Source organism: Pyrus communis, chromosome 10 (assembly GCF_041283825.1).
Source record: "Pyrus communis isolate YQ-2024b chromosome 10, ASM4128382v1, whole genome shotgun sequence".
NCBI lineage: Eukaryota > Viridiplantae > Streptophyta > Magnoliopsida > Rosales > Rosaceae > Pyrus > Pyrus communis.
This window is the reverse complement of record NC_142574.1, coordinates 16,005,001-16,063,932: the sequence shown is the minus strand read 5'-3', so window position 1 is coordinate 16,063,932 and position 58,932 is coordinate 16,005,001. Positions and strand designations below refer to the sequence as shown.

Genomic DNA, 58,932 nt, shown 5'->3' with positions numbered 1-58,932 from the left:
CAATCAACATCTTCACTTGCTTAATTTGAAATGATTGTTTATGTTATTGGTTTACATTTTTGGCACTATATAAAACGTTAACCCCCAAAGACTAAAACAATTATATTTGAAAAATGGTTTCAATACATCTCTCTCTCTCTCTCTCTCTCTCTCTCTCTCTCTCTCTCTCTCTCTCTCTCTCTCTCTCTCTCTCTCTCTCTCTCTCTCTCTCTCCATGCCATTCTTTTCTTTAGTCATTAGATTGAACAAATCAAAGCAAAACTAAGAAACAGAATTAAGATAAAACAAAAGAAAACCAAAAATCAAAACTAGAAAAGGCACCTAGTTGATGAAAAATAGTATTCACAATAACTTATTTTATTGGCAACGAGTACAAAACTTTTCTTTTGCTTGATTTGAATAGGTTTTCAAGAACCATATTTCTCTTTTTGGACCTTTTAATATGCATCAAAGAGACGTATCCAAATTTTGACAAAAAAAAAAAAAGAAAAAAGAAGAGACGTATCCAATTTACTTTGGTTCAAAACTAAGAACCTTCCAAATTATCCTATATCTAAAAATGTGACTTGCCTGCCAAGGAATCAACATCTGCAGTTTCGTGGACCGATTGTGCACTACATCTTCCTCCTCCTATATAATTGGCTTCTACATTTTCACCTAAATATTCAAACACATTTCCGTGCAAAGCTTCAAATTTTGGAGCAGAAAATGGAGAAAGGACAGCTGAGAGCCTACAAAGCTCACTGCTTGATCTTACCCTTTCCGAGCCAAGGCCACATTAATCCGATGCTCCAATTTGCCAAGCTTCTAGATCACAAAGGAGTGAGAGTCACACTCGTGACGACTCGCTTTCTCTACAAGACAATGCACAGCTCAGGATCGAGTTGCGCAGCTTGGGAGACCATCTCCGATGGCTTCGATGATACTGGGAAAGGGGACACAAAAATAGACATCTATTTGGAGAGGTTCCGGCAAGTGGGGTCAAAACATTTGGGCAAGCTTCTTGAGAAGCTTTCGAATTCAGGGTCCCCCGTGGATTGTGTTGTCTATGATGCATTCATGCCTTGGCCTTTGGATGTTGCCAAGAAGCTTGGAATAGCGGGGGCAGTTTTCTTCACTCAGTCTTGTGCCGTTGACAATGTCTACTACCATGTCCACAGAGGGCTGTTGAAGCTTCCTCTTGCTGATGGTCAGTCTCAAATTTTGCTTCCCGGGTTGCCAGCGCTTAATCCTTTGGACCTGCCATCGTTTGTTTCGGATTGTGGATCTTACCCAGCTGCCTACAGAGTGCTTGTGGGTCAGTTCTCGAATGTCGACAAAGCTGATTGGGTCCTGTGCAACACGTTTTATGACTTGGAAGTACAAGTGAGTACATTGTGAAGTTCTCTCACTCATTTTTAGTCACAGTTCCATAGCTTTGATTTGATTAATTTTTAATTAGTTCAAGTATAAAATAATCTAATTGTTATTAATTTTTCTGCTTAGGTGGTGGATTGGATGGCTAAGCTTTGGCGATTGAGGACCGTTGGACCAACTATACCGTCCAACTACTATAAGCGACTCAAAGATGACAAAGAATACAGTGTCAACCTCTTCAAATCAGACAATGATGCATGCATAAAATGGCTAAACGAGAGGCCAAAAGGTTCTGTAGCTTATGTATCGTTTGGCAGCCTAGCAAAACTCGAAGATGAACAAATGGAGGAGCTGGCTTGGGGCTTGAGGAGGAGCAAAAGTAGTTTCTTATGGGTGGTTAGAGAATCAGAAGCAACCAAGGTCCCAAAAGGGTTTATCGAGGAGACATCCGAGAAGGGTTTAGTGGTTTCGTGGTGCCCCCAAATGGAGGTTTTGGCTCACGAGGCGGTTGGATGCTTCGTCACACATTGCGGTTGGAACTCGACTTTGGAGGCGTTGAGTTTGGGGGTTCCGATGGTGGCATTGCCACAGTGGAGTGACCAGTGTACGAATGCCAAGTACATTATGGATGTGTGGGAAGTAGGGGTTAGAGCTCCAACTGATGAGAAGGGAGTTGTAAGACAAGTAGTAGTAAAACAATGTATAAGTGAAGTAACGGAGGGGGAGAGAGGAAAGGAAATACAGAAGAACGCTGCGAAATGGAAAGAATTGGCCCGTAAAGCTGTGGATGAAGGTGGAAGCTCTGACAAAAACATTGACGAGTTTATTGCAAAACTGCAGACGCAAAGCTAGTGATGAAACCTGACCCCTGTACCCATCTTTCCCTTGTATTTTTGTTGTTTTTGTTTCTAGAATAGTAGAGTTTATCTCTTCTCTTGTTTATGTATTTTTTTATTATTTTTTCTTGTATTATGAGGAGTTTGGTTTATATCCTCCTGCTTAAGTGTATCTTTTTTTCGTTATCAATAAAATTTTTCTCGTATTGTCGAAATTATTCTAAAAAAAAAAAAGCTAGTGATGAAGTCCAACAAAATCGAATTGAATAATTATCTTGGTTTGTAGCAAAAGAATCGAATATATGTGTTGGTCCAACTCAACCTTAGGTCTCAACTTATGTAAGAGTTGCACTAAAATCATATCCTAATCGAGCCGGTCATAGAATCATGGGACCATAGGCTAAAAGATTTTTTTTTTTTTTTTTACATAAAATCCATCTCTAATAGAGATTTGAGTCAAAATACCATGGGACCTACCGGGTTCAAATCCAGCCATACTTAGCCAGCCGTATTCCTGCCATTCTTCTTCCCCAAAACCCAACCTTCCTTCTTCCCCATACCCAGCCTTCCTTCTTCCCCAAACCCCCAACAAAGACGTCTTTGTCTAATTAACTTAGAGAATTAATTAAAGAAAAAGAATGATCCCCAAACCCCATGTTAAGTTTTCACATCAATGATGGGGTAAAGATAAGTCAAAGTTGGAATAATCACCTTGTTTTCACGTCATTGAATTTGTTGGATGGTCACACACGGTTCTTTTCACATCCAAAACAATCATCTTGTTTTTCTCAATGCCTATATGCCCCACACATTGCAGACACATATCCAATGCATGCATGAAGACCATGCATCCAACAACTCTAAGCAAACCCCATGTTGATATATTCACCCGTAACCATGCATGAAGGCCATATGACAAGATGGAATCCAACTACAATCTTGTTTGGATAAAAAAAATCTATTTGTTGATTTAATTAAACTCCAAGATAACTACTCTGATAGATAATAACTGGATATCTTTAATCAGAATAATTATCATAAAATTTAATAAAAACATCTTTATCCTAGGAGCGATTCAAATATTTTGTCCATCTAATGCCGAATCGATTATGTAAAATCGGTCGGGCCCAAACAGGTTGTAACTAATAGACAAGATCACACCACATGCACATATCCCATTTTTCCGCGTAAATATTTGAAATACATGTCTCTAATGTAAGATAAATTTCGATAAGATAGCCTATTAGGTCATCTTCAATCGAATGGACTATGTTTAATCATTGTCCAGATTATAGCTTTGTAAGAAATTATTTTTTAGTGAACAGTGTCAGACCATATTTATACATCATCTCCAACCGAAAGGAACTCTTTCAATAATTTATTATTTTAAGTTTGTTCTTTAATTTTATTAGTTAATTAAATTAAATTATCATATTAAAGTAAAATTTCTGGACATATTTTGAATATCATTTGAAGATGTGGAAAAATTATACAATAGTACTGTATCACCACGTCATCCGTGATACTTCCCTCAAAATCTGACATCTGCACAATTAATTAACAGTTGGACTAAACATATATTTAACTCTTACAAAATAAAAATTAAAAAAATAAAGGAAAAAGCAAATAATTGCGCAGCCATGGCTGCCGCCCGTCGGCCCTCCCTTTCTTTCTCCGAACTCTTTTTATTCTCTCTCTACAACTCTCAACTACTATTAAATTCGTAAAAAGTATGGTTAAATCACAATCGATGAGAACCGTATTGATGATTTTGTGGATTTCGCAATCTGCGTAAACAAATTGATAGCCGTAAATAGAAGAGTTCCAGCGGGGGAAGAAGGAAGGCTAGGTTTTGGAGAAGAAGGAAATCTGGGTAACATGGGTTTGGGAGAAGAAGCAAGGCAGGGTAACATGGGGTTTGGGGATCATTCTTTTTCTTTAATTAATTCTCTAAGTTAATTAGACAAAGACATCTTTGTTGGGGGTTTGGGGAAGAAGGAAGGCTGGGTATGGGGAAGAAGGAAGGTTGGGCTTTGGGGAAGAAGAATGGCAGGAATGCGTTGGAGAGGGAGGTGGCTGGCTAAGTATGGCTGGATTTTAACCCGGTAGGTCTTATGGTATTTTGACCCAAATCTCTATGTGAAAAAAGATATCTTTTAGCCTATGGTCCCATGATTCTTTGACCAGCTCGATTAGGAGATGATTTTAGTGCAACTCTTACATAAGTTGAGACCAAAGGTCGAGTTGGACCAACACAAATATTCGATTCTTTTGCTACAAACCAAGATAATTATTCAATTCGATTTTGTTGGACTTCATCACTAGCTTTTTTTTTTAGAATAATTTTGACAATATGAGGAGAATTTTATTGATAAAGAAAAAAAAGGCACACTGAAGCAGGAGGATATAAACTAAACTTCTCATAATACAAGAAAAAATGATAAAAAAAATACATAAAGAAGAAAAGACATAAACTTTACTATTCTATAAACAAAACCAACAAAAATACTAGGGAAAGATGGGGACAGGGGTTAGGTTTCATCACTAGCTTTGGGTCTGCAGTTTTGCAATAAACTCGTCAATGTTTTTGTCAGAGCTTCCGCCTTCATCCACGGCTGTACGGGCCAATTCTTTCCATTTCGCAGCGTTCTTCTGTATTTCCTTCCCTCTCTCCCCCTCCATTACTTCACTTATACATTGTTTTACTACTGCTTGTCTTACAACCCCCTTCTCATCAGTTGGAGCTCTAACCCCTACTTCCCACACATCCATAATGTACTTGGCATTCGTATGCTGGTCACTCCGCTGTGGCAATGCCACCATCGGAACCCCCAAACTCAATGCCTCCAAAGTCGAGTTCCAACCGCAATGTGTGACGAAGCATCCAACCGCCTCGTGAGCCAAAACCTCCATTTGGGGGCACCACGAAACCACTAAACCCTTCTCGGATGTCTCCTCGATAAACCCTTTTGGGACCTTGGTTGCTTCTGATTCTCTAACCACCCATAAGAAACTACTTTTGCTCTTCCTCAAGCCCCAAGCCAGCTCCTCCATTTGTTCATCTTCGAGTTTTGCTAGGCTGCCAAACGATACATAAGCTACGGAACCTTTTGGCCTCTCGTTTAGCCATTTTATGCATGCATCATTGTCTGATTTGAAGAGGTTGACACTGTATTCTTTGTCATCTTTGAGTCGCTTATTCAAGTAGTTGGACGGTATAGTTGGTCCAACGGTCCTCAATCGCCAAAGCTTAGCCATCCAATCCACCACCTAAGCAGAAAAATTAATAGCAATTAGATTAATTTATACTTGAACTAATTAAAAATTAATCAAATCAAAGCTATGGAACTGTGACTAAAAATGAGTGAGAGAACTTCACAATGTACTCACTTGTACTTCCAAGTCATAAAATGTGTTGCACAGGACCCAATCAGCTTTGTCGACATTCGAGAACTGACCCACAAGCACTCTGTAGGCAGCTGGGTAAGATCCACAATCCGAAAAAAGCGATGGCAAGTCCAAAGGATCAAGCGCAGGCAACCCGGGAAGCAAAATTTGAGACTGACCATCAGCAAGAGGAAGCTTCAACAGCCCTCTGTAGACATGGTAGTAGACATTGTCAACGGCACAAGACTGAGTGAAGAAAACTGCCCCCGCTATTCCAAGCTTCTTGGCAACATCCAAAGGCCAAGGCATGAATGCATCATAGACAACACAATCCACGGGGGAACCTGAATTCGAAAGCTTCTCAAGAAGCTTGCCCAAATGTTTTGACCCCACTTGCCGGAACCTCTCCAAATACATGTCTATTTCTGTGTCCCCTTTCCCAGTATCATCGAAGCCATCGGAGATGGTCTCCCAAGCTGCGCAACTCGATCCTGAGCTGTGCATTGTCTTGTAGAGAAAGCGAGTCGTCACGAGTGTGACTCTCACTTCTTTGTGATCTAGAAGCTTGGCAAATTGGAGCATCGGATTAATGTGGCCTTGGCTCGGATAGGGTAAGATCAAGCAGTGAGCTTTGTAGGCTCTCAGCTGTCCTTTCTCCATTTTCTGCTCCAAAATTTGAAGCTTTGCACGGAAATGTGTTTGAATATTTAGGTGAAAATGTAGAAGCCAATTATATAGGAGTAGCAAGATGTAGTGCACAATCGGTCCACGAAACTGCAAATGTTGATTCCTTGGCAGGCAAGCCACATTTTTACACATAGGATAATTTGGAAGGTTCTTAGTTTTGAACCAAAGCAATTTGGATACGTCTCTTCTTTTTTTTCTTTTTTTTTTTTTGTCAAAATCTGGATACATCTCTTTGATGCATATTAAAAGGTCCAAAAAGAGAAATATGGTTCTTGAAAACCTATTCAAATCAAGAAAAAGAAAAGTTATGTACTCGTTGCCGTAATTAAAAAATGAAATAAAATAAAATAAAATAAGTTATTGTGAATACTATTTTTCATCAACTAGGCGACTTTTCTAGTTTTGATTTTTGGTTTTCTTTTGTTTTATCTTAATTCTGTTTCTTAGTTTTTCTTTGATTTGTTCAATCTAATGACTAAAGAAAAGAATGGTATGCAGTGAGAGAGAGAGAGAGAGAGAGAGAGAGAGAGAGAGAGAGAGAGAGAGAGAGAGAGAGAGAGAGAGAGAGAGAGAGATAAGTGTATTGAAACCATTTTCAAATATAATTGTTTTAGTCTTTTGGGGTTAACGTTTTATATAGTGCCAAAAACATAAACCAATAATATAAACAATCATTTCAAATTAAGCAAGTGAAGATGTTGATTGATCAATAAAGAAACAGGAATTTCTCCTAGGACCATGTTCATTGACCAAAAAACGTAAGCACGTATACTTAAAAGAGAATAGCGGAGTAGCATGTAAGAGCATCTACTATTCAAGATGCAAAAGAGATGCAGAGCCGGTTTAAAATTGCTTTTGGAATGACTAAAAACGCTTTCATTTGCATTTGGTAGAAAAACAAAGAAGTGCTTTTGGCTCGTAGAAGCGCTATTTCTAAAGAAGTACTTATAAAAAATATAGCATCATAAATATAAACACACACAAAATATCAAATCCAAAATTTACATCTCCAATTAAGTTCATCTCACGGGAGCAATAACAACATTCATATTTTTCACATCAGGAGTAGGGAGATGGTCTTGCTGACTAAGAATTAGACACAAAAGAATGTCGGATGCACTTAGAGCCACTTGGTAGAATTAGACACAAAACAATGTTGAATGCACTTAAAGCCACTTGGTTCCACATTCTTTAATTTTCGTGCTAAGGCTCCCTCATGATTGTTGTTTTCCTTCTTCATGCTAGAATATGTTTAGTATAATGGCACAAGTAAGGGTGTCGAATCCACAGGGACTAATTGGACCTATATAATCACTTGTTTTGCAAGAACTCTTTACTAGAGAAATAAAACTAATCAATGTAGGCAGATTTGTTGTTGTAACTTGAAAGCATAAGGAAATGAAGTAAACACAAAATGAATGAATCAACAGCTAATAAAATGAGATAGTACCAATGGAGATGAAGCTAGGGATTCGATTTTACCATTGCTAACCCAAGGCCATGCTTGTTGAATCAGATTATACTCATCCATCTACCTATTTCTTGAGTTTGTTTCACTTAGATATGATCAACCATATGATGTGTGGATTTGATCAAATGTCTCTAATCATGAGCCTAATTGTGATGTGCAACTTTGGTTCCTAATCAAGAATATATAGTGCACAAGAAACTTTCACAAAACCAAAGGGAACACTCGGCAGGATGTTTGCAAAACATTCCCTTCATTCATTCACATATCCACCAAGATTATGCATGATGTGTGCTTTAATCTTGGCTAAACAACCTGTGGTTAATTCAAATGATGATCAAGCATTAAAATCAACACACTAAGTCACAATTAAAACGGAGAATGAAACAAGAAATAGATAGATTAAATGAGAATTCTGAATTAACTACATGGCAATCTTGCAAGGCTACATCGAATCCCTAGAGAGAGATTAGTTACACTTCATGTTTACAAAAGGTTTGACATAAAAATATATAACATGAGTGAACATAGGATTAAGAAGAAAGAACCCTTGAAGCAAAACTGATGTCGAAATCCCTTAAGAGTTGCCTTCGGTGTGGGTGCTCCAAGTGTGTTGTAAATGAAGGTGGAGCGGCTAAGGTTGAATGGTTTCTGCGAATGGGAGAGTGTATGGAATGGGATGAAGCCAAGAAGAGATTGTGTAGAAATGGAAGGGGATTTGCGGCAAAGGGGAAGATTGGATGTGTTTGTGGTGTCTTGTGTATGAAAATGAGATGATATTTTTGTGTATGAATGCATGAGTTTTTATAGGGGGAATGGGAGAATATGTGGGTGATTTGTTTAAGAGTGAATGTGGTTGTTATGATTAAGAGTGCATGTGGATGAAATAATGATGGAAAAAGAGCTAGGTTGTTGGTGTGTGAATGCATGTGTTGAATTGGTGGTGCGATGATGAAAGAGTAAGTGCATGTGTGTGTGAATGGTGGTGCAATGATGAAAGAATAAGTGCATGTGTGTGTGAATGGTGGTAGCTAGGGTGAATTATGATGAATGCATGTGGAATAAAGATGGAGAAGGTGGTGTAATGATGAAGGAGTAAGTGCATGTGTGTGTGAATGGTGGTGCAATGATGAAAGAGTAAGTGCATGTGTGTGTGAATGGTGTTTCTTGATGGTTTTGGGGTTGTGATGCATGTGAATGCATGTGGCTAGGGGTTGTTGATTGGGCTAGAGGTTTTGCATGGCTCAAAGGATTGTTTGATTGGGCTAGGCCCTTTGTTTTATGTCCAAAGTGCATACAAGGCTTTCAAATTCGTCCAACACTTTGGCTCCAAGCATATGCTATCCATTCCAAGCCCAATTTTGCTCCAAAATGCTCCAAAATGCATCTTTTTGCTTCCTTAGCCATATGAACCTAAAAACACACGAAAATGGCTTAAACTACTAAAACAATTATGAATTAACAACATAGATGCACGAAAACAAGCTAAGTAAGTCGCCTAAATATGCTCCTATCACCTCACGAGTTACAATTGTAAGGAGAGAATTATTGAGGACAGGAGATGGGGGATTTACGAATGTTAAAGATGCCGAGACTTGAAGTTGGTAAGAGAGTGAGATTATTCTTTAACAACATCAGACTACAAAACTAAAGATTAATGACAGACTTTGAACATTTGGTTCGATTCAGTCTAACGACAATATTACCTAAAAGTTTATAACTGATCGAAAAGAATTGAGTCAAACAACCCTATGTGCATGGTACTAATTGAAATATCGTATATGAAAACCATATCACCTTAGCACTAGCAGAAACTTGTAAGAAAATAAAACAATGCAGCAGAACAACTTATATGCACATGAAGATCAAAAGGTCATCAACGTAACAATTGTGGATGCAAATTTCCGCCTTCTTCTTCTTGAATGAAAGTGCACTTGCAAAACAATTAACACCTTAGGTCAAGGCCAAGAGCCTCACGCACCCACAATGAATTTTGGGGGGGGGGGGTGGGGAGGGGAGGGGGTGGGGTGGGGTTGGCTTTGGCCGAAGAACCTCTGATGCCAAAGTTAGAATTTGAGGGAAAAGTGTTCAGAGAAATTTGGAGAATTTTGCAAGAGAGTTGGAATTAGGTTTTTGGAGAAATGGGGTGGTATTTGTAGGGGTGGCCGGCCCCTTTGGAGAGATGGGAACTGGCCACATATGGTGGCTTTTGTGTGTAATTGCAAGATATTATGTCAACATAATATCTTTCAACCAATTAGGAAATTAATTAAAAAATTAATTAATTAATTAGGGAATTAATCAATTAATTTAGGTAATTAATCGTATTTTGAATGAAAAATTGAAGGTTACCTTGTGGGGAGGATTTGATGAGGATAGATGAAATAGGTTTTGAATAAAAACCTATTTTGATCACTTTTGACCTTGATTGTGCCATGATTGTCTGCTGCTTGTGCGTAGAAGTTCTGGTGTGTCTCGAGGGTAATATTGTCCTTTTTCACCCCAAAAGTACATGTGTCACCTCCATAATTTTCTTGATTGGTTTTTACTCCACAAATGTCCCACAACTGCTGGGCTGCTCACAGGAAAGGGCAGCAGCTGTAGAGATCTCTAGCTTTGATGCAGATTCTCACTTGGGCTTGGAATTAGATTCTTCTAGGAAAAGGAAATAAATCGCCTCCAAAGCCTATTTAAGTCTACCTTAAGTAGGGGATTAAATCAACTTCGGAGGGCAATTATTTGTCCCTACAAGAAAGAGAGAAAACTAGAGGATATTTGTTCTCCCTCCCTTAGCACTCTTCTTTGCTTGCCCATGCAAAGAACCGTCTTCCGTTGATTTTTTTTTGTCTTTTCCACGCCGCACCGATGTTATAAGAACTTAATTCTCCTTGTCTTCTTCTTGGGTAATGCTGTCGCAGGGCAGCTGTTGAGGTGGTGCGGCACATCGGCTGACAGAGGCCAGGAGTTGGCTTGGCATAGGCCAAGGAGGTGGTGTGGTAGGGGCCATCACTTATGTTGCTTGGCTTGACTAAAGCCAAGGACTGGCTCGGCATAGACCGAGGAATTGGCTTGGGCTACCTTGTCTAGGCTGGTTACCAAAAATAAGGAAACTGCTTGAGTTTGATTTCTCAACTGTCGTAGATAGAGCAATCAACGATAGAGCTGCCAAGATCGGAGCTGTTGAAGATGAGGTATTGGATGAACGAATTATTGAGTGCAAAGTTGCTACTACCCCTTGACCATTCGCTGTCTAGTTGGTCTTCAAGCATTCGATCTTTTGAGCTATGTGGCATTCTCACACTAGAAAGCATACCCATATGGGTGTCGGGGAATTGGTTTACCCTCTCGCACTGGAAAACAATTAGTTTATCTTCTTGCACTGGAGAGCATACCCAAATGGGTGTTGGGAAATTGGTTTACCCTCTCGCATTGGAAAGCTTACCTAGATGGGTGTTGGGGGATTGGTTTACCTCTTCTTGCACTGGGGAGCAATTAGTTTACCCTCTTGTACTGGAGAGCTTACCCAGATGGGTGTCAGGGGATTAGTTTACCCTCTTGCACTGGAGAGCATGAAAGTCGTTGTCATGAGTGCAGTTGAGGAAAGTTGGACTGCTGGACAATTGAAATAATCCTCGGCCAGTGAGGTCTTGTTTGACGATCTGCTTGAGACTTCGAGTTACTTGTGGAACTCACATAAGTTCAAACTTTCTTCAAGTATTGTGCCATCGTTAGATGTTTCATCATGTGCCATTCTGAAGCTTGGTTAGTGATCAGTTGAAAATCTGAATAAATTGCAAACTTCTTCACCGCTAAGTCTTTCGCTAGGAGAGGTTGCTAATAAAGCCTTGTGTTCTACTCCGTCGTTGGATGCTTTGAAATTTGAAGTGCCATGGGCTTGGTCGGCGCAATTAGGAGCCTTAGGGCGAGATTGACAAGGCTGGTAGCTGTGATGCAAGATCACCATGGTTAGGAGCCATGGTCATAGATTAAGGACTGTCGGGAGCTGTGGAAGGTAGGCACAGTTAGGAGCCATGGTGGCAGATCTAGGTTGTGCATATCAATTGGACTACTAGGTCCATGATGCTCGGCTACTAATGATGTGCTGCTTCAGTATTGAATCATTTAGAGTGTTGAGAACAAGGTCTGCCCTCGGTTCTTGGTAGTTGAGTGGTGTGTCTTTCTGGTACTCGTTTGCCCCTGGCACGTCATTAGGCTGAGCTGCTACCTTTGTTGGAGTAGAAGCAATCTTTGTATTCGACAATCTATATGGAATAGTCCCGTCTGCTCAACCTTGTCATTGAAAGGTAACCTGCTTATCTTGGTTATGTCTCATTGGAGTGCCTTGTCAGTAGCTTTGTTGCACTGGACATCGCGCAATCGTTTGGTGAAGAGCCTCTTTACTTCTTCCTAAATTTGCCTTTGTTAGGGTGGCAGAGCTCTTAGCTGCCCTCGATCTTGACCTGCTGGTTTAGGCTGCTCTTTTATATGTTCGGCTCGTCTATGCCATGACTGTGATGTATATGGTACATTCTTAGCAGGCGAGCGAATTTCTCACATGCTACCAATTAAACTTGAGTTAGATTGCTTAACTGCTTTTCTTCGTCCGTCATGCTGCCTACTCCGATGTGAGGTAGATGATGCTTCTTGCGAGCATAGCCATGAATAAACACTTCGCTTGGAAGGTTGCTCATCTTGATTATCGGAGTGTGACCTGAACCATGAATATATACTAGTTCGTGGGCCTAACCGAGAGTGCACGTTCCTCCACATGATAAGACGAAAGTATACGCTATCTTGGGGGCTCAGTCGGGAGTGTACACTACCGGAATGCTCGGTTTATGGCTGGTCAAGTGGCTGCTTGTCGAGACGCTGTTAGAGAGGTTCTTTGCCTGCCCTTACCTACTTTGGGACACCTCATTAGGGGCACGTTGCATCTCGATGTGTTGCAAGAGCTGATTCACCAAGGTCGTTTGCTGTGTGAGGGTGCTCATGAACTCTATAACTTGTCGAGACAAGTGTTTTTCTCTATTTGGGTTGGAAGAACTTGGATGGAATGTGTCTCCTTAAGTAGCGGAAGTGAAGTGGACTCAACGTGCGAGATTTAAGTTGGAAAATGTCAATTTCGCCGATGAATAGGGTGAAAATGACCCCTGGTTCAATCATCGGCCCATATATTTTAGCCGAGATGGTTGAATCAGTCTTAGACCAGCTTGGGCTGCTTGGGACACCATGGGAGTGGGTTGTGGCAAGCATGCATGTTGGTCCTTGGCTCAGCTCAGAAACGCGCTGACCGTGGGCCCTTGAACGTTGGGCTGCTTCTCATACTGCAATTGCTTGGGCTTGCGCTACTGAGGTAGTGGCTTAGGCTGGCTTGCGTTGGGCTTGACTTGGCTACTTTGTAGTATGGGTTGCAGATTAGGTAATGTGCCAAGTGGACAAGGCTTGGGCTTGTGCTGCTGGGGCAGCAGCTTGTAACCCTTCGCTACAAGCCTTGATTTGTACCGATCTACACTTATATTTGCAGTGTTTTGATCTTGTACACCTACTTGACACCAATAACCTTTTGATTTGGTGGGAGTTTTGTCAACTCCTAAGTGTCATTCTTCTCAACGGCATGGATTTCTTCCTCCACGGATGTTCTCCAACATCTTTTTCCACAACATCATTGAATGAGAGAGGCTTATGGTCTGCATACAAGCAGAAAATGTTGGCCTCTTCTTTTTCTTCTTGTTTATATATCTCGGTGAGACTTTTTAACATCACTGGAGTTGAGTACCACTCTTTGTAGTTCTATGCAATGAAGTTGTTATGATTGATTAAGCAGGTTGTTGCTTAAGCTTAACAGGTGGTACAACTTCATGTTCTTCAAAACCAGTGGAATCAATCTTCTATTACTGACTTCTTTGTTGTTCCACTTCCATGTCACTTCCTCACTAAAGATGACATCTCTACTAATTACTAGTTTGCCAGTTAGTGAGTTGTAGAGCTTGTATGCCTTGGACTCTTCACTATAGCCCACAAACACAAAATCATCACCTCGATCATCGAGCTTCCTCCTTTTGGCTTCTGGAACTTGAGCATATGCAACAGATTTAAAAAACTCTTAGGTGTGAAACATTCAGTTTGTATCCACTCCAAGCTTCTTTTGGTGTTATCTTCTTGACACTCTTTGTTGGACATAGATTCAACAAATAAATCGAACAAGCTACAACATATGCCCACAATTTTTTTGGCAAATCGTTCTCCTTAAGCATGGACTTTGTCATGTCAAGGATGGTTTGATTCTTTCTCTTGGCTGTCCCATTTTGTTGTAGGGTATAGGCAGTAGTCAGTTGATGCCTAATTCCTTGCTCCTTGCAGCATGCTTGGAAAGCATTGGAGGTGTATTGTCCACCTCGATCTGATCTCACAACCATAAGCTTGTGGTTGCTGTCAGCATCTATGAGTGCCTTGAACTCCTTGAAAACTCTTAAGGCAGCCGACTTCTCCTTGAGAAAATAAACCCACGTCTTTCTATTAAAATCATCAATGAAAGTAATAAAATATCTATTACCTCTATATGACATGGGATCTAACAGACCATATATATTCGTTTGCACCAACTACAATGGTGCCTTTGCTCTCTATTCTTCACCAATATGAAATGAGAGCCGTGCTTGCTTACCAAACATGTAACCTTCACATAGTTGGCATGTGGCTTCAATCTGGGGTAGATCATGAACCATTCCTCCACTTGACAACAACTTTAGGCCCTTAAATTGAAGATGGCCAAACTGAAGATGCCATTTCCATGACTCATCTTCCATCATACTGATGTTGAAACTTCTAATCTTTGTGTTAAAATTCAACGGGAACATTCGGTTCTTTAACATTCAAATACATCCAATAAGCTTTCTCCTTGCATCCCTGAGAGTAAGAAGCATATTCTCTATATGTATAACGTATCATTTCTGGAGCAGTTGACCAATGTTCAGAATGTTGCTCTTCATACCTAGTATGTAGTAGGTATCAGAAATGTATCTTTCTCTACCATCTTTCTGGATGATCTTGATTTTCTCACCTTCAACTGGCATCTTTGAGGAGTCACTAAGACTCATAGATGTATAGGCCTCATCTTTGAGTTCGGCAAAAAACTCCTTATTCCTTCGTATATGGTTACTTGCACCAAAATCCAAATACCAAACATCTTGTTCGCTATTGGAATCATGATGTGCTAGTAAGACTGTAAATTCCTCACCAGAATTTCCACTTGACTCTACCATGTTAACATGTTCACCATGTTTATATGAACATTTAATGGCATAATGTCCATATTCCTTGCAGTTGTGGCATTGGATATGTGCCTTTCCTCAAGCAGATCTCTACTCTTAAGACTAACCTCGATTTTTTGCATAGCCTTGACCTCTTCTTTGACCTCGTCTTTGGCTACGATTGGATGAACTCCCACGATGTGAGTTCCATTGTCCACGACCTCCATTTGGTTTGTCAGTGTTCAACTTTGACTCCAAAGCTTGCTCTAACATTGTGGTGCTTGCATTCTTCTGAATGCATTGCTCATGAGCTAGGAGGGATCCTAGCAGTTCCTTTGCACTCATCGTCTCTAAATCCTTGGATTCTTCAATGGTAGTCACCACATGCTCAAAGTTGGATATGAGGGATCGAAGGATTTTCTCCATAACACAAACATTGTCAAGCTTTTCGCCATTCCTTTTCATTTGATTCATGACTGCAAGTAGTCGAGAGTAGTAGTATGAAAATTTTCTCCCTATTTCATATGAGCAGCCTCAAAATATGCTCTTAATAATTGAAGCTGGACTATTTTTACTCGATCTACTCCTTTGTAAATTGTGCTCAGAGTGTCCCAAACTTGCTTGCTGGTTGTTGCTTCTGCAACTTTCTCAAACGTTGAATCTTCTAATCCTTGACATAGAAGATACAATGTTTTCTAGTCCTTTATTCGTATGTCCTTGAAAGTGTTCTTTGGATATGCAGTGTAGGCGACTTCTTGCTCAATAGTGGGTTCAACATACCCAATACTGACAACTTGCCATAGCTCATGTGATCTAAACAATGCTTTGGTTGTAGATGATTGAATTATTAATTAAGTGTCGATTAACGTACTTTTTTTTTTTTGCGACACATTATTTGGTTTAGAAAATTTGGTCTCCTCAACCAAATCATTTAGTTTGCAAATTTGGTTTAAAAAATTTGGTCTACCTAGCATTACACAAAATCAAACAAGGCAGCTGCACATTCAAAGATAAACACATGTTGTTGAAAAAAAAGGAAGGTTGTGCAGACAACCATTTCACCAATATGTAACTATTGGCATTTATTTTGCTTTGAATTTCCAACAGGAGCTTCATCTCTCGAACTTGTTGAGTGGTCTATGACACGCCCTGATCCCGATGTTCAAGGGACAACGGGATGGCCACGTGCTAGCTGACACCCGAAGGTGACGCAAATTGTTTAATGAATGTATATGCCGTGAACATGTGAAACATGCATATAAATTTCGCGCAAACTACACAATGTAATATTCAAATATAAGCCTTACTAAAATAATATAATAATATTTAGCTGTCAAATAAAAAGATAGTGATAATGCATGACATGGTTCAGAGTATACATCTAATTCAGAATACAACTGGAGGTGTGACAGAAAGTGTTATTACAAGTAGTGTCAAAAGCAGAGAAGATGACACGTTATCAGTGGTAGGGGAATGCCTCGTAGCTCAAATCGTATGCCTCGTTCCTATGTCCTGAGGGGGCACAAAACAAAACATGAGTGGACCAAGTTGACATTTAAATAATATTGAAACAGTTATTCAACGTACTAACCCCCAAAGTGTATGAAAACTCATAGCATAATATGTAATAGGTTTTCCGAAAACCCTAACATGCCATAAAACCTCTCATAAAACATATATTTTATATAATGTGCTAAATAGTAGTATCAAGATCGCCCGAAGGCACATACCAAACACCCGGCCGAAGCTAATAATAATAATATCTTCCGACTAGAGCCATCTACCAATGCATGGCCGAAGCCAATATAAGTGTCATCGCTCATAGGCAGAACAATGATCACTAGATAAGCACAAAAATCAATGAATATAATATTTCCAAACATAATACATATATCTTATCGGAGCTCAGTAGCTCAAACATGATATCTTAAAACATTTTTGTAGTATATAGTCATCCATCATATATACTGCAAAGAACATGAAAATTGATAAAGTATGGTATTCCAAAATATTTTCAGTAAAACATGATATCTCATAAAGTGTAAATCTAATTTACTCATAAACATTTCATAAAACGTAACCATTAAATCATGCTTTTCATGAATGCAGTTCTAATAGTAAAATATGCATTTTAGAAGAGGTTTACTCACAGATACTCCGTCGCCGAAGAGCTGTGCGAAATAGGAAGGACGGAAACACCGCTAATAAACGCACCTAAGCACATAAATGGTCCAATTAATAAAACTCTACTATAATGATTGAATTTCGGAAAACGAATGTCATAAACGGATTCATGACATCGAAAAACATAAGGGGGAACCTCTGGTACTCCCACGCGCCACCACGCACCAGTAGCCCTTCATGTGTGCCCACGCTCTGGCTTGGTCTAGGTTCTGATTGGGTTTGAGCTTGGGCCTGGGGTTCTGGGCCTGGCCTAAGGTCCTGGGCTTGGGTTCCTTGGGCCAAAGGCCCAAGCTTGCATGGCCTAAAGCCCTGGGGTCCATTTTGAAACAAAAACAAAAGTTGTAGTTCTCAACAAGATGAAGAGATTGATACCTTGCACGCCGGCCAACTCGCTATGGTTTGGCTGGAAAATACCTCAAAAGTGGCGGTGCTTGCAAAAAAATTAGGAAAAGCTACTCCAAGCTATTTTATGCAATTAACACGTATGTACAACTTAAAACAAGCTTTGATATACTCTTAAAACACATCCCAAGAGTTTCTAAAAGTTTACCTTCATTGGACAATTCACAAAAACCACTGGAGCTCGTTGGGGATGTGATCACCGTGACTGCCACGGTTGAGGTGCTGTGTTTTTGGCTTGGGTTTTGAGGTTCAACATCCAAGTCTTGGGGTCATTGTTGTGGTGAGAGTGAGTTCAGAGAGAGGATAGTGAGATTGCAGAGAGAGTGAGAGAGAGCTCAGGGAGAAATAGAAAGAAGAAGAGAAAGTGAGAAAGAGAAACAGAGATAGTCCTTGCAAAAATCAGAACAAGAAAAAAAAGGGGAGGGGGTCATGGATGGGAAAGAAAGGGAAGACATGTGGGCCTTAGTGGCTCAGAAAACGAGTTCACTAAAGACGAAATACGAAAATATCTAAAAATGTTCGACGTTTCAAACGTAAAATCTTCATTATAAATCTGAATCTGAATATGTTTATGCCTACACATTTGTGGCGATAAGTACATTAAAAATCATTTAATAAACTTAAAGTTACGTGTTTCAATGAGATGATCAAACAAGGTCAACTCAAGGGCAAGAAGGTAATTTCATAAATCCGTCAATAGGAAACTACACTACATTTGGGACGGGGTTTCACAATCTACCCACCTTAAAAGAATTTCGTCCTTGAAATTACAATCTCAAATAAATAAGTACGGATATTGACTCCTCATCAGTTCCTTCGTTTCCCACGTAGCTTCCTCGACGGCATGGTTCCTCCATAACACCTTCACTAATAGAATGACTTTGTTCCTTAGAGTTTTATCATGTCGGTCAATGATCACCACAAGTTTCTCAACATAACTTGCATCCTGACTCACTTCTAACGGTTCCGGCTGAATGACGTGAGAGAAATTAGGTACATACTTCTGAAGCATGGAAACATGAAATACATCGTGAATCTGTGATAGCTCTAGTGGTAGCTCCAATCTATAAGTAATCGCACCAATTCTCTTAGTGATTCGGTAAGGACCAACATATCGAGGACTCAACTTTTCTCGCTTACCAAAATGAACCACACCCTTCCAAGGCAACAACTTCAGGAAGATAAAATCACCAATCTTATACTCACGATCCCTAGAATGTTGATTCGCAATGCTCTTCGGTCGATCTTGTGCCGCCTTCAGGTTCCTCTTTATCAACTGGATGTTAGTATTAGTGGTATCGATAATTTATGGTCCCACTAACACTTGTTCACCGACCTCAGTCCAACACAAGGCTCCATCTTTCCGGATTTTCAAATCTCCCTTGGAACCATTCCACACCTGTTTAATTTCTCTCTCTGCACTAAACTTTAGAAGCTTGCTCTCAAATGTGTTAATATTTTATATATTTAGTAGAAAATGTCGAACCCAGTTTTATTGAAGAATGAGTGCGATTTTCATGTATGCCCGGGTAACCTACTCTTGTAGTTTTTGGCCTATAAATCCTTGGTCAAAGATCAATAACAACTTAAAAGGTAGGAGGATACGATACATCGGAGCATAACATAATATTTCGAGAATGAAAATGACGCGTACAATCCGTCCACGAAACAGTAGATGTTGGAGGCTTGTTAGGCAAGTCATGATGTGGAGTTTGCCGGTTTAGAACCAAGTAATTTCGATACATCTCATTGTTGCATAAGCTTTGAAAAGAGAAATGGTTCTTGGAAACTTATTCAAATCTAGGAAAATGAATTTTTTTTCCTTCTTACTCTTTTGGTCTTGAGGTCTTCAGGTTACCAAAAACATATAGAGCCATCTCAAATTAAACGATAAATACAAAAATACCTCTGCTTGAACTTGGACTTGGGTTTGGGTGTGCTCCTAGTCTCCGTTTTACTTGATCTGAATGGGGTTGCTAGATCTCCTTTTCTTTGTGAAGATTTTTAGTTATCTTATGATGGTTTTGGGCGCTAGCACTCATGAAATTTTTGGATCCACTCGGAAATCACGTCATCTGTACGCCCATGAAACACATTAATCAAGGACCATAATGACATGGTCCTCTTACCGAACACAAAAATTTCTCCTGGCACCTGTTTCGCTCAAAGAATTGTCTTGCTAAAGAAGAATTAGATACCAAACAAGTTGTTAGTTCACGAGAACCGCAAAGTAGACATTAGTAAAGATACTAAACAGAGCGATACATTGAAACAAAAACAAACTTATTAAGGTATGTCACAAAATGTTTGTTAGCTATTTAGGATGGTTATATTAATCATATGAAAATACTAGAAATTAGATTGTCATTCATGAGAAGAATACAACAGTTTATGCTTCCAACCTGACAATTTACAAATTAAGACCTTCACATGTATATTTTCTAGACTCTCACTTAGATTGTTTAATTATCTCAATTTCACTCTCATAATCAGGCACCTGGAAAGAAAAAGACATTGAATCAAATTTAACACGATACTCGCGTATATTGCCTATAAACAGTGTGTTGAAATCATTTTCCAATTTTCAAATCATGTCGTCGAAAAATTGTTCTACATATAAGTGTCTAATAAATGGGATCCTCTATATGTAAGTGTCTCTTACACTTAAAAGTAAAATATATTTTTAAATGAATAGTGTTAGGCCGTACTCATATACCATCTCTAACTGAAGGGGCTAAACATAGCACCCTCAATAATTTATTAGTTTTAAGTTTATACTTTAAATGAACAGTATCAGACCATACTCATATATCATCTCCAACCAAATGGGCTAAACACAGCCCCCTCAATAATTTATTAGTTTTAAGTTTATACTTTAAATTTAGGGAAATACCCTAAAATGGGACAATTTCTTAATCTTGTGACAGAAATAGGACATTTCAAAGAACCCTAACTCAACCATCTTCTTCATCCAAGAGCTCTCTCTCTAATCTACCCATCTTCTTCATCCAATCTCTTTCTCTCTCTACATTTCGAATATGCACAAGAGCTCTCTCTCTAACCCACCCATCTTCTTTGATTTTGAACCTTTTCGTTTGTAGGTTTTGTGAATTGGGTTTGCATTATTGTGCTTTTTGATTGATGACTTTTTGGTGTTGAAGTGATTGGTTTGGTGTTTCTTGGAGGAGACCTGAATCCTTCATTTTTGATTTTTGATTTTTTATCATTTCTCTAATTTATATGTGATTTTTCATTTCTTCTGTCTTCTCCCTCCCTCTGCTCCTTTTCTCGATCCAAATTTACAAGCACTAAAATAGGGTTTGGCTTTTGCAACAATTAAATGAAAAAACGTATTAAAGGTTAGTTGCCTTTTGGAGAAGAGATAAATTTGAGGGAAAAGAGAAAAATCAGAGTGGAAAGAAGGAAGAGAGAAGGATATAGACAAAATTGCTTCGCATACTCTCATACTCATTCACTCTCTTCGTATTAAGCTCGCTCATACACTGTATGTACACGACATGCACATGTTATGCTCACAGATCTAAACTCAATCCAAAAACCCATAGCTCACAGCTCTCTTTAAATCAGAAAAATGAGGCAATCAGATAAATGACCCTAAAGTTTATATAAAGAACTGAAGATTCATTAATTTGAATTTGGTAACAAATTTGATTGGGTTCAAATATTTCAAGGATTTGAAAATTGCAGTTTGAATAGGCACGAAAGACCCCAACTGAATCAAAGGCAATTGTTTCACAAACTTGTTCGTTTTTTTCGTATTTGCAGGGCCTGTATCTGAATCAAAGAAAAAAATAGTAAACTACGTTAATACGAAGAGTATCAAAGATGTAAATATGCACCATACACATTATATGCACACCACATCCACTTAATATGTACAGTACATGCACATGATATGTACAGAGCGGAAGAAACTTTAACGGCAACATATTGGTATAGTGGATACAATTAAAACATAATTGTTAAGTATATATGGTTAAAATGACAGTTTGAAAAGTCTTGGTACGTAAATCAACCACCACTTAACCGTGCACATGGAAAACATGATACTCGTTCTCGTTATTTCATGGACACGCATGACCCTTACCGTCTTCTAAGATTTTTCTTAATTTTGTTTTTCGCTGAGGCCAACTAGGTTGTGGTCATACTCGCTAAATTCTGGGACAAAACACATGTGCATCATAACTAGTGAACATTCTTGCTTCTCATATTAAGATGTAGTCATGCACATTTCGGAAAACTTTTCACAAATTTCTGCAATTGGACACTTCAACCAGAAATTGTTCCATCCTAGTTTTTTAGCACGTCAAAACTTGAAACTTATTCCACAACCCATATGCCTCAATATGACATCCCACACTGCCCAGGGGAGTGATCCTTATATGTATATTCCCATCCCTACCTAGCACGAGGCCTTTTGGGAGCTCACTGGCTTCGGGTTCCGTAGGAACTCCGAAGTTAAGCGAGAAGGGGGCTAGAGCAATCCCATGATGGGTGACCCACTGGGAAGTTGCTCGTGAGTTCCAAAAAACAAAACCGTGAGGGAATGGTAAGCCCAAAGCGGACAATATCGTGCTACGGTGGTAGAGCGGGCCCGGGAAGTGATCCGCCCCGGGCCGGGATGTGACAAACTGGTATCAGCGCCTAACCCTGGTCGTGGTGTGCCGACGAGGACGTCGGACCCCTAAGGGGGGTGGAATATGACATCCCACACTGCCCAGGGGAGTGATCCTTATATGTATATTCCCATCCTTACCTAGCACGAGGCCTTTTGGGAGGTCACTGGCTTCGTGTTCCGTAGGAACTCCGCAGTTAAGCGAGAAGGGGGCTAGAGCAATACCATGATGGGTGACCCACTAGGAAGTTGCTCGTGAGTTCCCAAAAACAAAACCGTGAGGGAATGGTAAGCCTAAAGCGGACAATATCGTGCTACGGTGGTGGAGCGGGCCCGGGAAGTGATCCGCCCCGGGCCGGGATGTGACGCACTCAACATGAAAAACAAACCCTAATTTAACTTCTAAGTATAAATTCATCTTATAAACAGCCCATTTATTCCATAAATCATTAATGAAGGAACTTGGAACTAAACATCATACCTTAATATGCCTGCCAAAGCTTTAGTCGCCGGGAAAAATGGAACTTTCGGCTAAAACAGAAAATATGGTACAAAACCCTACTCACTCTTCTCACCTCTCCCTCGCTTCCCCTTGTTCAAAATCAGTGGTATGAGGTCAACCCAAAACCCAGCTCACTCTTCTTGCCTCTCTTTGAAATCAGAAACCCAGAGCTCACAGAGCTCTGTCGACATCCTTTTCTTCCAAATGAGAACAGTGATGCAATGGGCTAATGATTTTTAGTATTTATATGTGGGTATTTTAGTAATTTCGATTTTGTGCATGGTGCACATGGCTTGTGCATGGCTGGTTTGTCCTATTTTTGTCCCAAGATTAAGAAATTGTCCCATTTTGGGCTATTTCCCTAAAATTTGTTGGTTAATTTAATTAAAGTACCGTTGAATGTTTTTCAAATCTAGTTGTTGCATTTGAATCAATTATTGCAACTAAGGAGCCGAGCTCCAAAAAAGGGTTGGGAGGAGCTACAATTGGCCAGTCTGATGCCCCTTTGGCCGAATAATAGTCTGGTAGGCTCCATAGAAATATAGTCTAGCCAGTGGTTGGAGATGAGTTTTTGAGGAAATTAGGCTATTTTTTTTACTTTTGGACCTTTAACCTTCTCCATTGGAAATGACCTAAGACGGAGCGTTTTTAGATTCTACATTTGTGAATAGCGATATCGATATTAAATTAATGTAAATACATCGTTAAATTAAAAAATATTTTAAACTTTCTTACTCTCACGGCGGGCAACTACTCTTAACAGTAACTCCCTTCTCTTATTACAAGCCATTTTTGTAAGGTCAAGTTCTACGAACGAGCTCGTATTAATTTGTTATATAATTCTCTTATTTGGTTGCAATTAATAGACAAGATCACACCACATGCACATATGCATTTTTTTCCACTAACATATTTGAAATACATGTCTCTAATGCAGGAGATAATTCCGTAAGATAGCCTATTAGTGCAACTCTTACATGAGGTGGGACCTATAAGGTCGAGTTAGATCAGCACAGATATTCGATTCTTTTGCTACAAACCAAGACAGTTATCCGATTCGATTTTGTAGGACTTTAGCACTAGCTTTGATTCTGCAGTTTTGCAATGAACTCGTCAATGTTTTTGTCAGAGCTTCCGCCTTCATCCACTGCTTTTCGGGCCAATTCTTTCCATTTCGCGGCGTTCTTCTGTATTTCTTCCCCTATCTCCCCCTCCATTACTTCACTTATACATTGTTCTACTACTTCTTGTCTCACAACCCCTTTCTCATCAGTTGGAGCTCTAACCCCGATTTTCCACACATCCATAATGTACTTGGCATTCGTACGCTGGTCACTCCACTGTGGCAACGCCACCATTGGAACCCCCAAACTCAATGCCTCCAAAGTCGAGTTCCAACCACAATGTGTGACGAAGCATCCAACCGCCTCATGAGCCAAAACCTCCATTTGGGGGCACCACGAAACCACTAAACCCTTCTCGGATGTCTCCTCGATAAACCCTTTTGGGACCTTGGCCGCTTCTGATTCTCTAACCACCCACAAGAAACTACTTTTGCACCTCTTCAAGCCCCAAGCCAGCTCCTCCATTTGTTCATCTTCGAGTTTCGCTATGCTGCCAAACGATGCATAAGCAATGGAACCTTTTTGCCTCTTGTTTAGCCATTTTATGCAGGCATCATTGTCGGATTTGAAGAAGTTGACATTGTACTCTTTGTCACCTTTGAGTCTCTTATTCAAGTAGTTGGACGGTATAGTTGGTCCAACGGTCCTCAATCGCCAAAGCTTAGCCATCCAATCCACCACCTAAGCAGAAAAAATCAATAGCAATTAGTTTAATTTACTTGAACTAATTAAAAATTAATCAAATCAAAGATAAGGAACTGTGAATAAAAATGATTGAGAGAACTTCACAATGTACTCACTTGTTCTTCCAACTCATAAAATGTGTTGCACAGGACCCAATCGGCTTTGTCGATATTCGACAACTGACCCACAAGCATTCTGTAGAAAGCTGGGTAAGATCTACAATCGTAAACAAACGATGGCAAGTCCAAAGGACCAAGCGCTGGCAACCCAGGAAGTGAAATTTGAGACTGACCATCAGCAAGAGGAAGCTTCAACAGCCCTCTGTGGACATGGTAGTAGACATTGTCAACAGCACAAGACTGTGTGAAGAAAACTGCCCCCGCTATTCCAAGCTTCTTGGCGACATCCAAGGGCCAAGGCATGAATGCATCATAGACAACACAATCCACGGGGGACCCTGAGTTCGAAAGCTTCTCAAGAAGCTCGGCCAAAGTTTTTGACCCCACTTGCCAGAACCTCCCCAAATAGATGTCTGTGTTTGTGTCCCCTTGTCCAGCATCATCGAAGCCATCGGAGATGGTCTCCCAAGCTGTGCTGCTCGATGCTGAGCTGTTCATTGTCTTGTAGAGAAAGCGAGTTGTCACGAGTGTGACTCTCACTCCTTTGTGATCTAGAAGCTTGGCAAATTGGAGCATCGGATTCATGTGGCCTTGGCTCGGATAGGGTAAGATCAAGCAGTGAGCCTTGTAGGCTCTCAGTTGTCCTTTCTCCATTTTCTGCTCTAAATTAGAAGCCTTGCTAGGAAATGTGTTTGAATATTTAGGAGAAAATGTAGAAGCCAATTATATAGGAGTATGAAGATGAAGTGCATAATCAGTCCACGAAACCGCAGATGTTGATTCCTTGTCAGGCAAGTCACATCTTTACACACAGGACAATTTGGAAGGTTCTTCGTTTTGAACCAAAATAATTTGGATACGTCTCTTTGATGCATATTAAATGGTCCAAAAAGAGAGAGCTAATGCTAGAGAGACGTCTCTTTGATGGATACGTCTCTTTGATGCAATTTTTTTCTCTAAATTTAGTAATCTTATCCAAAAGAGAAATATGGCTCTTGAAAACGGAAAGGGATCCGCTTCGGATCCCTTCCACTACATCCACCAATCCGGATCCTTAAAATTTGATCCAACGGCTAAAAACAGAGGCCCTCTTTAAGAAAGAATTTTCAGTGTGACAGACACACTGGGTAGTACATCACGTGTCATTATATAAATGGTGGAATATGTGTGTTAAAAAGTTAATAACTTAAATGCTTTTTATATTTTTAAAAGTAAAGTAATCTCATTTTGCGTGAAAAATACAAAAAAGAAAAAAATTATGGTCACACGATTTTTTATCTACGATCCATGTGCGTTGATCCCTAAGATCCCAGGGAGGGATCCAATCCCTAACATTGTACAAATTCTAACACCTAATATGAGTAACGGAATATACACCTTTTCCGTTGAAAATTTCGTTAAATTTAGGAGTCACCGCCTGTCACTGTTAAAGTTAACAGTGACACTGTTCGCCGTCGCTGGAGCTCGCCGGAGAATCGTTAATTAACCGGAACTCCACAGAAATTAAAATGAGCTCATTTCCTACATGGATTTACATCCCAATTTCGCTCATAACACCAAATAAGGGTTTAAGAATTACCCAGTCACAGATTAAAGATGAAAGAGGGTAGATTTGTCTCAGATTTCACCGGAGTTGCACTGGTGTGGGTGTGGGTTCGCTGGTTTCTGGAACTGGTTGCAGATAACGCACAGAGATGAAACACCTCGGTTTCACATGGGTTTGCACTAGAATTTCACCAGACATTCAGATAATTTCCTCAGGGCGTCATAACAGATGAAATCGAGTCAAATTCACTTCGATGCGACAAGACTTCACTGGATTTCCTCTGCTGGTTTTCTGGAAATAATAACACCAATACATGCAGAGGCTTAATCCTTCAAATCTCTCTCATTTGCAGTAATTTTCCCTACTAAAATCTTAGAAGCTTACCCCCAGAACATCAGATTCCAAGTCGATTCGAAACATGCAGGGCTTGAGGATGATGTAGGAACAAGTTTATAAACTATCATCTAGGAAAATGGGTTCATCTAGTTGAATCACAACTTGCATAGAACCACGAACCAAGTAAGCACAAGAACAAGGAACCTTGAAAACTTACCTGCAGAATTCGGACCTGATGATGAAGCCATTGCAGCTTCTTGTGTTCAAAACCTTCTCCTCTTTTGCAAAACCAATGGCTCTTACAATCAATAGGCCTTGGACTAAATGAACCGTACCTTTGCAAGAGCAGTGGTTTGAACTATATATAGTGTTCCTTCGACTATTCCCTATTAGAATGCGTCTAGGATTCAAACTATATAAACCATAAGGAATCATGAGTCCAAATATAACTCGATACTAAATTCTAATCCCAAAAGAATTAGGCTATATTCTATTCTGTTATCCTGAAACCACAAGGATAACCAAAACAGCTTTTAACAGGACTTTTCCATATCAATCTCAAACGCTATAACCGGTCCTCGTATTTTACAGATGATACCTGAGTTCCTCCCCGAATTCGGTGAGAACTATGAAGCTCCTTGTTCAGCTCCATTCCGTCATCAAACTGGACATGCAGCACCACCATTCGTTGCAGAGAAGAGAAGGGATACAAGGTTTCAGATAATTGAGGGAGTTGAAGTGATAAGAGTGTTTGAGAGTGTTGAGGGGAGGAAGACACGGGGAAGAAAGGGGAAGTGGGGTGTGAGCCCCGCGGCCACACAAAAACCCACCATAAATAATAAAATAATAAAATAATATAAATATCTGAAATAGTAATTTTGTAAAATTCATTTCGAGACGAAAATCGTAACATTTTGGGAACGAATCGTTGCAAAGTCGGTTTAAAATTGCTTTTGGATTGGGTAAATACACTTTCCATTTGCATTAGGCAGAAAAAACAAAAAAAGCGCTTTTAGCTTATGGAAGTGCTTTCTAAATAATCGTTTCAAATTAAGTAAGTGAAGATATTGATTGATCAATAAAGAAAAAGGAATGTCTCCTAGGAGGCTAGGACTAGACCTGGCAAACGGGTCGTGTCTGTCGTGTTCGTGTCGTTTTCGTGTAACACCTGTTATCTTAACGGGTCGTGTCGTGTCACACCCGTTATCTTAACGGGTCCTTAACAGGTCGTGTCACTTTACCCAACGGGTAAAGTGACCCGACCCGTTATGACCCGTTATGACCCGTTAAGAAAAAAATATATTTTTTTTAAAATTTGCACATACCACACATTGCGACATAAATATTACTTGAAAACATTAAAACATTTCTCGTTCAAGTACTATATCTACACTCGAAAATGAAAGCCTAATAAAAAAAATAATACATACACTACTAATCTATTACAAATATTAAATGTGCAAGGATAAAGAGTTTTTGTTTTTAAGATTGACTAACACTTAGAGTTTATTTATACTTTTATTAAGTATAACATAAGATTTTGTGGTATCCACTTGTGTAAATATTTTAAATTGAAGATCAAATTCATTCATTGTATTCATATAGGGTCAAGGAGTGTAGTTATAAAAAATCATCAAAATCGGAGTTAAAATAACCGTTAAATCGTGATTTTTCGTTTATAACCGTTGAAAAGCTTTGTCCCGTTACTTGATCTCTGAATTTTTTTTTTTGTGATTTTTTGCTGATGTGATCTCCAAGCATATACAAACAATTTTGACGGTTTGGATCGTTGAAATTAGTTTTGGAGAATTCGTAAAACGATAGATTGACTAACACTTAGAGTTTATTTATACTTTTATTAAGTATAACATAAGATTTTGTGGTATCCACTTGTGTAAATATTTTAAATTGAAGATCGAATTCATTCATTGTATTCATATAGGGTCAAGGAGTGTAGTTATAAAAAATCATCAAAATTGGAGTTAAAATAACCGTTAAATCGTGATTTTTCGTTTATAACCGTTGAAAAGCTTTGTCCCGTTACTTGATCTCTGAATGTTTTTTTTTTTGTGATTTTTTGCTGATGTGATCTCCAAGCATATACAAACAATTTTGGCGGTTTGGATCGTTGAAATTAGTTTTGGAGAATTCGTAAAACGATAGATTGACTAACACTTAGAGTTTATTTATACTTTTATTAAGTATAACATAAGATTTTGTGGTATCCACTTGTGTAAATATTTTAAATTGAATATCGAATTCATTCATTGTATTCATATAGGGTCAAGGAGTGTAGTTATAAAAAATCATCAAAATCGGAGTTAAAATAACCGTTAAATCGTGATTTTTCATTTATAACCGTTGAAAAGCTTTGTCCCGTTTACTTGATCTCTGAATGTTTTTTTTTTTGTGATTTTTTGCTGATGTGATCTCCAAGCATATACAAACAATTTTGACGGTTTGGATCGTTGAAATTAGTTTTGGAGAATTCGTAAAACGATAGATTGACTAACACTTAGAGTTTATTTATACTTAGATTCACCACTTCTATTAATTTTCATTTTTCCCTCTCTTTTTTGTTTCCTTTTCAACTTTTTCTTATCATTTTCACTTTTCCCTCCAACATCTTTCCCTAATTGAATTCCCTCACTTTTTTGTTTTATTTTCAACTTTTCTTAACATTTTCATTTTCCCTCCATTTTTTTTTTCAAAAAGGGCGGCAAGTTGGCAAATGGCAATGGCAAGAAATTGATTATTGAAATTTGAGAATGGAAACAAATCACATATGAATCCTGACGCATCAAATTTCAATGGATGCAAAATCATGCAAATATGCAATGCATGATCATGTGACACACCCCGTCCCGAAGGAGGGCATGCTGGCCGTCACGTGAGAGTGACGTAACCATTTACACAGTTCGGAAGCTTTAAAAAATACAACTTCTAAGATGAAACACCCGAAGGTGAGTCCTCATTTGGTCTATTCTGTCAGAACACCGTTGAAATTCCTCGTAGTCACCACACCTTTGCAATTCTTGAACCTGGAGGGGCGCAAAACAAAGTTGAGTGGGTCAGCAAAACAATTCTTTTTCCAAATCCAAACACTTCTCAAAACTTTGTAACCCCTCGCCGTAAAACAAGTATAATTTCCCAGAAAATAAACATATATACGTATGTACAAATATGCCAAACATGCTCCAAAATATGCCATTCATGCTTGAGAATATGCCATTCATACTTGAGAATATGCCACATTAGAATCTCATAATAAATGTAAATGCTCAAACATAATTCACAACAATAACATATAATCTGGCAGCCGGGAGTCACCTAACGTGACCTGTACGACTGCATATAGAGCTCCAATCTCAAACTCAATAACTGAATCTGCACACGAGTCGGAACCACCTAACGTGGTCTGTACGACAAGCTGGGTGTAATATATATATGTATGCTCTAGTGCTACGATCACGTGAAGCTGTGCGATAAATCGCGGGTCACCTACAAGTCGGAACCACCTAATGTGGTCTGTACGACAGGCTTGCACCTAACTTGGATCCAAGACGAGCATGCGGTGCTGGTGAACATACACGTGAAGGCTGTGCCCTGGCCCTGGACGGGAGCACTAACACCGGGGGTGCAGATTATGAGCTCTCTAAGCATCTCAAACTACTATTGCATAATAAACAGGAATGCATAACCACATGAATACCGCTTACCTGGCACTTACCTGTGCGTCCACAGCACCAAATACACATTTATATATATGTATGCCAATTACCAATGCACGTGATGATGCGTAAACAATATTCAAATGATGCATGGCATAAAACATATAACCTTTTCTATTCTATTTCTCGGAATTTAGAGGTATATAGGTATATACGGAAAACAAAAGCCCACTCACTGATAATTAGAAGGGTCGTAGCCCCCCTGCCTCGAGTGCGTACGCTCGTCCTCGGAAAACGAATCACCTATACGCGACAAAGTTACGAAAACATTAATTTAAAAGCACCTAAGCAACTTCTCGTAATAACTTCTCATACATTGCTCAAATTGGACAAATGAATATACCAACGTGACCTACACAACCTCAGGATCACGCCCATATTTTTAGAAAAATTTTTGGACCACGCACGCGCCCCCACGCGCCGGCCAAGGCACGGACCTACGCGCCCCCCACGCGCGGCCACGTGCCAGGCACACTGACGGTGTCAACAGACGCCATCAGGAATATTCCGTTAACTGACGGAATATTCCGTCAAATCTAACCGGATTCCGTCACTGCCGTTAGGAATATTCCGTTAGACTTAACGGAATATTCCCCTTTCTTCTCCGGCGAACCTCCGGCGCCGGCGACGGCGCCGGAAAACTGGGAATTTTTCAAACTTTGTTTTCTCCTTCGTTTTTCAACCAAATTTCACGTTCTTTATACCAAAATGAAGCTTAAGACTAGTAGAATCACGTTGGACTACTTTTAAGGCCTAAAAATCAAGGAATCTCACCTGCAACAACGATCCAAGTTCGGCCAACTTTGCACAGGACGATCCCGACGTCCAAACTCACCCAACGAACTACTCCGAGGCTCCTTGAGACCTCACAAACACATCTACAAGCTTAGAATCTCCTAAAACAAGCTAGATTAGGTTTGCATGAACAGTGCAATAATCGGACCTCGTTGAAACGACGTGAAAACATCTATATTCTTACCTGAAAATGGCACCTTTGAACTCCTCTCAGCTCCACGAACACGATGGTGGTCTTAGTTTCTTGATTGGTGAAGGTTTGATTATGCTTGTATGTGTGTCCGTGTGTAGAGGAAGAAGAAGAATAATGGAGCTCGGGGAGGGAGAGAGAGAGAGAGAGACAAAGTGACAGAAAGTGAGGGAAAGAGGGAGGAAATCCCGGGAGAAAAAGAAAATGCATGATTGTGTGTGGTCCCACAACCCACACAACACAACACTTAACGTACACAAACAAATTAGGGTAAAATTGTAATTTCAATGTACGTTAAAATGAAATTTGGGACGGGATGTTACATCATGCATATTAAATTATTAATTAATAATTATTATAGTTTTTATAAAATTTAATATATATATATATATATATATAATTAGTATAGATAGACTTAATATTTTGGGGGTATAATTATTATAGTATATATAATTATTATAATTATTATAAATTTTATAGTTAATTTAATATATATATTTATTATAATTTTTAGGGGTATAAAATTGTAAAATTAATGTATATAATTATTACAGTATTTTTTTAGGGTTATAAAATTATAAAAATAATATTCTGCTTATCGTGTATCGTGTTTACCCACGTGTATACCCGACCCAACCCGTTATCTTAACAGGTGCTTATCGGGTTACCCGATAAGACCCGATTCGTTATCGTGTCGACCCAAACACCTGTTAATTTCGTGTCGTGTCGTGTCGGGTTATCGGGTCGTGTCAAAAATTGCCAGGTCTAGCTAGGACCATGTGCATTGATCAGAAAACGTGACTTAAAAGAGAAATAGTTGAGTAGCACGTAAGAGCAGATGCAAAAGAGATGCAGAGTCGGTTTAAAATTGTTTTTGGAATGGGACTAAAAACATTTTTCATTTGCATTTGGCAAAAAAATAAAGAAGTGTTTTTTGCTTCGTAAAGACGTTATTTCTAAAGAACTACATTATAAAAAATATAGTATCATAAATATAAACACACACAAAATATCAAATCCAAAATTTACATATCCAAGTAAGTTCATCTCACTGGAGCAACAACAACATTCATATTTTTCACATCAGGAGTAGGGAGATTGTCTTGCTGAAGAAAAATTAGACACAAAACAATGTTGGATGTCCTTAGAGCCACTTACTTGGTTTTCACGTTCTTTAATTTTCGTGCCAAGGCTTCCTTACGAGTTACACTTCTAAGGAGAGAATTATTGAGGACAGGAGATGGGGAATTTTCGAATGTTAAAGATGCCGAGACTTGAAGTTATGAATTTGGTAAGAGTATGAGATTATTCTTTAACAACAGCAGACTACAAAACTAAAGATTAATGATAGACTGTTCGAACATTGGGTTTGATTCAGTCTAACGAGAATATTATTTAGAAGTTTATAACTGATCCAAATGAATTGAATCAAAACCCAATGTGCATAGTACTAATTGAAACATCATATATGAAAACCATATCATCTTAGCACCAGCAGAAACTAGTAAGACTAGGAGAACAATGCAGCAGAACAGCTTGTATGCACATCAAGACCAAAAGGTCATCAACATATGTAACAATGATATCCACAACAACAACAACAAAGTCTTATCCCACTAAGTAGGGTCAGCTACATGAATCCGATAACGCCATTGCGCTCGGTTTAGTGCCATATCTTTTGTTAGATCCAAGTAGTCCAAATCTTTTCTTAGAGGCTCTTTCCAATTCTTCTCGGATGTCTCCTCTGCGACCCTTTGGGACCTTTGCTGCTGCTGATTCTCTAACCACCCACAAGAAATTACTATTGCTCCTATTCAATCCCCAAGCAAGCTCCTCCATTTGCTCAACTTCGAGTGTCGCTACAGTGCCAAACGATACAGAAGCGACATACTCTTTTAGCCTTCCGTTTAGCCATTTTATACCGGCATCATTGTCTTGTAAGAGATTCACACCATATTCTTGGTCATCTTCAAGTCGCTTGTGCAAGTACTTGGACGGTATAGTTGGTCCTACGGTCCTCAATCGCCAAAACTTAGCCATCCAATGCACCACCTAAGCAGAAAATGTGTTGCAGAGAGAGAGAGAGAGAGAGAGAGAGAGAGAGAGAGAGAGAGAGAGAGAGAGAGAAAGAGAGAGAGAGAGACCTGTTCTTCCAACTATAAATGTGTTGAAGAGGACCCAATCAAGTTTGTCAACATTGGAGAACTGTCCCACAGCCAGTTCATGGAAAGCCCGGTAAGAGGAAGCTTCGAAAGCCTTTCGTGGACATTGTAGTAGATGCTGTCAACGGCACAAGACTCAGTGAAGAAACCGCCCCCCGGCTATTCCAAAAGTTCTTGGCGACATCCAAAGGCCAAGGCATGAATGAATCATTAATAACACAATCAGCCGGAGAACCCGAGCTCAAAAGTTCCCAAGAAGCTCACTAAAAGTTATCGACCCAACTTTCCAGAACCTTTCCACATAGACATCTATGGATAGGGTAAAATCAAGCAGTGAGTTTTGTAGGCTCTCTGTCCTTTCCCCATTTCTCTCTCTGCACTAAACTTTAACTTGTTCTCGAATGTTTTAATTGTATATTTAGGAGAAAATTTCGAAGCCAGTTTTATAGAAGAATGAGTGAGATTTCTTGTATGCCCGGGTAACCTTACTTTGGAGTTTGTGGCCGATAAATCCTTGGTCAAAGATCAATAACAAAATCTAACAGCTAAAAGGCCGGAGTATAAGATACGTTGAAGCATAATAGAATATTTCAAGAATGAAGATGGTGTACAATCCATCCACCAAACAGTAGATGTTGCAGCCTTCTTACGCAAGTCATGATGTGGAGTTTGCCAGTTTAGAACCAAGTAATTTCGATAGAATCCGGATCCTCTTTGTGAGGTTCTTGAGATCCGTGAATCGTGTCTGTTCATCGTACATCGTGCGGTCAGAAATCATTTTAAATATTTTTATTTAAAATTAAACACAAACAGTACCTAATAAAAAATAATCATACGATGTACGATGAACGGATATAATTTACGAATCCCTAGTATCCTTACCAAAAAAATCCGAAGAGGATCCTGTTGGATTTCGATACATCTCATTATTGCATAAGCTTCGGAAAGAGAAATGGTTCTTGGAAAAAAAAAAATAAATAAACATCTCAAATTAAATGAAAGAAAAAAAATAAAAATAAAACTCTGTTTTAACCTGGACTTGGTTCTCGGTGTGCTGCTAGTCTCCATTTTACTTGATCTGAATTGGGTTGCCAAACCACGTTTCTTTGTGAAGATTTTTCGTTATCTTATATTGGTTTTGGGCGCTAGCACTCTATGAAATTTTTTAATCCACGCGGAAAACACGTCACCTGTACGCCCATGAAACACAATTACACAAGAACCAGAATGAGGCGGTCCTCTTACAGGACACAAAAATGTCTCTAAGAGGACCCAAAAATTTCTCTTAATAGGCTAGCACCCACTTCGCTGCGCTGAAGGGATTGTCTTGCTGAAGAAGAATTAGATACCAAAGTTGTTAGTTCACGAGAACCCGCAAAGTCGATCATGTGAAATTGGGATTGTCCCTGATGATGTGTGTCGAGGAGACCAATACAATTGAGATTTCAATAGGAAGACCCAAACAAGCTGAAGATGAGTTGATCTCCATGTAAAGCAGTTGGTTTTTGCATTGCATGAACCACATGGATTGCCTTGTACATTGAATGATGATAAGGGTTGCAAGCAAGAAATAAACAGTTGGAGCTCCTTCTTCCATAAACAGCTGAAGTTGCTCCAATTGCGGTTTGAAGTTAAGAGTGGAGGAGATGAGGAATTTTTGAATCTTAAAAGGGTACCAAGACTCGATCGCTTAAGACTAAAGCAACACTAGGGGAATGTTCAACTTGTCTTTCGAATTTTTGATTTGTGGGTATCGTTACAACGACTATTCACAAATGTGGTTCAGTTCAGTCTAGACAGAATGTTAGCTAGAAGTTTATAGCTAAGCAAATTAAACTAAACAAGAAGTCGCCTGTTGGCATACACGGTACTATCGTCTCAGCACCGGCAGAAATAAGTAAATATTCAGCAGAGCAGCTTATATGCACATCAAAAACAGACAGATATACACCAAAACTACAGAACTTGACTTTAAATTATATCCAAAATCCAACGGTAATCAACATAAGTAACAACAAACGTATGCATCAACAAGAAGAAAAAAAAAAAGCTAAAGTTTACGATAATTTAGTCTTAATACTAGCTGGAGATTAAACAATATGCTTATTATATGTACTATGCAAACGAAACATGAACCTGCAGCTTCAGTTCCAGCAACCTTCAAACCACCAGATTAGATATTGAACCCTCCCAGACTGCCCAGATTGCAGTTGGGTGAAAAATTACGCCGCATATAAGATATTCGGGGTTGTTGTAGAGGATGTGCTTGTCCAGTAGGATCAACGGCACCTAGGAGTGGAAAGCGGTCATAATCCCCACCAATTATTCCACCAATCCTCGGAGGTACAAGTGGGTTATGGTCCCTCCTGATATGGTTGAAATAAGGCGTCTCAATTGATCTCCACATCACTACTGCTTTCATTTGTTGCTTCCTAGTCTCCCAATTTCCAACAAACCTAAACTTCCAGTTAGTCACTGTTCCTTCACCTCCAGTTCCTTCTCCTCTGCTGCCATTACCGAACTCCTCAGCATACTTCTGCTTCCACAATTCATCATTATTAGCATGATTTTGCAGCTCCTTACAAACACAACCCACCTTGGCAATGTCGACACCAGGCAGTGGCTCCAGAATCTTCATTTTGAGCTCCCGTGGAAGGCGCATAAGGCTCGGTGGGGCGGGCAAACCCGCCATTGCGCAAAGATCATTCAGCAATGGAAATGTGATCCCATCTTTCACAATCATCCAAAACTCTAAAACTTCTCTCTCTGGGGCTAACCCATCTCTCCCATGGACATTTTGGTTTTCCCAAATGGATTCGATCATTGGGGCAAATCTGTTTTTGTCCAAACATATCTGATGGGGTGAAGAACCGCCAAAGGCCAAAGACCCATAAACATTCACAAAATGCCCCAAATTCTGAAACTTAAACACAACCCCTTCAACCCCATTACGATCACTGCCCCGATTTCGCAAAAGCTCAGGCAAAGTATATGAAAGCGAAATCGTTGAACCCGTCTTTTGATTGGCCAACATACTCGAAAGTGAATCGAACCCAACGAAACCAGACTCTAATAGCACAGCATGTACAGAAATCAACAATAGCTTATGATGATTGCTACGATCCTCTCCCAACTCCTCCCTCAGTACCCGCTTCAAGAAAAATGGAACCGAGTACCTTTCCAACCCTAGCCCATCAGACGGATCATCAATTTCCATACTTTGGGCACCAGAAACTACCAGGGTTTCCGAATTCGAACCTCGAGAGCTCGGATCTTCACCAATCGAATCGTCCATAACACCCCCTTTGTCCATTAGGGTTTCGGAGTTACGGAAATGCGAACATTGGGGCTCAATTCGATTTGGGGATTCTGCGGAGGAGTGCAAATTTGGATGGGAAGGCAAAGCTAGGGTTTGGGAGGAGGGGTCGAGGGTGTAGAAGACAAGATCGCCGGAGGTGATGCCGAGGGAGCGGAGGGAATCGTGAGGGGATGGCGCTTGGAGCTCGTCGCGGTGGTTGAGGGAGAGGCGGAAGGAGGAAGGAGCGGCGGAGATTAGTTGGGAGACGGTTTGCTTGAGGTGGTGGAGAGAGCAGAGATCGGGGACCTCCACTCGAATGGTTTCTTTGGTTTCTGTCGATCGCACTCTCAGTTTCATTCTCGTTTGGTTTTTTGTTTCTAATTTTCTGTGCCCCCCATTTTTCTTTTTACTCTTAAAGCATAGGTATTATTTTTGGAGGTGGATTGTCTACCTCTCATTTCCATACTCTCTTCATGCCTTTTTATTTGTGTGGTTATAATTAAGTTACGTCAACATTTTATATTCTTATGAGTTTTTGTTTTATTATTGTTATAAAAAAATTAATATAAAATGTTGACATGACTTAAACGTGACCACACATTACAGGAGGGTATACGGAGAGTATGAAAATGGGTGGGCAGACAATCCACCTCCATTATTCTTTGTCCATATTTTTATTATTTTTTAGAAAAAATTTTTTGAACACATATAATTTCTTTTTACACCTATATTATTTTTTAATTAAGGAATTAGTATATTTTTAAATCTAAATTTATTACCTAAATTACCTTCTCAAACCCAATTCAAAATATAAAGTTATCTTTATACTCATTCATTTTATAAAATAACATCTCTAATTGAATGTTTTTTTTTTTTCAAAGATGAGTCATTTGCCCCTTTATAATTGCATAGGCCATCTAGGATTAGCATGTCCATGGTTTTTTTTTTTTTTTTTTTTTCCTTTCTGCTACCAAACTCATCCATATATTTGGAATCCAAGAGATCCTTCCATAGACTTGAATTTTCCAGAGAATGCAATGCAAGCTCCAGTCCATCACTTTGCCGGAAACAGTTGACCTTAATGCTTTGGATTTGGATGGAGGCATGTTCGGTGAAGGGTAATATTCTCATTAAACCCTTTTCATTCATCTTTCTGTTCTACTTCTAAATGAATGTATGATGGAAATAACCTTGTTTCCTCAGGGCTTATGATAATCATCACGCAAGTCAGGAGGACAACACACTACCAAGTTGTAGAAGTTAAATGCTATTTGGAATTCTCATCTTTATTATTTGTTCTTGTTATGTTCATTTGATGAAAGTCTTAAAATATTTTGACCTTGTGTCACATATCAAACTCTTATTGCAACATACTGTTATGTTGCTATAACTTTTGATGAGGTTCACATCTTTTCTTTTACAATGATAGAGTTTACTGTTTCTGCTCATCTTTAATGATAGTGTTTTGGGGCGTAGATAGCAGAGAAAAAAAAAATACAATTTACTATTTAAAGTATGAAATTTAATCCAAAGAAGAAGCAAACGAACAAAACATCCATAAATCGAGTTATACCTTACTTGGAGCATTCAAAACTTCAAAAATCACCATCTATCAATAAAAAAACTTGTTTTTCTCTATTAGAGTTATTAAAATTTTAGCTAGAATGAAAGTAGGATAAACAAAGGATGATGCTAGGGTTAAATTATAGTATGTGGGTTTATTGATAAGTTTGAGTTTTATTATTAATTTCCTTTTGTACTTAATATTAATTATGCAATAGGGTAAATGACACACCCCAACCCGGAATGTCCGCTAGGACTTCGAATCAAGCTATGTTGGCCGACACCTGGAAGGTGACGAAGTCATAAAGTGTGATAATGTGTAAACTATGAATAAATTTAAACCTAAAAGTGCCTAAATACACGAGTGTGCGGTGAGCAGATATGGACCCATACACACGTTATACAGAGCATAAGTAGAGTACAGTAAAGTAAGATAATGATTATGCCATCATAAGAAGTCACCTGTACTGGGAAGTGTCAGAAATCCTCGTCGATATGGAAACTTTACTACTAAGACTTAGAGGGGTGCAAAAATAGAAAATGTGAGTGGGCGAAAACAAGGTTTTTCAAAAACCATTCACTTATCAAAAGTAATAATGTGATATCCCGTCCCTAAAATTATTATTTTATTTTATTCTTGACGTATTTCGAAGATTTGATTGGAACTAGTTCTTTATTTCTCCAAATTTAAGAAAACGAAGTAAGGGGTACTTTAGTCATTTCAAATTGTCTCATCCTTTTCGGTCAACTCTTGAATTGGTTAGGTAGAGTTCGATTTCATGAGCGCGTAGGCGTAAACAGATCTTATTTCCGAGTCCGAACGGAGAAGTTAAAGTCGTTTAAAGTTGGTGGCATTTTGATAAAATTATCAAAATGCTATAATTGGAGTGAAACCTCCAAAAAGTGGGAGGGGTTTTCAGAAAAGGGAAAAGGGGAGCTGCCTAACCTGTCTGAGGGAGATTTGACCCATAAACCCACCAAACTTGACCCGCTTGTATCTTCTTCATCCGAGCTCCGTTTTAGGTGATCTTGATGTCCATGGAAAGCTCTTGACGAGCCCTACATCTCTGTGATGTTAGATTTCCCCATTTCTTTTCCATCTTTGCAGTTCGAGGTCGCAAATTCCACGACTTTTCTGGCGGTTTTATCACTTTTCCGGCGATTCCGGCAACGATTTCCTTTGAGTGAGGTATGAAACTTCATCTACTCTTCATAATCTTCAAGTGGGTATGCTTAGTTTGTGCTTTCATATTCATTTTAGAGTTGGGTGTTTAGAACCCTAGAAATTCGGTTTTCTCCAGTGAAATTGGACTGTTTCCGATTAGAATTTATCGTCGGCCTAGTTGTGAAAAGTGTTTCCCTTGCTGAGCTCTAGCTACCACGTAAATTTGAGCTCATCTAGTTAATGTTGAAATTCGGGGTTTCTAAACCCTCCATCTTGACTTCCACCGCATGTGGCGGTGCGTGGGATTATTCACGAGTGTTGTCTAGGTTTCAAATACCTTCTAGTGACCATGTGAACCTATGTCTAGCTTGGTTTCCAAAGATTCAATTGTTTGGTGTGGTGATCAATTTGGACCGCCACTTGTTTGTGTGATTGACGACAATTCGACCATTGGATCATAATGAAACTTTAGTATGTTATCCTCAAAGTATAATGTGGACTTTGGGAAGTTATGGATCATAAATCTGATTTGCGGATCATTGTGGACCCCATCGTTGACCGAAAGTTGAATTATGGTCAACATGTCTCGGAACGGTCTAAATATTAAAATTAGTACTATGGGAGACTTAAGTGAAGTCTAGTGGGCCTACATTGGTTAGAGAGTGACTTGAACATATGCGATATGGTTATTACCTTGATTTCTTATATTGGTATCATCTGTGAATTTGACTTGGTCTTATAATGTGATTCTATTGAAATGTGATTATATATATACATTTAGCCATAGACCTATGTTTATTAAACATGATTTGGCTTGTATACTAATGATGATCGTGATATGTGATTTGACGTGCATATTCGAAAGGTGGTTGATTTACATAGATGGTATGATATGATGAAATGTGAGTGACTTTAATATATGTGAATATGAAATGGTTTTATAATCATTTTTCCTATAAATTGTTAATTTTCATATTTAGCCAATGATATAATTATATGAAGTGGGATTTGACGTGCATATTGGAAATATGGTTTGTTTTGTATGATTGGCTTGATTTGATGAAGGTGAGGGCTAGTGGTGGACTGTTAACCCATTGTCATGGGGTTTGTTGCTTTGAAACATGTATCAATGCTCGTTTCATTATTTCATTTCTTGTTTCGTTGAGCCTTTATAACTTGAGTAACTTGATTCATGTGTTGTTTCATTGATGGGTGGTTATGCAATGTACTCCGCGATTCCGTTGAGTGATGGTCCGGAATCATATCCTGGTTTGGATTCTGTTGAGTGATGGTCTGGAATCCTTCCTACTCCACTTCGCGATTCCGTTGAGTGATGGTCAGGAATCGTATCTTGATTTGGGTTCCGTTGAGTGATGGTCCGGGATCCCTCTTACTCCGTGATCCCGTTGAGTGATGGTTCGGGATTGTATCCACCTTAGTTCACTGAGTTTAGTTTGAGATGGTTGCAAAGGTGTAGGCTTTGGCTGAACTGTGTCGCCCTAATTCTACTTTCATTGTGTGTATGTGAATATGGGTGTGAGATGTTATGGTTGTTTGAAATGAACTTTTGGCTGTCTGGGTGACTCCCAAGTTTGGTATTGATTTCTTGTGAAAGATTTATATTCAAGGTTTATAAATTATGATTGATGGCTGGTTTTATTATTGTATCACATGCTTATTTTATTGTCCCTCACCCGAGTCTCTCAGCTTATCTGAGTGCCTGATTTGCCAGTGCACTAATTCCATAATATTGGCATTGACTTTACATATGACAGGTCTGGGTAAATTATGAGAAACTGGTTGATATTTTGGTTTCGTTGAGTGGTCCGGAACCCGATGTTGTTGGATTCCGTTGAGTTGTCCGGAATCCTTGCTCTTGTTCATTCCGTAAGGTGATCTTAGAATCCTAAATTTGAATAGATGGGAATTACCACAATAGATATTGTGAATACAAATTAGAATCGCCATGTTATTATTCATAACCCAAGTAGGGAATTATGTAGAGTTCTTTAATTAATTCATGAAATGATATGTTATCTCACTGATTGATTAACGTAATTAAATATTATTATTGTGCTTCGTAATTCCTTGATATGTTACAAGCTATGGATCGGGATATAATGTTGGAAGCATAGTGATTGGTATCATGAAGTGAAATGTGATTTGACTTGGGTATTGGAAATGGTTATGACATATGATTGTAATGCGTATTGAATTGATTGGGAGATGCGAGGTCTAGTAATGGACCGATAAGCCATTGTGATGTGGATTTGTTGCTCGATATTGTTTCGTTTCGTTGAGTTTTCAGGAATTGAGTAACTTGAATCATGTCTTGTTCCTTCGAGCTATTGTTATGTTTCTTGGACTTCCGTTCAGTTCTGTTGTGTGGTCCGGAATCCCCTTTGATGCCTTGGTTCCGTTGGGTGGTCCAAAATTTCCCTTTTTCAAAGATGTAGTCTTCGGCCGAACTGTGTTGCTTTAGCCCACGTGTTTCGACGTGTTGTATATGTTATTGATGATGTGATGGTTGGCATTATTAATTGACGGGATTGTGGAATGACGTTCGATAGGAGTGTGGTTATTATGAGTATTTTAGTTGATTAATATTTCTAAAGAATAATATGTACTTTGTTAATTCTTAAATACATTACACGCTATGAAACGCGATTTTATGTGGGAAACGTGATGATTTATGTGATGGATGAAGTGGAAATGTTAATCGTCATGTGGGATTGTTATGTTGGATATCATTGTTATTGTTATGATTAGACTTGTTGATAAATGTGGCTAGAGAATGGTATTGTACATCGTTTGGTTCTTTGAAATGATATATGTTGTGAATTGCGGTATCATGTTGTGACATAATGACCTATATATTGATGGAGGGGAAATCATGATTTTCAGATGGGTTTGTTATGTAACCCTGAGTTTAGTATTTTCATGCTTGTCAAGTTCTATTGATTGATTGAGAAATGTTATACCTTTTGACTTAATCGGACTGTGTTATATGTCAATTATTGTGCATGACGAACTACGAATGGCTTGATCCCTGTTTTGGGTACGTAGGCAGTCTAACGGCAAGGTTAGATACAACCATAAAGCATAAGAAAAATAACTATGTGATTCAATTATTGAGTTGTGCTTGCCCATATCTCGGAGGTGGGGTATGATAGATACGGATTTTTGGTGACGTCACGTGTCAATTCTAAACGTATGTCAGGATTGGGGCATGACAAATAACCCTTCGCTATAACACCTGTGTAATTTCATGGAAAATCATACTATGTATAAGGATGAAATCAATTGTATAATATCAGTAAATCCAGAAGTATACCACGATACAACATCTCATCAGCAATACAAATAATCAAGTGCTTAATGCTAGCACGTAAGTCAGAGTCACCTATAGTGACCTGTACGACTCACCCATATCTCATCAATCAATGCTAGCATGTAAGTCAGAGTCACCTATAGTGACATGTATGACTCACCCATATCATCAATCAATGCTAGCACGTAAGTCGGAGTCATCTATAGTGACCTGTACGATTGAACCTATAGCTCATCAAATATCCCTGCACACGAGTCGAAACCATCTCTAGTGGTCTGTACGACATGACTGGTTGTAAATAAGTATGCTCAAGTGCTACGATCATGTGAAGACTGTGCGAATAATTGCCGGTCACCTACGAGTCGGAACCACTTAATGTGGTATGTACGACAGGCCTGTGCACCTACCTTAGATTCAAGGTGAGCGTAAGGTGCGGGAGGTGAACATCACATGAAGGACTGTGCCCTAGCCACGGGCGGGAGCACTAACATCGCGGTGCAGGTTTATGAGCTCTAAATGCATCTAATATGGCATGTACGACTCACAAGCAACCTGTACGACAATGTCAGAGTTTCCTATCATTGCAACATGTACGACAAGGTCGGAGTTGCTTAAAACATAAATATAGTCATGCCATAACTCAATCATTTCAAACAAAATATAATCATAACCATGCATCTCACATTTCACAACATATACTCACCTGAACTTACCTGTGCGTCCTGCGTTCACCTTCGTACTTCAAAGCATTCACAATAATTATGCGCAGTAATATACCTATGGATATGCCATGATGCAATCCAAAACTTAACCATATCGTAGTGCTTTCAAATATATAAATACGTACATATAATGTGGCGTAAAATGCACAATCTATAACGCCCTACTCCCGAACTATTTATTTTCGGGAATAATTATCGATGACATGCCCAACTAAACACTAGCTTAACTAACTATCAATACTTACAATTCCTTACTTCAATTTCTCTACTCCTCACACACTGTTTTATGACCACATTTAACCAACAGATCATAAAGTTAAAACTCACATTTTCACCAATTCCTTCGCATTGCTTAATTTCCCAAACAAGACTTTTGTCTCAAATATTGTATGGCTGCATCTAACGTCTCGTTAGATTGCCTACGTACCCTAAACAGGGATCAAGCCATTCGTAGTTCACATATCCAACATTCAAACCAAATCCGAATATATTCATTTAATCCGACATATACTACAATCGTATTAATATTCAAACCACAACAATTAGGTCTCAAAAGCATAATTGGAATAACAAGTTCGCATAAAAATACAATGTCGGCTTCCTAGCCATTTGCCGCCGCACCAGCCGCTGTGGGTGGCGGTTGACCGTCCCGGCTTGTCGGAAAACTCAACTATTTCTAAAAATTCTCAAAAAATACAGAAATGAAGATCTCAAAGAGTAGAGCAAACTTTTTATCTGTGGCTAAGTCCAATTTGGCCTGGAAGGGCTCTAATTTGCCTAGAACCCACCGGAAACGCTATAAATGGGTGTTCTTGATTCGTCCTCAATTCGACTCCGACGCTCCAACCAATGCTTGGGACTTGTTCCTAGGTCCAAGAGGGGTTGTTTGATAGTGTGGATCAAGGGTAAACATTTCAAAAACTGGTGGATTTCCAACTAAGGGTCTTCGGCCCCGTGGGTTGTTCTTCGTGGAAACCGTGATGAAACTTCGTTGGTTAAGGCTATAATTAGATGCTGGGATACTATGATGATGTTTAGGAGTGATGGGAGGTCTCAATTCGCCAGAAAAATGGTAAAAAGTCGACGAGAAACCGCCAGCATACGGGTCGGGTCACGATCCTGCGTAAGGGATCCATGATCCCGTACCCCCCCCCCTTTTTTTCTCTCTCCCTTCCCCTCCTTTCTCCCTTCTATGATTGGGCTCCCATTTCGTTTTCAGCCACACTCACCAATGGCATATAAATCTACTCACCAATGGCATATAAATCCTTTAGTAATAATAAAAATATAGTGTAAGATAATTAAAATAGTGATTCATTCCAAATACTTTCGGGTTGGTAACTCAATAAAACTTTAACCGTAACTCCAAATTCACTTCTACTTGTGCCTACGCGTCCGTAAGATTGAGCTCTATCCGAATATGTTAAGAACATGAAAAAATATACGAGAATCACATACATCCTCGAAAAATCACACTTTATCCATAGGGCAATTCTGTAATTTCATGTATTAAAATTATAAAACTATAATTTTTATGGATAGGCTGTCACAGTAAAATAGACAATTAACATTTAAAATTTAAGTTGACTGTAGAAAGAGGTTACATGGGTTTAAATAAAATTTCCTTTTTTTTTCTCTCTTAAAAAAATTGGGAATTGTCGCTTAGTACCACGGTCTAATGATATTCCTCTTCATTTGTAAGCGAGAGGTCTTAGGTTCAATTATTGCCAAGGGCTAAGTTGAACGACATTATTATAGGAAGCCCATTGTAAGACTTAATTCACTCCCTCCATTCCTTTAGTATAGATACTATCGTTTGTTCAATAAAAAAAATAAATAAATAAATAAATAAAAAATAAATAAATAAAAAGAGGGAATCAACTGATCAAAACTGTAAATATCAAAAGTTTGAGTTCAAATTTTCACTCTTTTTATAAATAAAATAGAGAACTTAAATTTAAAATTAAACAAAACAATAAAAAATGTCGTTTAAAGTAACAAGTTTGGATTGGGTTTACTTGACCACAACGTGTTTCTTTAGCGGGTCTTGTTAAGAAAATGGATCAACCGTCATGCTATAGTAAACCTTCATTCAGTAACAAAATATAAGATTCCTTGATGCTCACTAAACTTTTATGATTTTGGCGGCACACGATAGTTGGGTTTTTATGATTTTGGCGGCACACCTCCGATGACCACCCAGCCTGAGCATGTGGTGGAGGAGAAGAGCAGCGACAGCTGCATTGCAGGTTCTGCAAACCAAAAGGAAAAAAAAGTCGTTTTTTTATTTATATATTTTATAAACGACTTGATCAAAACGATATTGTCGTTTGGTTTTATTTTATGTTTTTAAATAGCTTAGCTCAAAACGACATTTAAGCCACATGAGAGCCTCATCGTTTTGAGTCAAGCCATTTAAAAACATAAAATAAAACTCAGCCTTCCTATTAAGCCACGTAAGAGCGTCACCCTTTTTAATTCAAAAAAATAAAATAAAAATAAAAAAAATAAAAGAAAGAGAGGTTCGAACGATTGTTTCCTCTAACCCATACTTCCTGACTTCACTTCACCCATCCCAATTCATTCACTTTCCCAATTCCAGTTCCTAATTGGCTAATTGGCGATCCCCATCCACCACCAGTCTCCTCTCCACGATCAACACATGTCCCCTCTCCAGGACCACCACCTAGTTTACTTCTCTCCACCACCACTTAATCCCCTAAGTTCTAAATTTATGTAAGCTTTCTATTTTCGTCTAAATTAATCATATAGGATATTAAATTCCTAATAAATTATAGTTATTGTTAATTTGTAATGATTTTTTGATATTGTTTAGGTCATATGTTGGTTAGTTCATAAATATATATATATATATATATAATCAGTTGATATGGTTTTTGTTTTGATTAATTGATATGTGTAGAAATTAGAAATATGGAACGACATTGCAAGAGAAAATTATTATCAATTAGTTCAGGCAATCCTATTCCAAATACTTCAACTCGAATTTCGGATAGTTATTCTACGCTTGTTCCTAATAATTCTACTCTAATTCCAAACGGTTCCAATAGGATTCTTGATAGTTTGATAGGAGCATATTTATGCGATAACATATGCTTGGAGTGGATAACATATGCTTGGAGCAAGATGGATGGATGAATTTGAAGTTCAAGAAGGGCTAAGAATATGCTAAAGAGATGGAAGAATTAATTCATGACAAAGAAGATTTGGAGCTCAACAAAGAAAGAAGGAAACATGAGCCAAGCTACCTTATTTTGTCTTAGCCAATCCTAATCCTACACTACTTAAGTTCCAGCTGCTAGAGGGATCCCAAATTATATTAGGACATTTAAATAAATGATTCTAGATGGCCTAATCCCATTCCTAAAGGGAGCTGCACCTATTTCTTCTAGAAAACCCTTTCCCTTACCGTGCAAGGCATTTCCCTTTTGCCTCTAGGTCCTACCACATATCTCTTTCCCTTTTCCTCTTGGATTCTGATTTATTTACCCTTTTTCCTCGGGGATGTGGAGAGCAAATCTTTCCCAAAATTAATTAATTAATGCCTTGCCTTTTCCCTTTATTTTCTATGCTTTTTGCCGCACAAAAGGGATAACCACTCATCCCTCTCTCAACACAATTCATACAACACATCCATCATACACACAAAGACCCTTGTGCCGCAGCCTTGCAAGGAGAAAAGAGAGAAGACCCTTGGAGCTGTGCTCGCCATTCAAGTTTAGATTGTTGGAGCATTTCTAGGTGTATTCAATCTTTTGTTTTCAATGTTTAAATTTAATTTTCTTGTTTAATTGCGAACATGAGGTGCTAAACTCGTTTTGGCTAGGGGAGAATCAAAGCCATCAACATATATGTGATATGAATTGATTTCATCCGATTATTGTTTCGTAAAACATGAATGTGATTTGCTTAACTGCTTGATTGATAACCTATTCTTGTATGTTGATTGAGGGTGCACACTTAGTTTGCATGCATGAATTTGATGCTAAAATATAAGGGATTTTCACCTAATCGTTATGAACTTATATTTGCAAGTAGTGGAGGTCGCTAGTCATGATCGTGTTAAGTAAATTTCTGGCAAGAGTATCATGCTTTTCAGAGTTACGAATGTCATGTCAATGCTTATGATTTCCACAGAACTTAATGATCTTTGATACGCATTTCAATTATGTTGTTCATATAGGGAACTTGATAAGAATAATTTGATTGCGTGGCTGAGTCCAATTCAATGAAATTAGGAAAATCTGAGAGTTAATTTGTGTTGTTCACAATTAATTTGGGGCATTGTCATTCATGGTTTATTGGAATAATAATTGGAAATCGATTTGTATGCATATGTGTCATGTGTGGAGAGGAACCCTCTAGCTAGCCTATCAACCATCAATTCACCCAATTTCGTCCAAAGTTGTTTAGAGTCTTTAAATTTGTTTGCTTTTATTTTAAATTCGTCAAAACCAATTCCCCCTTTAATATTTCGTGTTTTACTTAGTTAGAACCTGTTTAAATCTATTTCTTTTAGTGTTTTGAGTCAAGTTAAGTTAGAATTCATCCAAAATCATCCTTAGTTTTTGTTTTGAGTCAATTTGCTTGTTTTGTGCTGTTTTGAGTCATTCTAGTTTGTTTGAGTTATTAGAGTCTAGTTTTCTGTTTTTGAGTCTAGTTTAGTGTTTTAGAGTTTAAAATTGAATTGATTAGCATTCCTCCTAATCCCCGGCCTAGAACGATCCCTACTTTCACATACTACAACTATCAAAAAGATGGTTTAATTTGTGTGCTATTTTATATCACATCATAGTTCCACTCTGCATCAAAATGAGTTAGAAATTAATTTGGATAATCTTGAAAGAAACCTCACAAAGAGAATTCCAATGAAGGATTATCCTCGAAATATTCGAGATAAGGTTCGAAGAACATATATATTGATGAGCCTTTTAGACCTAAAAATCATGATTTTCCCATTCACTTTGCATTGGTTGGAATATAATATATCTAAATATGCCACATTTTGCTTTTATTGCTATATATTCAAAATCAAATTTTGAACAATCAGGTTGTGATGTCTTTACTAAGGTAGGCTTTGAAAATTGAAAGCACACAAGAGTATGTTTTGAAAAAATGTTGAACCGGTTGGTAGTTTTCACAATAAAGCTATATAAGTTGATGATAATCTAATAAATCAAAAGATACATGTAGAAACAATTGTGGTCAAACAGTCAAACGAATCTCGTATGACTTATCGAATTTGCTTGAATGTGTCAATCGATTTCACTAAGTTTTTGTTGCAAGGAGGTCTTTCCTTTTGGGGTCATGATGAAAGTGACACTTCAAGCAATAGAGGAAACTATTTGGAGCTCTTACAATTCATTGCGGCTCATGATGATAAAGTAAAGGTCGTTGTGCTAGAAAAAGTTCCGAGAATTCTCAAGGTAATAGCTTCTTCAATTCAAAAATTCATGTCTTATTGAAACTATCAAGGTTATCATAAGTGATACAAAGAATGCTAGGTTCTTTTCTTTATTGGTGGACGAGGCACGTACGTGATGTATCTACAAAGGAGCAAATGGCAGGTAGTTTTGCGTTATGTGGACAAAAAATGGCCATGTCATTGAAAGGTTTGTGGGAGTTACTGATACCACTTCAAATACACTAAACGAATCTATTGATGCATTCTTTAATTTCAATGAGTTGAGCTTCTGTAGTAATATGAAAAGCGGGTTCAATTGCCTTAAGACATAGATTTTGAATGAACAACCTGGAGCTCTTTTTGGTTGTCACTTATTCCCAACTTATTGAGTTAAATGATCGCTTCAATGAGACAAGTACCAAATTGTTCATTTGTTTGGCTAGTTTGAGTCCAAATGATTTTTTTTGTAGATTTTGAGAAAAGCTACTTCGTCTTGCTCAATTGTATCCACAAAACTAACGACACTTGAAGGTCAACTTGACATTTATATTCATTTTATACGTTCGAGAAGTGACTTTTCTCAATTGCAAAGGGTTAGTGATCTTGCTAAAAATGGTGGGAAAAGGGTTGTATCGAGTACTTTAATATGTTTATTTACTTGTTGAATTAGCTTTAGTTTTGCTAGTTACAATTGATTCAGTAGAGAGAGCATTTTTTGCCATGAATAACATTAAATGTCCACCTTTGCAACAAAATAAGGAATCAATGGTTAAACGATAGCTTAGTTGTTTATATTGAGAAAAATGTTTTTTTTCTTTCTTATATTGACAATGAAACTATCATGACACATTTTAAGAGTATGAAACCTCGTCGTAGACAACTTTAGTCTTTGTAGCTTGTAATGTTGTTTGTACAAAGATTATGGGTGAAAAGTTGGTAGTTTATCAGTTATTTTTTTTAATGTTATTTTCTTCTATTTTTTATTTTGGAAACTTTTATATTAGAATCATCTGATGTTTAAATCCTGGATCCTTCAGTAGGTCTTCCCCAATTTTGACCACTTATTTCAATTCTTTCTCTCTTACTTTTCAACCACATATATGACCCCTTGTGTATCTGAACTCTAGATGTCGGTTTGGCCTTTAAAATATCTTTCTAGACTGCTAGCTTCAATCACCAAAACCATATAACAAAAGATAATGCTAAGGAGACCAAATTTGTAAATCAAATTTGCAAACCAAATGATGTGCCACCAATAATAAACAATCACAGTAGTCAACACTTAAGTAATAATCCAATCATCAACAATTGCATCATTTAATTTACAAAATTTAGTTTAAAAATTAGGTTTATCTAGCATTATCCTATAACAAGATCTACTTTGGTTTTACACCACATCTTTGCTTTGTAATGTGTTTTGGGAGCTCACTTTAAACTCATTTCTAGAAAATATCCGCTTAGAAAGAAACAAACAAAGAGAAAGCCTTCAAGAGAATTGGACTAAGATATTTGCTTTGGAGCGCATGCTAGCTTATTTCATCTCGTTTTGGGTCCATGACATCTCACCACCACAAATATTCATTTCATAAGGTTGGGTTGTTATGAACGTAATAACTTGTCAAAATTGAGTCCCATTGTAATATTGCTTCTTGCTACGGGTGCATGTAGTCCGAAGGTTTCCAAATCCAAATATTTTTGAAAAGTTTGGATAAAAATTGGAATGTAACTAAATATTTCAAAAATTCTGAATTTCGAAAACTTTCTATATACATTTAGTTGTTACTAATTATATGAACCATATAACCAGTTTTTATATTTTTATAGTGTTAATTGCAAGGTTCTAAAAAACTTTAGGTGCTAGTCGGGCAGTGCGCTAGCACCTAGGCGGCTAGGCGGGGTCTAGGCGGGCACCTAGGTGGCCTAGGTGGATTTAGGTGAATTTCTTGTATATTTTGTAAATAAATGCATATTGACATTTACAAAAAAATATTCTTCTATATCTTGGAATAAATATATTATATACCATATAAATTAGTTAAATTTATTTTATAGTAGATGATTAAATAATGAGGAATACGTTATTTAAAAAAAAATATACATATCTAAACATAAGAGTATAATATAAGCTGATCTTATTCTGATCATAAAAAGAAAAATAATATAATGCAAGAGTGTAATATGGTGTTGTTTTAAAAAGAACAAATAATAAAATATTATCTAAATATTTTATATAATTTATTTATTATGGGATAGTGGGTAATTATTGTTTCCCCTTTATTTTGTGATAAGGCAGAGGCTGGTGGACTTCACCACGCCAAACCCATCTTTTCAGAGTCAGACTTTTCCACTTTCCCAAGTTTCCCTGCTGCCCGTTCTATCTCTCCGCTCCATCTTCTTCTTCTTCTTTTCAGACTTTTCTCCTTTACCTCATCTTCTCCGTTTCTATCCCTCCATTTTCTTCTTTCCTGAAAACCCACAAATCAAACATCGAAAATATCTCCCTCTATCCCTCTAAATTAAAACAACTCCTTCAATCCCTTCATCTCTCCACTGCACATCTCCCTCTATCCACCATCCCACTTCTCCGTTTTCATGCACAAAAGTCTGGGGTTTGCAATACTGGTCAAATCTGAGATGCAGCACGATGAGAGACATCTAGATGTTCTGGGTTTGCAATTTGCACAGACACAAAGCAGAGAGACAAGGAACCGCCTACCATGCCGCCTAGCACCGTCTAGTCGGCCGCCTAAACCCTCTCCGTTTTATTGAACGATTTGCCCATTGCCCAAAATAGCCACGGAAGCCCACCGCCCAGCGCCTAGGCGGCCGCCTAGGACGATTTTTAGAACATTGGTTAATTGTTAGTTTGTCCCCCGAATTAAAATTTTATTAGATTTGGCATTTTATTGAATTCAATTGTAGATTTTATGCAGTGATAAACTTATTTATATACTATTGAGTAATTAGATGTATACACAAATAAATAGTAAAAATCCAAAAAATAAAAATCATTCCCCTGTAGGTACAAAAAAGCTTCAAATTTTCTAAAATGTTATAAAATGTTATAAAATGTAGGAAATCTGAATTATATTATGAACATTTCGAGATAAACTGATTTCAAAAATTTCGATATAGCTGATATTCTGAATGTTCCCAAATTGGATATTTTGTGATACGAACTCTTTGGGTTGGAATTAGAATGCTTGTTTTCGACAAAAATCTTCCCTACTTCGTGCATTCATAATGAATTTTTCATTGGTACGTCGAACAAGCTTCTGGTTTTTCACCCATTTTATTTTACGAGTAACAAAATTCTTGTTTTTAGTTGCTTGATCTCTTTTTTTTTTTTTTTTTTTTTTTTGGTCAAAAGTTGTTTGATGTTTGGTATTAAGATAACTTGATTACTTGAAATGTATTCACATAGTTGTTGCTAGAACCACCAAGTCCTCGATTGATAGATTGGCTTGTGTTCGTAGGTTGTCTTATGCAGAAAATGTACTGCACTTACTTGCAGTTTGTGTGAACGTTTTAGTGATCAAAGTGGTTATCTTAGATTTTTTTTAAGTGAATCTATTCATCCTTTAGGCAACACTAGTAGAAAAATATGTTTGCGCGACGCAAAACACAAAACGTCGCGCAAAAGACCTTTGCGCGACCAAACTTTGCGCGACGAAGGTTGACGTCGCGCAAAATAGCTTTGCGCGACACAGATACATTTGGGTCGCTCAAAACATCTTTGCGAGACGCCAACTTTCATCGCGCAAAGTGCCGTCGCGCAAAGGTCTTTTGCGCGACGTTTTATGCGTCACGCAAGATTTTGGCGGCAAAACATGAATGTTTTACCACTTTTTTCCTATTTTTAATTTATTTTTTTTGTACTCATAAGCAAAAGGGCAACAAGAGAAAAAAAACACACACACACACACACTTTTTTTTTTTTTTTTCCTTTGCTTTTCTTTTGGGTTTCTTCCATTGCATTTTTCTCTTGTGGTATCCACTTGTGTAAATGTTTTAAATTGACGATCGAATTAGTTCATTGTATTCATGTAGGTTTAAAGAGTGTAGCTGTAAAAAATCATCAAAATCAAAGTTAAAATGACCGTTAAATCATGATTTTTCGTTTATACCCGTCGAAAAAGTTTGTCCCATTACATAATCTCTGAATATTTGTTTTTTGCGATTTTTGGCGTATGCGATCTCGAAGCATATACAAACAAGTTTTACGGTTGGATCATTGAAACTAGTTTCATACAATGCGTATCCCATCAAAACAATAGATTCACCAACACTTGGAGTTTATTTATACTTTCATTAAGTATAACATAAGATTTTGTAGTATCCATTTGTTTAAATATTTTAAATTGATGATCAAATTAGTTTATTGTATTCATATAGGATCAAGGAGTGTACGTGTAAAAAATCATCAAAATCGGAGTTAAAATAACCGTTAAATCGTGATTTTTTGTTTATACCCGTCGAAAAGGTTTGCCCCGTTACTTGATATCTGAATGTTTTTTTTTTGCAATTTTTGGCGTATGCGATCTCGAAGCATATACAAACAAGTTTGACGGTTAGATCGTTGAAACTAGTTTCGTACAATGAGTTTCCCATCAAAACGATAGATTCACTAACACTTAAGAATTTATTTATACTTTCATTAAATATAACATAAGATTTTGTAGTATCCACTTGTGTAAATATTTTAAACTGACGATCGAATTCATCCGTTGTATTCATATAGGGTCAAGGAGTGTGTTGTAAAAAATCATCAAAATTGGAGTTAAAATAACTGTTAAATCGTGATTTTTCGTTTATACCCGTCGAAAAGTTTTATCTTGTTACTTGATCTTTGAATGTTTTTTTTTTTGTGATTTTTGGCGTGTACGATCTCGAAGTATATCCTAACAAATTTGACGGTTGGATTGTGGAAACTAATTTCGTCTTATGTGTTTCCTATTTTTAATTTATTTATTTTGTACTCATAAGCAAAAGGGTAGGAAAAAAAAAACACAACTTTGCGCGACGTAGGTTCAATTGTGTCGCGCAAAACAGCTTTGCGCGACGTAGTTGTACCTACGTCGCGCAAAGTTATGATTTTTTTTTTTCCTGCCCTTTTGCTTTGCTTTTGGGTTTCTTCTATTGCATTTTTCTTTTGTGGTATCCACTTGTGTGAATGTTTTAAATTAACGATCGAATTAGTTCATTGTATTCATATAAGTTTAAAGAGTGTAGTTGTAAAAAATCATCAAAATCAAAGTTAAAATGACCGTTAAATCGTGATTTTCGTTTATACTCGTCGAAAAGGTTTGTCCCGTTACATAATCTCTGAATATTTGTTTTTTGCGATTTTTGGCGTATGCGATCTCGAAGCATATACAAACAAGTTTGACGGTTAGATCGTTGAAACTAGTTTCGTACAATGCGTTTCCCATCAAAACGATAGATTCACTAACACTTAATAATTTATTTATACTTTCATTAAATATAACATAAGATTTTCTAGTATCCACTTGTGTAAATATTTTAAACTGACGATCGAATTCATCCGTTGTATTCATATAGGGTCAAGGAGTGTGTTGTAAAAAATCATCAAAATTGGGGTTAAAATAACCGTTAAATCGTGATTTTTCGTTTATACCCGTCGAAAAGTTTTATCTTGTTACTTGATCTTTGAATGTTTTTTTTTTTTGATTTTTGGCGTGTACGATCTCGAAGTATATCCTAACAAATTTGACGGTTGGATTGTGAAAACTAATTTCGTACAATGTGTTTCCTATTTTTAATTTATTTATTTTGTACTCATAAGCAAAAGGGTAGGAAAAAAAAAAAAAACACAACTTTGCGCGACGTAGGTTCAACTGCGTCGCGCAAAACAGCTTTGCGCGACGTAGTTGTACCTACGTCGCGCAAAACAGCTTTGCGCGACGTAGTTGTACCTACGTCGCGCAAAGTTGTGTTTTTTTTTTTCCTTTTCCTTTGCTTTTGGGTTTCTTCCATTGCATTTTTCTTTTGTGGTATCCACTTGTGTGAATGTTTTAAATTAACGATCGAATTAGTTCATTGTATTCATATAGGTTTAAAGAGTGTAGCTGTAAAAAATCATCAAAATCAAAGTTAAAATGACCGTTAAATCGTGATTTTTCGTTTATACCCGTCGAAAAGGTTTGTCCCGTTACATAATCTCTGAATATTGTTTTTTTGCGATTTTTGGCGTATGCGATCTCGAAGCATATACAAACAAGTTTGACGGTTAGATCGTTGAAACTAGTTTCCTACAATGTGTTTCCCATCAAAATAATAGATTAACTAATCTCGAAATAATAGATTAACATTCAGATTAACTTATTTTAAATTGACAATCAAATTAGTTTACTGTATTCATATATGATGAAGGAGTGTACGTGTAAAAAATCATCAAAATCGGAGTTAAAATAACCGTTAAATTGTGATTTTTCGTTTATACCTGTCGAAAATGTTTGTCATGTTGCTTGATATCTGAATGTTTGTTTTTTTTCAATTTTTGGCGTATGCGATCTCGAAGCATATACAAACAAGTTTGACGGTTGGATCGTTGAAATTAGTTTCGTATAATAGTATACCATCAAAACGATAGATTCCCTAACACTTAGAGTTTATCTATACTATCATTAAGTTTAATATAACATTTTGTGGTATCCACTTGTGTAAATATTTTAAATTGACGATCGAATTAGTTCATTGTATTCATATAGGCTCAAGGAGTGTAACTGTAAAAAATCATCATAATCGGAGTTAAAATAACCATTAAATTGTGACTTTTCGTTTATAATTGTCGAAAGGTTTTGTCCCGTTACTTGATATCTGGATTTTTTTTTCCAATTTTTGGCGTATGCGATCTCGAAATATATAAAAACAAGTTTGACGGTTGGATCGTTAAAATTAGTTTCGTACAATGTGTATCCCATCACGTTCAAAGGTATATATATTTATTAAGTAAATTATGAGTAAAATTTACAATTTTTTTTAAAAAAAAACCTGTCATTGCACAAAAGCATTTTGCGCGACGTTGAAATGTATACTGCGTCGCGCCATTTGTAATAAATTTGGCGGGGCAATAGTAAAAAATTTTCAAAAAATTTCCCAAATTTTCCAAACCAAAAGCCTTCCGCTCTTTATCTATCTCGCACTCAGTCTCTCTTCCCAAACCAAACCCAAATCCTTCTCCTAACTCCAGCCGACTATCCTCCTCAACCAATTCCACTCGAGTTCCAGAATCACTCTCAGACTCTCAGTCCCTCGACTCCCTCTCCCTCGACACCCTTCCCTCGATTCTCCAACTCTCAATCGTCCTCCTCCTCATAGTGCTCACCAGCCATCACCGCCGTCGACCAACACAACGGCACCACCCATCATCCTTCTCGATGACATCCCAGAGAACCCAGGCCATCACCCCATCACCCCCGTCGTCATCCCTCTAAAATTTAGGTAATTTTGATTTTGGGGTTTCCTAAAATTTGAATTGCATTCGTAGATTAGTGATTGATGATTGATGGCTGGTGTTATGTATGTTTATAGATGATTGGTTTAAATTTCATGCGACTGTGATAATGTTTTAGGGAAAAAATCATTTTTCCATTTGTCGTTTGGCCCAATTTCATTTGTCAACATCATGATTTCAATTCCACAATTTCCATCCGACCCTTTTCTTTTCTTTGCTGCTATATAAAATGAAATGATACGGTTGATACCGTCCAACCACCGTTTCATTTTTCTGCATTTGAGTTATGATATGTATGAATCTAAGAAATATTTAAGGTCAAAACTAATGAACTTGACTTAGTAGCTGTAAATCATAGTTAACTACATCCTATGACTTTTGAACCGAGTTGAGATTTCCATAACCAAAGGCATTTTAGACTAGTTGTTGCCTACCGTTGGTCAAATAGTAAAGGTAGTTATAATGCTATTGGGAATTTCAGGACCTCAGCAAGTTCTATATTGTTTTTCCATGTTAGTGAATGCTCTTGATTCTTCATCTCCTAGACTGTTGTATTCATATGACTTTGTAGGTCGTGCAGTGGATAATTGATTGAATTTGATGATTGCTAGTTCTGAATCTGCTTTATATGCTGCAACTGAAAGTGATATCATTGTTGGTGTGATGGACACTCGAATTTGGCCTGAAGCCGAGAGCTTTAAGGATGAAGGTTTTGGTCCTCCTCCTAAGAAGTGGAAAGGTGTTTGTGAAGGCGGCAAAAATTTCACCTGCAACAAGTATGTCTCTCAATATTTACATGCATAAAGTTATCAATTATACGAATTAAAACTTTTGGTTGAGTTTATTCATTTCAAAATTTCATAATTAAACTACTTTTGTAATGGTTTTGCCTTTACATCAAGAAATGTTTGTTTTACAGAAAGATTGTTGGTGCTTGATATTACTTAACAGACTCTGCAAGGGATTTCCAGGGTCATGGAACTCACTGTATATCAATTGTAGCCAGGAGTACTGTAAAGGGTGCAAGCTTTTACGGACTAGCAAATGGTATTGCAAGAGGAGGTGTACCTGCTGCGAGAATCGCAGCATATAAAGTCTGTGATCTTGGTTTCGGGTGTAGTTCAGATGGTATCTTGGCTGCTTTTGACGATGCAATTGCTGATGTAGTTGACATCATTTCAATTTCACTTAATGGATTTTTTCGTTCTGAGCCTCATTTTTATATTGACCGGATTGCAATTGGTGCCCTTCGTGCCATCAAGAAAGGGATACTAACTTCACAGTCTGCCAGAACCATATTTAATAGTTATAAGGTTGGTTCTGTGTCAAGTGTAGCACCATGGATATTCACAGTTGCAGCTAGTACCACATGTTGAATAAGAAGAGTATCCAAGATAACTCTAATGATCCCAAGAAGAAGAAAATAGAACACTCTTAAAGAAAGCTCACAAAACAAACTAATTAGCAAAGCTTTTCTTATTTAGCTCTAGGCTTTGTTTTTCCTTGGATGATTTACAATGCTTGAGAACTTGGGTATTTATAGCAAACCAAATGATTAAACTAAGATTATTTATTACCACACAAAACACATTAATTGCACCTAATTTTTTTTTATTCAACCATACCTAATATTGCCTAACTTTCCTTGCCTAACTTTGACATTGATTTTCAACACTCCCCCTCAATGTCAGCTCTCATTCTTTGCACTGTGCTGAGCAGACAGCGAAAATTTTCGAGCTTGCCTGTACTTAAACTTTTTGTGAACAAGTCCGCAACTTGATCATTCGTCTTGACTTGTCTCATCTCAATCTCTTCTTGTAGAACCTTTTCTCTGATAAAGTGGTAGTGCACTTCCACATGTTTAGTTCTTGCATGAAAGACTGGATTTTCTGCCAAGCGAATTGCCGATTGGTTATCACAGTACAATGGTACTGGATAATCTACTGGTTGATGTAGATCACTCATCAACTGTACCAGCCATGCATTCTCTTGAGCTGCCATTGCTGCTGCTCTATACTCTGCTTCTGTGGTTGACAAAGATACCGTTGGCTGTCTCTTGCTACACCAAGAGATGGTTCCAGAACCAAGCTTAAACACATACCCAGTTGTTGATCTCCTGGTGTCATGATCTCCCGCATAGTCAGCATCACAGTAACCAACTAACTTGCAGTCTTCACCTTTCTTGTACAAAAGACCATAGTCAATTGTACTCTTCACATATCTTAGTATTCGTCGAACTGCTTCCAAGTGAGGCTTCTTTGGATTTTGCATGTACCGACTCATCACACCAACTGCATAAGAAATGTCAGGTCGAGTCAAGGTTAAGTAGATCAGACTACCTACCAATTGTCGATACATCGTCGCATCTTCCAAATCTTTTCCTTCATGTGCACTCATTTTGACATTTGGCTCCATCGGCGTAGAGATCAGCTTGCATTCGAGCATTCCGAACCTCTTCAATAAATCTTTGGAATACTTCTGTTGACAGAGAAATATTCCTTCTTGTGTGCGATCAACCTCTAGACCAAGGAAATGCTTGAGTTGACCAAGTTCCTT

General features: G+C 38.0%; 4 protein-coding genes and 1 long non-coding RNA gene across 6 annotated transcripts; 2 read left to right on the top strand and 3 right to left on the bottom strand.

Annotated features, from left to right (window-relative positions):
- Positions 1–669: 669 nt before the first annotated feature.
- LOC137730161 (mogroside I-E synthase-like) lies at positions 670–2,313 on the top strand. The gene is made up of 2 exons (XM_068469223.2): positions 670–1,365; positions 1,486–2,313. Exons 1-2 carry the CDS (start codon positions 709–711, stop codon positions 2,206–2,208), a joined length of 1,380 nt encoding a protein of 459 aa, XP_068325324.2. The 5' UTR covers positions 670–708; the 3' UTR covers positions 2,209–2,313.
- Positions 2,314–4,597: 2,284 nt separating this feature from the next.
- LOC137730152 (mogroside I-E synthase) lies at positions 4,598–6,278 on the bottom strand. The gene is made up of 2 exons (XM_068469218.2): positions 5,583–6,278; positions 4,598–5,462 (listed from the first exon to the last, which is right to left on the bottom strand). The coding sequence occupies exons 1-2, from the start codon at positions 6,237–6,239 to the stop codon at positions 4,737–4,739; spliced, it is 1,383 nt and encodes a 460-aa protein (XP_068325319.2). The 5' UTR covers positions 6,240–6,278; the 3' UTR covers positions 4,598–4,736.
- A 17,312-nt stretch (positions 6,279–23,590) lies between these two features.
- LOC137729656 (mogroside I-E synthase-like) lies at positions 23,591–27,290 on the bottom strand. 2 transcript variants are annotated; one of them, XM_088678837.1, is made up of 3 exons: positions 26,566–27,290; positions 24,633–26,472; positions 23,591–24,513 (listed from the first exon to the last, which is right to left on the bottom strand). In XM_088678837.1, exons 2-3 carry the CDS (start codon positions 25,287–25,289, stop codon positions 23,788–23,790), a joined length of 1,383 nt encoding a protein of 460 aa, XP_088534963.1. In that variant the 5' UTR covers positions 25,290–26,472; positions 26,566–27,290; the 3' UTR covers positions 23,591–23,787. The 2 variants fall into 2 exon arrangements, with proteins under 2 accessions (XP_088534963.1, XP_068324754.2); XM_068468653.2 differs by having other exon boundaries at positions 24,633–27,290.
- Positions 27,291–35,352: 8,062 nt separating this feature from the next.
- LOC137728764 (F-box protein SKIP22) lies at positions 35,353–37,086 on the bottom strand. The gene has a single exon (XM_068467521.2). The coding sequence runs from the start codon at positions 37,048–37,050 to the stop codon at positions 35,569–35,571; it is 1,482 nt and encodes a 493-aa protein (XP_068323622.2). The 5' UTR covers positions 37,051–37,086; the 3' UTR covers positions 35,353–35,568.
- An 18,933-nt stretch (positions 37,087–56,019) lies between these two features.
- On the top strand, positions 56,020–57,598 carry LOC148693596 (uncharacterized). The gene is made up of 3 exons (XR_015951839.1): positions 56,020–56,363; positions 56,988–57,152; positions 57,296–57,598. It is a non-coding gene; the product is annotated as an uncharacterized LOC148693596 (long non-coding RNA).
- The last annotated feature ends 1,334 nt before the right edge of the window (positions 57,599–58,932 follow it).

Bases quoted from the DNA above. Each gene is read 5' to 3' on its own strand.
- LOC137729656 (XM_068468653.2), bottom strand. From the start codon at position 25,289: ATGGAGAAAGGACAACTGAGAGCCTACAAGGCTCACTGCTTGATCTTA. The intron at 24,514-24,632 runs GTGAGTACATTG...TTTTCTGCTTAG, and splicing joins TTTATGAGTTGGAAGAACAA to GTGGTGGATTGGATGGCTAA.
- LOC137728764 (XM_068467521.2), bottom strand. From the start codon at position 37,050: ATGAAACTGAGAGTGCGATCGACAGAAACCAAAGAAACCATTCGAGTG.
- LOC137730161 (XM_068469223.2), top strand. From the start codon at position 709: ATGGAGAAAGGACAGCTGAGAGCCTACAAAGCTCACTGCTTGATCTTA. The intron at 1,366-1,485 runs GTGAGTACATTG...TTTTCTGCTTAG, and splicing joins TTTATGACTTGGAAGTACAA to GTGGTGGATTGGATGGCTAA.
- LOC137730152 (XM_068469218.2), bottom strand. From the start codon at position 6,239: ATGGAGAAAGGACAGCTGAGAGCCTACAAAGCTCACTGCTTGATCTTA. The intron at 5,463-5,582 runs GTGAGTACATTG...TTTTCTGCTTAG, and splicing joins TTTATGACTTGGAAGTACAA to GTGGTGGATTGGATGGCTAA.